This window comes from Hyalella azteca, unplaced genomic scaffold (genome assembly GCF_000764305.2).
Source record: "Hyalella azteca isolate HAZT.00-mixed unplaced genomic scaffold, Hazt_2.0.2 contig10602, whole genome shotgun sequence".
NCBI classification, from domain to species: domain Eukaryota; kingdom Metazoa; phylum Arthropoda; class Malacostraca; order Amphipoda; family Hyalellidae; genus Hyalella; species Hyalella azteca.
Window position 1 is genome coordinate 474,606 of NW_025940635.1, and position 72,089 is coordinate 546,694.

The 72,089-nt window shown below is 38.7% G+C and overlaps 4 protein-coding genes across 7 annotated transcripts; 1 reads left to right on the forward strand and 3 right to left on the reverse strand.

The window, feature by feature from the left end:
- The first annotated feature begins 22,322 nt into the window (after positions 1-22,322).
- On the forward strand, positions 22,323-27,359 carry LOC108679656 (flap endonuclease 1-like). Its single transcript, XM_018168316.2, has 8 exons — positions 22,323-22,736; positions 22,928-23,030; positions 23,269-23,435; positions 24,034-24,194; positions 24,670-24,822; positions 25,222-25,440; positions 25,827-26,015; positions 26,649-27,359. Exons 1-8 carry the CDS (start codon positions 22,655-22,657, stop codon positions 26,718-26,720), a joined length of 1,146 nt encoding a protein of 381 aa, XP_018023805.1. The 5' UTR covers positions 22,323-22,654; the 3' UTR covers positions 26,721-27,359.
- LOC108679644 lies at positions 26,769-40,724 on the reverse strand. The gene is made up of 7 exons (XM_018168304.2): positions 40,685-40,724; positions 33,867-33,954; positions 32,385-32,516; positions 29,985-31,904; positions 29,737-29,814; positions 29,026-29,168; positions 26,769-28,528 (listed from the first exon to the last, which is right to left on the reverse strand). Exons 2-7 carry the CDS (start codon positions 33,942-33,944, stop codon positions 28,090-28,092), a joined length of 2,790 nt encoding a protein of 929 aa, XP_018023793.1. The 5' UTR covers positions 33,945-33,954; positions 40,685-40,724; the 3' UTR covers positions 26,769-28,089.
- Positions 40,725-42,887: 2,163 nt separating this feature from the next.
- On the reverse strand, positions 42,888-45,148 carry LOC108679610. Of its 2 annotated transcripts, none has more exons than XM_018168276.2 (2): positions 45,011-45,148; positions 42,888-44,324 (listed from the first exon to the last, which is right to left on the reverse strand). In XM_018168276.2, exons 1-2 carry the CDS (start codon positions 45,096-45,098, stop codon positions 43,672-43,674), a joined length of 741 nt encoding a protein of 246 aa, XP_018023765.1. In that variant the 5' UTR covers positions 45,099-45,148; the 3' UTR covers positions 42,888-43,671. The 2 variants fall into 2 exon arrangements, with proteins under 2 accessions (XP_018023765.1, XP_018023757.1); XM_018168268.2 differs by having other exon boundaries at positions 42,888-44,327.
- Positions 45,149-46,174: 1,026 nt separating this feature from the next.
- LOC108679703 (laccase-10-like) lies at positions 46,175-57,996 on the reverse strand. Of its 3 annotated transcripts, none has more exons than XM_047882493.1 (14): positions 57,615-57,996; positions 56,840-56,927; positions 55,902-56,022; positions 55,196-55,400; positions 54,637-54,746; positions 54,182-54,292; positions 53,521-53,584; positions 52,740-52,886; positions 51,160-51,224; positions 50,867-50,998; positions 50,017-50,197; positions 49,637-49,852; positions 48,899-49,138; positions 46,175-48,708 (listed from the first exon to the last, which is right to left on the reverse strand). In XM_047882493.1, exons 1-14 carry the CDS (start codon positions 57,730-57,732, stop codon positions 48,584-48,586), a joined length of 1,923 nt encoding a protein of 640 aa, XP_047738449.1. In that variant the 5' UTR covers positions 57,733-57,996; the 3' UTR covers positions 46,175-48,583. The 3 variants fall into 3 exon arrangements, with proteins under 3 accessions (XP_047738449.1, XP_047738448.1, XP_018023905.1); XM_047882492.1 differs by lacking the exon at positions 51,160-51,224 and adding an exon at positions 51,321-51,385 and having other exon boundaries at positions 57,615-57,995; XM_018168416.2 differs by lacking the exon at positions 51,160-51,224 and having other exon boundaries at positions 50,867-51,063; positions 57,615-57,995.
- Positions 57,997-72,089: the final 14,093 nt, after the last annotated feature.

Sequence of the window (72,089 nt, forward strand, 5' to 3'; positions counted from 1 at the left end):
CTTTCATGCGATGAAAAAAAGCTTCTACGATATTACCGTCGGTAATTATCTCGTTATAAGTACTACCGAAAGTTTAAAGGGAACTTTACCCTCCCCAACTTGATAAAAAAATTGTCACCTAAATTTGTGCACGGAATACCTTCCACTACGCGGTTCTGAGCGAAGCTCTCGATCAACTATCCCCCGATAGAGCATGCATTTTGTCGTCTATTTAAACCCACTACGGAATGTATCGAGCCAAGTATCTCAATAATATAGTATCTAATACATGAATAATTACAATAATTTTTAATGATAATGAGGATAAAAGTTGAGACAAACTAACATCGCTTCAGGACGTTTCATGTTCATGGGAGAGTCGACATTTGAGGCTCAGGCAATAGAATCGAGATTTGAGGCCTTCCTGACAAACACAAAAGTAACTTTTTATAAAAAAAATAATTATATGTCAACAACATTAACTAATAATCAACGAAAATTTTTTTAATTAGTTATTTTTCGGATAATACTTTTTAACAACGAAAATAATCGAAATCACACAACATAATGCGCAATGAAATATAACATGAAAATTATTATCTAAACATCCCTACTTCGCACCTTCACAGAGGGATCGCCGAAACACGATACAAAAAAAAATGGGCACGACAATCCGAGTTCACCGCACAAGTAATGAATTGAAAACTGAAAATGACCAACATAATATCCCAAAACCTAATAATAACACCTAATTCTTAAACCTCATATTTTATATTTAGGGATATAAATTGAATTAATTTCGAGTTCATTTTCCCTGAATAGTAAGGAAACGTTTCCTTTTCAACGTTAGACAGTAGTAAAAGAAACATTCTTTATACGATCATGAGTTAAAGTTTTGAACAAATGATCTTCATAACCAAAAAAATATGAATGCAGTCATTTTACAACTGATTTTTTTCTTAGCTTGTCATATTTCAAATCGGTATATTTTGCGTTAAATTATCTCATGTTTTTTTTTTATTTAGGATACGGTTGGGCGTTAAATAATTTAAGTTTTTTTATTGAGGACACGGTTGGGCGTGCAATAATTTAAGTTTTTTTATTGAGGACACGGTTGGGCGTGAAATAATTTAAGTTTTTTATTTAGGACACGGTTGGGCGTGAAATAATTTAAGTTTTTTATTTAGGACACGGTTGGGCGTGAAATAATTTAAGAGTGTACGGCAGCACGGCGGCTGTGACGGTGGGTGACGGGTGTGTTGGCGTTACCGCGTTATCGAGGCGCCTAACAAGGTTGGCAGGAGTTTGATCAGGTTAGGATGAGGTTAAGAGTCTGGCCTTAGCCCGAGTCCATCACTATGAAAATAAGACATTTTTGACATATGTCAATCGGGTGTCCGCAAATTTATTGCATGATGATTGACTTTTCTATGTCAATCTACTGGGATGCCAATGCTTATTCTGTTAACAGTTCAATATTTTTATGGGGAACAAATTCAATGTTGATCAGTTCGATTGATAAATTTAAAAACAGTTTCCCTATTATTTGCGTGCTTAAACAACTTACAGTTTTCATTCTTTAATTTAATTTCAGTCAACAGGCATAAATGTAAATAATTAATTTGTTCTGATTCTTACAATAATTTCACACAGAGCTGATTAGTCTGACGATAGATGCTTAAAAAGTTCTTGGATAGTTAAAAGATCGTGTTGCAGCAAATCGTGTAAATGAAGACGATAGAGGTTGTTTCGAAAGTTTGGAAGTAGGTTGAAGTTCCAACATAGTAGCAGGTTTAGGTAAATTGGATAAAGACTTTAATCCAATTCGGTCCCATGTAATCACAATCTTTTATGGAGTGACAAAACTCACTCGAATCAAGCAAGGTTTTAAATCAGAATATTTTTTCTAATGCGAATGTTCTGCGTAGCTCCATCAGCTCAAAGGAGTTGGCCCTTGTCAAAATAAATCAGATACGAGGGAGAACGTTTGATGTCTGCGGTGAATCAATATCTCGTGGCGACCTCTGTTGCCTCTCATTAGAATCTCATCAGTCGGGCCGGCTTCCAGCAATCGGCATAGTTCCTCTAAAATCGAAAGCTTTTAAAATGCAGTACCCGACGACATTTAAAGGATCTCAAGTCTTTGCTAATTTTTCTCGACAAAACGACAATTGCTTCATAAAACACCGAGTAAATCCTTTCATTAGCTGACCTCTTAAATGGAATCTAAACTTGCAGTGTTTCAAGGAAGTTCCTCATGAGTCCAACATCGGGGAGGTTAATGGCCTAGAAGTAAAAAAATTCCCACTTTGTTTACTCTCGATGATTGCCTCGATCTCAGTCGGATCTGCAGTCTTCATTTAAAACTCTCTAAATAGTTTTTCGAAATGTACTGCTGATCCTGTTTGAATCTGAGTCACCTACATTAAAAAAGACTAAAATTCAATTTCGCTCGAGTACAGAAATATCGTCAGAATCTTGTATACAGAGTAACATTTAAGAGTGAGTTAATTTTAATATTGAGGGGGGAACAAAATCAAGCAGTAAAGAAAAAATCTGATCAATAATTCCTCGTTTAAACCGTAAAGCTAAAGACGAAAAATGCATCAAAAAACTCAACGTAATATGACTATTGACCTGTGTACGTGGACAACCAAAGAATAATAAAACAGATTAATAACACGGAAACCATAATCGCAGTCGTGATCAATAAAAAATTTTCATGTCTTTTGATATTGAGATATAAGACTAAGCAATATTTAGTGGAAGAATTGCTACAAACTTTTGCAGTTATGACAGAAAAGTAAGCATGTCGTGTAACAATGAATTGATTGTGAAGTTAGTAGGTACCACGTGGGGAGTATTGGTGACGGTGTGACGTGCGGCGAACGAAGGCTGGGTGAGCGCAAGAAGCATGCTGAATCTCTTTGACTGCATGGGTTGTTCTCAAAAGAAGAAGGCCATTACATGTGTTCTCGCATAATTTACTACAACTTTATTTATTGTCTCAATTAAGTGACCGTAGTTATCCTTTTCATTCTAAACAACAAATTGAACTAAAATGTATCGTGAGCAGAGGATTGATCTTGACACACCCTCGTCATTAGTATTGTATACATTCGTCGATTTCGTCCTGACTGGCGTTGTACGTTGAAATGACGTTGATTTAACATTATTTCAACGAAATCAACTCGTAACCAACGCTATTCCAACATCATTCGCCTAGAGGGCTAGCAACATTATTGAATGTCATTTGTTTTCTACGTCAAACATGCACATTTTATTTCTTTCATCCTTCTATGAAGTTTTTAGTGATACCTCGACTTCCCATCGAAGACTGGAAGATAATAGATAATTCAAAGCAAACTGGCATGCTTCGAATTTACAGGAAGATTCTATTAGTAGACGCTAATTTTAAACTCGTCCATATTTTTCCTAGTACTCTGTTCTGATCTTTACGCAAATGCGCTCATTTCAGTCTAGATAAATTTCTCATAACACTGCCGTTCATTTATTATTGTATGCACAATTCCAACCACTCAAAAAATTAAAACATGTACTCAGTAGATAAAGTACTTCGAGAAATTTCGAGCCTTTCCTTAATAATGAAAACTGTTCCTCATTCTCAACCGTGCTTACGGCACGACGTTTATCTTCCTCCATCAGATGTGCAACCATCATTGGAAGACCAACTCTTGTTAGCATTAATGACATGATCCAATAGAGTACTAATTAAGGTTTGGAAGCTAAGGTGTAAGCCTAGATTTTCATAAAATTGAAGGAAATTTCTCCTGTCGATTCGAACGGACGCTGACAAAGGCCTGAAACACAGGCAATGAGGCTGATCCGAGATTGGATCATCTGCTAATTGTGGTCTTTGTGACGGGAATACGACATGAGTTGCAGAGCCGCGTTCCTCTTTGATGGACTGGCAGATAATTGAGGCCCCGGCAAGGGGGTCTGCTAAGACGCTGCAGCAGCTGCCTCACCATCTTCACCATATAGGCTTTGCAGATTGATTCTGCGATAGCCTACTGGCGTTGCTCTGCCACGACGCTCGTAGCAGCGATAGCCTACTGGCGTTGCTCTGCCACGACGCTCGTAGCTGCGATAGCCTACTGGCGTTGCTCTGCCACGACGCTCGTAGCTGCGATAGCCTACTGGCGTTGCTCTGCCACGGCGCTCGTAGCTGCGATAGCCTACTGGCGTTGCTCTGCCACGGAGCTCGTAGCTCATATAGCCTCCTGCCGTTGCTACGCCACGACGCTCGTAGCTGCGATAGCCTCCTGCCGTTGCTCTGCCACGGCGCTCATAGCTGCGATAGCCTACTGGCGTTGCTCTGCCACGGCGCTGGTAGCTGCGATAGACTACTGGCGTTGCTCTGCCACGGCGCTCGTAGCTGCGATAGCCTATACTGGCGTTGCTCTGCCACGGCGCTCGATGCTGCGGTAGCCTCCTTCCATTGCTACGCCACGGGCAATCGGAGCTGAGCGCAAGCCATGAGCTGCAAGGACCACGACAGCAAGCCGAAAATATGAGAGAATGCCAACCGAAGGAAATAATTTTAGTTGGACGGGAAGCCGACATTACGAAGAACAAAACAAAGCGTAGATCGTCACAGTAAAATTATTATCAAAATCTTGGAATTCTCGAACAGAAAGGCAGAATGGTGTAGTAAATAAGCAAGGACTTCCACTGAATTCTGTGTACCCGAATGAAAACGTTAAACAAAACCTATCTCTCATATAAAAACAAACCGTATCAAACATCCGATTCGACGTTTTACTTCATTTTTTTCTTATTTTACTGGACCAAAGTGGCCATAAGTTCAGCGATAGCGTCATTTTTAGCGCATTTTCTCATTTAAGGAAAAAAGGCGCTATTGTGCTCGCCATGTCCGTCTGTCTGTCCGTCCGTCTGTCCGTGACTTCACGTTTTTGTCGACGAGAAAATGCGCTCTGTGTCACTAACTGCAGTGAGTACTGAGTTATATTTTTTACGGTTTTTCCTATACATCTGAGCATGAAAAATCTATGTTCATGTTGATCATCAACAGAGTGCCGAAATGGCTCATGTTTGATGAGGACTTTCTCTATCTAAACACAATTAAAATAATGTTTCAAAACTTGCGCTTAAGAAAACCTCCAGTAATATTATGTAAGCAACTTTTGAATCCGTGTATTCATGTACGATTAAATTTTTCCCCATTCAATAATTATGTACAATTCTCATGCATTAAATTTCCTGAACGAAATTCCATAAACCTGTAAAGGTGGTACGTAGACGGTAACCCGTGTTGCAAACGCTGCCGTGTTGTGGTACGCAGACGGTAAGCCGTGAAGCCGTGTTGCAAACGCTGCCGTGTTGTGGTACGCAGACGGTAAGCCGTGTTGCAAACGCTGCCGTGTTCATCAGAAGCTCGTGTATCGCTTCTAATGCGGAGACTAGACAGAAACTGTGGGACCCGCGCCGCTTGGCCCGTTACAGCAACTAGTGACCCGTTACAGCAAACTAGTGACCCGTTAAGTGGGCCATAAGAAGCACCTTAGCAAGACTTCTTTCTCCCTTCATGTCACCTCGCTACCTTGCAATAAAATAAATGTATGCCGTCATCTTTATCGAGTTCGATGATGCGTGCTGTGGATCCAAACACCGAAAACATCTGAGCGAGTATCGGTCGAGCTACTCACTCCTGCTCAACCGCCTGATAGCGTCGAGTCTCTTGTATTCCACATTCCTTTAGCAGGTATTAATTAAATTAATTCTTAAGATAACTTTTCTAGCAAATAATTGAATTTGAAGTATAAAGAAGTTATGTAGAACGTTCCATCAATGCCAGTTGCAGTGAGCAAGGTAAGAAAATCAGTTGGGAAACATGATCTCTTCGTGTCCAACAATAGTGAGTATCTAGAAGGAATCACGAGTATTTATTAGGGGCGTGTCTAAGTCTTCTGCTTACTTCATTTATATTTTTTTATGGGCAGGATCTTTTTATCGTTTATTTATTCTCGTATGAGCCAGTAGAAAATGTTATTACCAAAAATATCACGAAGAGAATAATCAAAATCAATTCCAACAAATCTGCTCATTTTGAAGTTTAAACAGCATACCTCATGTATAAGACATTCACGAGACAATTTTTTTTATAAAAACACATTTCCAGTTCCCATCCGATTTAACATTTGATTCTACATTAAAACTAATGGTTTACGCTCTGTGACGCCGCTATATGCACGGGATGCTACCGACATACAATCATTGGGAACGTCCTAGTCTCCCAACACAATTAATTATCGTATGCCTACAACAATATTTTGTTAGCATAGTCATACAACTTCTATGACCTGAGAACTTTTATCTAAATCTAATATAGTGTCCCATTTAATGAATTTTGAACTACGAATTTTTCATAACTATAACATTATAACCACCACATTAATAATAAAATATTATTGTTTTTTTTCTTATTTTGCAGCTCTATTGACTTGCATCTGCCACAAGCGAACGACAATTTCCCTTCAACTGCTGTTCCTGCTCCGTCACCTTAACCCCATGCTGTATGTTCGAACATTTAATTAATCATCTTATGGTTTGGATAGAAATAAAATCATTTCCTCCTTTCTCTGCTCCATTGTTAATTTTTCAATGCATTTTTTGGGTAACTCTGCAGCAGTTCAAGAAAACAATCAAAGGCGCAAGTTGTAATATACGTTATAAGGATTTCAGTAAGACATTTGCCATCCACACAGGCGTGACATAAATATTTTTCTAGAATATCTTCACCGCAAAATGAGACAAGCTGTGGACGTTGTTAATATCAAGCGTGGAAAATTATGTAATAGCGCTAAGTAGCCAGTGTGATCAAGGCCGGGTCAGAGTGATTAGCTTAAAATCTGCCTCATGAGGGGAAAATCCTAGGGTCATTAATCCCCTGATTCCCGTAGAAACTACCTTAGCGTTTTTGCCGAGACGCTCATACCGCTAAGTACGTCATTTTGGTGGTGATAATACCGTTTACTAAAACAAGTTAAAATTAAAATGCAACAAGTATTTTTAGGACATATCCCTCGCACTTACTGCTTTTAAAATTTAAGACGTGAATGGTCACTACTGAGATATTTTGTAAGTCATCCAGCGCAATAAGTTAGGAACAGGAGCTTATTTTGATTTCGTTAATTAATTCGTCAAAAGAATGAATGTAACAACGATTTTTCCAATCCAACATTCTTTCACACAAATCTTAACAAAGTAAAAAGTGAAATTTTAAGTATATGCATTTCTCGTTGTATCAGCTTTACTCGCGCTGGGCGAAACTAAAATGTCAAAAGGCTAAATGGCTTTCGGACCGAATCTGCACCTGTGGCAGATTTTCGATGACGAACCTACGGGGGGGGGGAATACGAGTATAATAGAAAATCATTGCTAATTCTGTCCGTGAAATATCAAGTTGATACCGAATATCATGTTCCCAGCATTAAAACTCTACAGTCAAACTTATGACGCAACTTGAAGCTTGTTGCTGTACGGTTAAATCTGTGTTAGAAATACCCTGACGGCTGCGAATAGGCGCTGTTGAAGCAATTATGTTCTATGAACGCATTGTTTATAACATGTCAATGACCAAAATTATCCCCTAAATATTCATCTGATGTTCTTCAGAATTGACGCAGCCTGGCTAAAAAGATTTCAAATGGAATTAACAAGTCTACGAGCCCGTTGCCCTCTCAACGAAATCTCACTCCTTGAGCAAGCGAGCGCCTACGAAAACTAACCTAGCGAGGAGGCTCTTGTACTCAACGGCAAGGACTTCGAAATTTCCTACCTAACTTTGACGATGAAGCTTTCCATAGGAAGAAACTCTGAAATTTAATCACAATCCTGAGACTTGCCAAAACCAGCGTTCGAGAATCGCATCCATCGAAAAAATTCAAAGGCTTCAACAAGCAATCCTGAAAGTTTTAACTCAATTGCTGGTAAAAGTCGAAGTGTGGTAAAATACTCTGAAGTTAGCTCACAACGTCCAGACTTCTATCGCTTGAATGTTTGGTAAGGAGTGACTAAGATGGAAGAATTCGGATCGAATTTCGTCGATGGATTTGTTGATTTTAGATTGGAGGTATTAACTGAGGGCGAAATCTTCGTTTTGCTTTTTAAGTGTTTACTTTTCTTCGGGATGAGGGCCGAAGATTTTGTAGAAGTATTTTCACTCTCGGTACCGACCCGCCATCTCCTGCTGTCATTTCAACTTCGTTCAGGATACTGCAGAACAGTTGTGATCGATCTGAGCGAGCAAATTTAGATTATCACAAAAATCTCTTCTTTGCAATGAAGAGTTGAATATTTGCTGTCATTTTATAATTGATTATTTACTGGATCCGTTGAAAAACAAAAAGACCGTTGCAGACCGTTTGGCTTTAGAGCTTACTAAACTATTACGATTGATGAATTAATTCCATTGCAGATTTACTCTACCATTCAGAAAAAAATGTACAAAAAAAATCATAAAAGCAAATTCCATAAATCTTTCAATTTCTAGGAACTCCAAAGCTGTAAAATCTTTCTTCATTAATCAAAATGAATACTGAGCAAGAACATTAAGGAATTAATTCTTTATACGAGTCCAAATCATTGTGTCAAAAATTGATCTTTGATACACAAGTTCGCGACAAGTTAATTAATTTTTCCTTGGTCATAGTTGCTCGTCACAAACTCGTTAAAATATTTCGACACGATGTACATTTTGAGTGTATGCATCAACTCATTCATAATTTAAGTTTCAGTGACACGTTCCCAACAAGATTCTCACATTTACATCTATCCCAATTTTTTGTGGCCATCTGTAATTATTTTTGATTTACAACATTCAAACAAAGTTCGAATGACGGACTCTACATATGAGCAAGAATTGGTCTCGTACGCCACATGAACTCTACTGAGAGATGACACCATTTCTTCTGATGGTTCCAGCAATTTAGCTCACCCAAATGTTAACGATTACCTTCCCTCATACTCGTACAGGAAGCATTTAGCTGTAGCGGCATGTGCAGCACGTCGCTAGTGCGGCATTCAGCGGCAATGGCGAGGCTTACATTAGGCCTAAAACGTCTCAGAAATTCACTCAAACGCTCCTCGTACTTCCTAAAACTGCCTAAAGCGAGCATTTTTAAGGCAACTGTTCGTAGTTCATGTGAAGACGAGACCTGTCTTACGAGAAAAGTTTAATTAGAGAACAATGCCGAACTCTCGAATACCGCCACGGAACAGAGAGCTCAAGCTGCGCAGGAATGCTGGCTCCCGGGAAGCCTGCAGGTGCGATAAGCAAGACATTCCATGCAGGTGACGTTCTTGCACTCATTTAACACGCCTGTCTTCTCAAGTGAATGCTGATATTTGAATATTCCAGCTCTACAACGAGAATGTCGTGCTGCTACACGCACATTAATTCACTATCGTTGTCGTTTGCGCGGGTATTCCAAGAAATTCTTTTGAAAATACTTTGTGAAATAAAATCACATGAATTTCTGAGAGAATGCGGATGAAATCTTATGAATAAAACTAAGTCTCCTTGCATTTCTAAGCCAAGTTTCAGAGCGTGCTTGAATAAACTTAGTCTTCAGTTTGTCGCCAATGCTTCTAGAGCACTGCGGAGACTCGGCCTCAGAAGCAAACCGATTCGTCTTCACTCCATTAGCTTAGCCGACCAAACAAAAGCTTTCAATTTGGACAATATCAAATTATGTCCAGGATCAACTTTCTTAAATCTTAAAAGTTACTGTAAAGTAGTCGTGAGAGAGATAAATGGTCGGCCGCTGCAAGTCTCCGCGCCATGCTGAGAAGTATGGGCTAGGCTAGCCTCGCTACGACGCATGCAGCCAAGGTTTCGGACGATCTCTCAAGCTCGTAAACAATCCAAAAATAAACGATAGGAGCAAGCAATTATATTATTAACGCTATTATCATTATTGATCCATTAAAAACTGATGATAAATTTCCTTTCTTAAAAATTTCTTTCATCAACATCATATAGCTCGCCAGAGAGTTCTTTCCCATGACGGTAAACTTCATATTGAGTAATCACTGTGGGAAATGGGCACATTCAACCCAGTTATACTCATCTAAATGGAAACGATCGGACAAAATAAGCATGAAATTTTCCGTTATAACAACAGTTTTTCTCTCAGAGTATTTAATTACATTTGAAAGAGAAATAATTGCCCTTAATTTTGCCGTTAAAAGTTGGTTGCGACTTGCCGCAACAGGACACAAAATCATTTTAGAATAGAATAGAAGTGTCGGCGTTGAAGAAATAGGCCCATGGCCTGTTGCCGATTCTTGAACTTTTCGTGACTTGATTCACAAGGGATCCGGCCTTTGGAACCCGATCTTTCCATAGCTTTTTTTTCTTTAGAAGCACAAATGGGTATATAAATTAATCATTTAGTAACTGCAATAGTGAGTAGAAATTTGTTGTCTATCAGTCTGTTTGCGCATTGTCATTATGAGGATGTCCCGGAGTAGCAGCACAAAAATGCTACGACTCGGTCCTTCAAATATCGTGGCGTCAGATGGAACATTTGCGACGTGTTTTCTTGAGCTAACCAAGAGTCCTTGATTAGATTCCTGAGCAGAGAAATGGGTTAGGTGAGGCTCGTGGCTGCTTATTGGTTTGTGACAAGAGACGATTCCTCGAGGCCGAGTAGCTCTGTCAGCCGCTCTAACTCTAATTCTACCTGGAAAAAGTTTTGTCCTCAATTTGGTATTCCTATTAAAAATAGAAACATTGTTAATTATTTGAATATCGTACCGAATTTTACGGTATTTTTTTCACCTCATTTGCTGGCCGCTGAATGCCTCACAAATTTGAGGCCTTCATATGAAGGCTCGTTAATTGTTCAGAAATGGAATTCGTTTATATGCATTTTTAGAATTCTAATTTCTGTTTATTATAGACAGATAATTCAATAATCGATTTATACATGATGCCAGCATTTTCCTCAATATTGTTAACATTTGAATTCAGGTACACATCAAATTGATATATTTTTAAAATATCATAAGTACTTTGAAATACATAGAGATATCACAATCAAGTAAGAATTTAGAAGAACTGCTTAAATTTTAGTATCTATGGGATGATAAACGCAATCAGTTGATGCAAAAAGCACGTTTAAGTTCTGATCTTAGCCTGAAAAAACAGTAGCCAAAGAACGACTGACCGTAATCAAACTATGTATTACTAGAGCGTACATCTTTACCCATCTTTACGTACTTTTAAACGCTTTCTTGTATTTTTCGGCGTACACTATTGTCTAATTTTAAGTATTAATGTTGCAATTAAGGATTTGGTAGCGTCACTACCACTTCATGTCAATCAGGAAAAATAAGACCCATTAGTTAATCGCCAGGGCGGCTTAGGCACATGAATTCAGAAGCCTACTTTTTCTTTGCCTCACTCATCATGCCATGCGATACCAAAAATAGATTAGACTGAAGTAATAAGAACAGTAGGAAGATTAAAAGTACCTCTATAGAATACTGAAATATTAAAAAAAACTCATAATAATTTTTTCTTTAGCAGTGCTTGAATGCATTGTATTTTTATGATATAACGCAAAAAATTATTGGACATCGTTGGGAAGCAAACACGATTCCCGGCTCCAGCAGAAGTAGTCATTTGTGCGGGGCCACATCTCCATCTTTATGAAGCTGACGGCTGCTAATGGAATCCTCTCAATCACACACGCAAAATCAATCAGTCTTAATAAGAAGGAATGCTCTTCCAAATGAGGTGCTGACAACGAAGCGTGTTTGCCGTAGCGCGCCTCCGGAATTGTGATCACGCTGCGATGGACTATCGGCATAGACGTGCTTGTAGTTCCTGACCTGTGACCGTACTATCAAAACTCATTAAGTACACCTAGTAGCCTAAGTACTTATAGCGACAGATTTCCCGTCGTTGATTGGCGAGTAATTTCTGTGAGTAATTCCAAATAATTAAGGCGGATGACTATAAAGAATCTTACATCAACAAGTTTTTAGCGCATTTTCTCATTTATGGAAAAAATGCACTATTGTGCTCGCCATGTCCGTCTGTCCGTCCGTCCATGACCTCAAGTTTTCGCCGACGAGAAAATGCGCTCTCTGTCACTCACTGCAGTGAGTACTGAGTTATATTTTTAACTAATTTGACCGCAAAATATCGGTTTCTTATTACACTGCATCACATCCTAATGGAATTTGAGTTAAAATCCAGTTTTAATCTGAGAAGTGCAGCGATTAATCAGTTTTAAAATGATGACATATTTATGTGATTGATTCCTTCTAATGCCACTGTCATTATCATTTAAAAAGTTCTTTTAATAAAAACTGATCTCACAAGACCCGAGGTTACAAATATGCGATATTGAAGCCATGTAATTTTCGGCACCGGGCCTTCCAAGTGCATCACCGATAATAGCTCCGCGAATTTATTCTGGAAAACCCATCGTGAATTTTAGGTCACGGAGTTTTGGGCAACGAAATAATGCGTCACCAACAGGCTCGATGTTTTGGCAGCCCTCGGAAGCCTATTAGACGGTATCACTCCCTTCGATTTCATTTTTTATAGTTTCCCTCAGAGTTCGTGCCAAAGTTGCTCTGTTGACGGAACTTTGTTGTCTTCGCTCGGTAGGTTCAAAGATCGCTTTTGGTGCGCTCGTTCCGGGAATTTTAAGACCTGCCTGTAAATTACGCTAAGTTTTTTCTCCTGCACAGTTTGAAGCACTTGAAAGCTTCCCTCGAATACACATGCATAAGGCTTTGCGAAAACATTAATAATTATCACTAATCTGGCTCAGCACGTGATGGAAAGCTTTGGAAAAAATTTAACTGAAAAACAAATATTAGTTACATTTTGCTCAATTTAAAATAGTGATACTTCTTATTTGCTTAGGCTGAACTTCCTTGTGAAGAACTATTTCAATGTATTGATTCGAAATCCTTCCGAAAATTATCGAAAAAAAATAAATAGAATTTATTGCTTGAGAATGGAGTACTGATATTTCTTTAAATAAAAGAAATAGCAAACAAGAGACGCACTGAAGAGCGAGACAAGTAGAAGCTGAGGTCTCGAGGCACCATAAGTTCCGTTGGACAGCCTTCAAGCCGAGTGCCTTCAGCCGCCCCGCAGTCATTGCAAACGAGCCAAAGAACTGGCCAAGTGTGAAACAAAGACAGATCTCCTCACTAAAGCTAATTGATCCGGCCATCCTTCTTCGCTCTGTGGGTTTCTTCTCCATTGCTGCCGAGAGACATACCACGTCTCCACAACTGCGCTTCAACACTCTCCTTGAAAGGGGAACTGAAAGAAAGCTCAAGCCTTCAAATAATGCTCGTCCGAAGACACCTCACTCTATTTTGAAGCCTTCATTTTGTTTTTTGTTTTTCTTTTTTAATGAAAATATTTTTGAGTCTCAAGTAAAGTTAAATGGAAAAAATTGTATTACTGTCCGAAAACGAAGATCAGTGCAAATTTGAAGCATGGTGAAAGAGCTATGACAAATTCGATTTTTTTCGAAAACTTTATCAATATTTTCTTTTAATTTTTAAATCTTACAACACGTCTTGCTACTACGACAGTAGGAAGATTGGTGGATCATGTTCAATAGAAGAAAAGATTAATTAATGTTCCAAGGTCTATCTAAAAAATATAAGGTAAAATAAATAATAATAAATAATAATGAAATAAATACAATAAGTAGGTCAAATTAATATTAGTCATTTGACACACTGGTGCAGTAACCACCGCCCTACAAACATCGAAGTGTACCAACTGATCGTCAACGAACACTAGAGTATTGGTGCTTTGTCCGCCTGCTCGTTGCGGTTCATCACGAGACAAACGATGGAGTTTCATTGGCCCGCATAATTGCTCTATATAGGCAGCAATTGCGCGATCCCTGCTAAATTTGCTCGTGCAGATGGAACTCGGTCGTTCAGGATGCATGTGGGTGATTATAGGAATGAATTGAGGTGCAGCCTGGTGACTTGACTGACAGCGTCGAGGGCTGGTTTGCCGCCGTATAGCCTCGAAAATTAGACAACGGTATGCGAATCGTGATCGAAGCTTGTCCTATAGTGATTCTGCTAGTTAATGCTTCTGAGAATTATAAATAATTTCAGTATGATCTCGAACTGTGTGTTTAAGCGGTGTTTAACAACCCGCTGGAATTTTCAAATACTTAAGATTAATTTGCGATTGCTATAATTCATATTTGAATTTTCTGGATGAAAATTCTACATATTTCTGGTTAGTAATAAATATCAATTAATTACGTAAATTTTTACTAAAATCTAATTAATTTATTAGTTTATTAATCTCATAATTTGATTTTTTCTAAATAACTAGATGCGGTTTCAATACACAGAGTATAAATACACTTATGCAAACGCTCACTTCTTACGCATGCAAATACAATGTAAATTAAAGTTAAAATTAATTCAAAACGTAACCAATCAACGAGAATTTTTGTTAATCAGCGAATTTCTCACACGCCACGAAAACCACCGCACTTCCCCCGCTGGAGTTGTGTTCTCCATGAAAGTTTCTATGTTCCGCATCACGGTAAGTAGTTGCTTTTTTAATAAATTAACATTTAATTCATTCCGCAGGCTGCCTGGGGCTTTCCTTGGTAAGCCATTTTACCACCAACAATGCCGGCCAAAACAAGAACAGGCCTCCGCATTTCCCTTTTTGCGTTTGACATTATGCCTTTCTTTCAGCCACATGGCCGATCTAGGACAGCATTAATAATCAGAATTTTATAATCTGTCCTCATAACTTCTTCAACTCATTCTATCCTGATAGGTTTATGAATAAGATTCTAAATGGGTCTTGTAACAGGTTGAGCATGACCAGCTTCCTACAGGTAACTAGTAATGCTGAACCTGTTGCAAGATCCACTCTGAATCTAATGCATTCATGAGTCTTATTCTTTCCTGTATGAAAGACATCTGATCGGAATACGTCTTCCCACCTACAATGTTTCCACGCGTTTCTTTCCCTCAGACATCAAGTTTTCACAACTTCTACTTTCATTTGTGAAAGCATTCTATACGAGTCAACTCTCGTTCTTCCAACTTCGTCACTCGTCTGAACAAGCCTTATGTTCTTCTGGCACCTCGTAAAAAACGCAACCTTCACTTCCACCGGAGTTTAAAACATCCAAATAATTCTATCGCCGCTCATGACCACCAATATACCAGAACATCAAGAAGAAGGCCACAACTTCCCCGAGAAAGAAAACGCACACCCTAGTCCATCACTCGCCGCTGCTGACCGGCAGGTGCAAAGCGCCTTGCAAGGCACCGGAGTTATGACGGGCCAGCTATTTAGGATTGCTCTCCCATGATCGATGCCAGAAGTTTCACACGGAGAATTTAAAGAGTTTCAAGAGCTTCAGCAAGCCTTGTCTGACGAGGTGTTTACGTCAGAAAAATTGCTCGCTTGATAAGAAGCGGCATAAACGCACGTCGAGCAAGACTTAGTACGAGAATAAATTATGTTTCCTAATTACGTCTAGTTATACATTCCAACGTTGCTTTATTTCGCCAGAAAATTTGCTCTGATCTAAAGATATTTTTAGCGTATTTTCTCATTTATGGATAAAAATGCACAATTGTGCTCGCCATGTCCGTCCGTCCGTCTGTCTGTCTGTCCGTCTGTCCGTCCGTCTGTCCGTGACCTCACGTTTTCGTCGACGAGAAAATGCGCTCGCTGTCACTCACTGCAGTGAGTACTGAGTTATATTTATTAATTCATGGTCATATACATGGGAAATAACAGACAAAAGTTCATAATATATAAATCGACTATCACTTAACGTTGATGATAGTTTGGTGATGACGTATCTCTAATGATGATGTCGTATAATTCTAATGACGTATCTATTCAGAAAATCGAGTGCAAGTTCTTTGATGTGTATTGCGATTCAGTTAGCTGATTATTTGTATTAATACTGCAAATACCTGTTTTGGATTTCATGTTTGATTATAGGTAGCAGTGTGTTCAACTTGGGTGGTGATCTGGCCAACATAACTCGCTCGCTCTCCAGGATCGCCACCAATCCGATGTCGGCCAGAATTTTCACAGCTAGCCAAGGCTCGAGTACTCAATCCAGTGATCTAAACCTGATGCTCCGAACCACCTACAGATAAAAAGGAGCGGGCGTAAATGTTTATTAAAAATACATAACAGGCGATTTTTCATGAAACTTGGTTTGATGAATATTTTTGATGACACTTAAGTGATATTGTCCATGAACATGGGTGGTTTTTGCCCATGCATGTGGCTTCTGCCGTATGTCCTGTTAGGCAAACACTAGCCGACTAGCGAATAGTACGCCAGTTGTGTGTGGGACCCAAATACAGCAAATATAGCTTCCCTTGAAAATTGCAACGTAAAGCATCTCAGTGCGTCTTACATCATTTCGGCCGGGCTTCCAATGTGAACAACTTGTCCTAGTGTGGGATGACCAACGTTGCAAGATACGCGGAGTCGTGCTATGCTTGTGTGACGGAACCCGAATTTTATGAAATAATTTTTTTGAGAACGTAGTATTGGCTGGACTTGGAAGATCAACTTCATTAAGAGATTCGAGTCATGATATTATCTATTACGTTCCAATATGACTCAATAATGGTTGAATGTATTTATTTTATGACCAAGCAATGCGAATATTTATTTCGTGACCGTAATATGGAATCTCGTCTAGCTGTGGTGTTTGTAGGATTTAGTGTCTTGGAAGGAGACAAGGTGTAGCTCCAACGTGATTGGTCGAGCTGCTCCTGGCCTCGTTATAACGCGCGCTAGGTAGTCGTGAACGATGGAGAGTTTGGTCTCTTTGGAATTAGTTTAAGATTATTAGATTTTTAACCGTGATTAGTTTGTCAAATGATTACATATACGTTAACTTTATTGTATTATATTATATTATCTATTTTTTGCACTTAGGAAGTGTTTACAGTCTGTTTTGTGCATTGTAAACGGGGTGTTGAGGTGAGCTCATTTTGGCTGAGTTACCCCCTCGTTGTATGCGCTCGGAAGTTGTGTGTGCTCAGTGGTGCTGGGTTGGGGTGACACGGTTTCGACTCGAATCAGGCAGAGCCAAATTTGGGCTTCCAAGAATAAACTCCACCGCAATTCTGGGCATAACTCTTAATGAGTTCCTCTAACGGACTTTTAACGGCGTAGGTGGAGTTCTTGGAAAGTTCCAGGTTTTGGCTGCGTTGGGCGGTTAACAGCCGTTCAATTCGCACCCTCGAGGTCGAGGCTAATAACCTCTGCGCTCGAGTAAATTGTCAGCGGCTTATTGGAGGCTCGTACCCTTCAATAGTCATGCTTTAGAGGCGTAACTGCCACCCCGATTCTGTGTTCTGGGCAGTGCATTAGGGCTCGAACCCCTGATCATTGCGTTGGTTGTCGGCATTGTGGTGCGGCTTGTACCCGTATCCTTGCTGTCCGTTCCTGCGAGGTTGTCAGTTTTGTGGTACGGCTCGTACCCATATCCTTGCTGTCCACTCTGCGAGGTTAACAGTTTTGTGGTGCGGCTCGTACCCGTATCTTGCTGTCCCCTCCTGTAAGGTCGTCAGTTTTGTGGTGCGGCTCGTACCCGTAATTGCTGTCCGCTTTTGTGGTCCTCAGTGGTTTATTAGGATTCCTCGACGTTGTATCCCTGAGGCTGAGACCCTGTTTCCAGGAGCTTTTGGACCTAATAAATTGTGTGCCTTGTACAAAGGAATTGTGTATCGCCCGAAGATCACCAATATATTAAGAAAAGTTTCTCGTGTTTATTCCTCCTCTCTCCAACGCAAGGGAATTTAGAGCCGGACCAAAGAGCGACTCTTTAGCCCTTGTGTTAAAACCAATACGCAAGTCACAGTCAAGTCGGCACGCTACCCGTAACTATTTCGACTTCGCGGCGGTGTTTCCGGTTACACTTGTTAGCGCATTTTATCATTTATGGAAAAAATGCACTATTGTGCTCGCCATGTCCTTCTGTCTGTCCGTGCGTCTGTCCGTGACCTCAAGTTTTCGTCGACGAGAAAATGCGCTCTCTGTCAATCGCTGCAGTGAGTACTGAGTTATATTTTTTTAATATTCACAGCAATATAGCCAGCCTTAACACCAGCCACCTCCCTGCCGTCAGCGGCTCCATTCATAATACTAGAAAGTCTCACTCCCAACCTGTAGTATATCAGTAGCTCGGCGCCATTATTGTACACCTTCGCCAGGATTGTCCTCATTCACTTTCAAGTGAGATATAAATACGAGTTCAATTATATCGAAAACAAGTTTAACAGAGTCATCATTATTTTAATATTGAATACCTACATCAAAGAACAAGGAGGAACGACGCGTATTTATTTCTAGGTAAAAAAATCAAAACTTCTATTTGTCCGCAATTGAAGGAAGAAAACGTATAAACCAATCAGTGCATGGCGGCAGGCCACATCCAGGCCTATTCTTCAACGCCGACATATCTATGCTATGCACTATGCTTTCAACCTTTCATATCATATCATAGTGATGTCGACGATGAAGAATAGGCCTGCAGCTGATGTGGCCTGTCGCCGATTTTACCACGTTTTTCTTAGCTCGCTTTCGTGTCTGTGATGATCAAATCTTGCAATCGATATTTCACCAACTATCCCACTAGCTAGCGCTCTGAAACTTTTAGGGAAGCTCAGCTCCCGATAACGATACAATAATCAATAATTTGTTGCACGTTTCCAGGCGTATAAACTATAGAGGAACTCACAAGCAGGGGTTGGAACCTTTAATGCACGTCATCCTCGAGAGGATATTCGTGTTTAGACTGCGTATATCGATGATACGCTAAACAGAGATCAGTAGCTGCCGAAAAATTATTTTCTACTTTTGAGTCCACATGAAAAACGTGGTCTTTAAAAATTTTTTTTTATACATTTTATTTGTACTTTTCATGCCTTGCCCACGAGAGATCTAAAAACAGGTTATTCGGCCGGATCTTATCCAAACTGACGACAGTTTGAAATAGCTCCTAGATTTCCACCGGGTTCGATATTTTTCTAGGCATTTCAAGTCTAAACATATATTTCTCCATAGCTTGATCAAGTCTGTTTTGAACGACTTTAGACTCGGAGCGTCAACGATGTAATCGGAGAGGCTGTTCCACCTGGTGATTCGAAGCGAGAAGAAATGTCGCGTGGAAGAGTTGCAACGTAGTTTTTCTAGCCATTTTAAACTCTGGTAAATATAAACTCAAATGATGAAATGATTACCAATGAGCCGGTGCGCAATTTGGTACTTCTTCTGAATAGGGATTGACTAACATATTAATTCCGGAGGTATATGAGGGAGGACGAAGTTAGGGCTTTATGTGCTCGGGCACCGACTGAGTAACAAGATGATGAGGGGAACATGTTTGGATTTGGAGCGTGGTGACACTGAAAAAGACCTTCAGACGTCAGGCCTTTGTATCGGCTAGCTGCCACGCGTTACACATTCATTTAAATATTAATTTTCGGCAGAGGAGAACAGGAAGAGGAGGCAGGAACAGGATTCAAGATATTGAGACAAGATTTAGAGCGCATAGATGGTTCGTGTTGTGTAAGTTTTAAATGCAAGTAATAGGCTGATGAAATAAAAGAAACATGGTATGGTAAAGGGGAGGGAGAATACTTTCAATTTAAATATGTTATTTTGTTGGTTATCGCTAGGTCCCTCTTATTGCACGGTAGTTTTGGGCATTTGTCATACTAGTCTTATTAGCTCCCAAAACACTAGATAATACTTTGTTTCTCTTCACATTTTCTTTATCATTATTACTATTACCATTCCGTTACTTTTTATTGCTCGTTTCTTTGCACCCTCTGTGCAGAATCTTGGCTGCTTCTGCGGTAGAAAGGCGAAACTACCGCCAAAAGTTTGTTGACGTTTGTGGCGGCACGTAAGTAGCATATTTCACGATCACGACTCGGAGAGAAGCTTGAACCGTTGTCGAAAGAGGACGTTCCTGTGAACCTCTCTGTTTTTCTTATCATTGTGATTTGTGAAAGTGCTAAACGATCCCTCAATGACTAATACATCTGAGGGTCAAGATCTTATTGATCCTGGTGCTTCACCAAACGCATCAGAGCTGAGTCAGCTGGCAATGACCAATTGAGAGAAACATGATGAAGACTTCAACTAAATAACTATTGCTGAGTCCAGGTGTTACAAGCGGTCAACGTGCGACTTCTTCTTCACCTACAACCCGCAACCACCACCACGATCACGACTCACGAGGACTAGCATTGAGTAGGTTACTGTAGGTACTCCACAATTATTGTACTGTATTGATGTGTAAGAATTCCAGAGACGATAAAAACGAACTTATTTCAATAAGCATATCTGATTCTGCCGCACTGACCGGTCTGACCCTAGTCACCCAACACTGAAATAAAAGTCGAAAGCTACCAACGGAGAAATTCGTAACTTTTTCACTTGACAAGTTGACAGTTCAACTCTGTCAGACATTAAGAATTACCTAGAGAATTAGAAGTGTCTTCATTTGACTACTAAAAGCAAAGCTGCTAGTTAGAGGATTGGAACGCAAGTTTGTGTTAACTTTGAAAAAGCAAACTCCAACATAAACACTTCCTCATTCTTATACTTCAAAATAGCTATGCTGTATAATTAAGCACATATAATTATTAGAATAGTCCTACCTAGGTATAACAAAGTGAACAAACATGACTATAAAAATATCCTATATGCTAATGAATAATGATGTCTAATGTCTTTGCTCTCAAATCTCAATGCCCTGCATATCTTGGTAAGAATAACTGACAGAACCAACAAACAAATTTCCATTTTCCATGCACAAACCTCAAAAATCCAATAAGCATAAATAGGTACAACTTGAATACAGCTTATAGCCTACTGGCTGTGCTCTGCAGTCTTGAGTCTGCATTATCATCACTTTTTCTGATTTCTTTTTTGGTAGGATTATATGTTTATGAAATAGGAGGAGGGGCCAAAATTGAAGGAAAAAAATGAATAAAAATTGAAAAAATTTGTATCCAACCATTGCTAGGCCTACTATGCTACCTAGGCTACTTGCTAGATAGTAGGTAGGCTGGCCCTGGTAGCTACCTATGATCTTTATGAAGTGAATGTCTGAATGATACGTCTCTCAAAGTCTCAATGTTGTAGCACATTAATTAATTGAAATTGAATTAGGTACCTCCCTTTCTTGCCATTTTCTATGAAATTCAAATTTCTTTCATTAAAAAAAATAGGGTAAACGCGGTATATTCCGACATCGTAGGTAATTCCGTCACTTCTCTAGTTTTTCCTTTATATTAAGCTTTGTTTTAGTTCCATGCGTTCATTGATGGTTGAAATGGTGACGTCATACATTTGCGTGTCGAAATACTGCAAAACCACTAGGTTAAGGCCATCTAGCATTTTTTTTATAGTTTTTCATTTCTCGATGCGTCCTTAAAGTGTCGGAATATACCGCGTTTACCCTATACAAAATAATCTTATATTTATATTTTATATATTTGTGCCAAAACTGCCAAGTTTCAAAATGATCCATCCTATGTAAATAAAGAAGTTACGTTTTTTACTTACATGCTCCTCTCAAACCAATTGATAACCATGAGCCAGAAGTATTGTTTAGTATAGCAGTCACTATGACTATAGCCTATTTGAAAATAGGTACCTATATATAGGCTTAGGCTATCCTGTGCAATTTGAGTGTTGGTATCACATACCAACTTTACAAGTGCTGTGGCAGCGCAGTGACATTAGTTGCATTGATGCCACTTTCCACAGCCTTGACTAAAGCTTTTTCTGCCCTTCTTGCTAAGTTGCTTTTTGGGGCTGAAAGAATAACAAAATTCCTGCTAGGCTAGTTGCATCAGTTTCTATCTAATGGTTAACAAAAGTGTGTTATCAAGCTGGAGATTCCTAAGTTATTGAAAGTACATCACTGGAGCCACATGCTTCTAGGAAAAAGTAGGAATTATCCTCTCTTGGACCCATTCTGGAAAATTGGCAGAATTGTACCTGTGAATGAGACAAAAATGTCCATGAATGTGATCAATTTTATCTGCTTTTGTGGCCCTTGCCTAAGTAGGACTTTTTATAAATGCTCTCCAAGTTTCAGGAATTCAGGGTACAAAAACTGAGCCAGGGATAAGGCAATAATGTATTTAATATATAGCTTGATAAGTCAATTGTGGGGCTGTGTTTTGGTAAGTTCTGGAGTGGTTGCCAGGTTTCTAGACTTCTATAAGTTTTTTTCATTTTTATTGTATTCCTTTGATGTTTTTGATACTTTTTAAATTTTTTGGCCATTATATAAGCACTTTTTTACTAATTTTGGATGATGAAATATGAATGCACACACCTACTTCTAAGTCAAGATTGTTTAAACTGCACAGTCACCAGGAAATATACCTAGCAATTAGCATTATTTCATATATGTAGCACATGTTCTTTAATAGAATATATAGATTGAACAAAGAACAAAAAAGATCCTGCTCTGTGTTTATAATTGGTAGGCTGATTAAGCTTCATCATCAATTCCTTTAATTGTTTATTTTATAACATAACTTACAGAAATTTTGTATTCAAATTATTTCTTTTTGAGGTAAATATTCAGTCATGGGAATACAAGGTCTATCTCGTCTGATAGCTGATGTGGCTCCAAGTGCCATCAAAGAAAATGAAATAAAGAACTATTTTGGTGAGTTGTTGCATGAAAAATAAAAATATTATCCAACCTATTATATGTGCTAAACTATTATCCAACCTCTAATTGTTTGCTGAATTTTCAAATTTATGAATGTATACATCTGTATTTTTTGATGTATTTTAGCATATTTTTGTTGGTTGGAGTCATCTTGGCTAAAAATTCTAGTATCATTTTTTTTACAGGCAGAAAAGTGGCCATTGATGCATCCATGAGCCTATACCAATTCCTCATTGCTGTGAGACAAGAAGGAAATGTTCTCACCTCAGCTGATGGGGAAACCACAAGGTCTCTTTTTAGCTGATAATATTGCCTTACCTGTATATATAAGTTACATTAATTGAATTTTAATTCTAGATTTTGAAAATATTTATTAATTACCAGAAGGCATTAGCTTTCAGTGGCATTCAAAAACTAATCAATCTTTGAATATCTAAATTAGTATAACTCTAAAGACTCAGAAAATGTGAAATTGCTAGAACATTATTTCTTGTTCTAATTTGTTAACCATAACATGTTTTTCTAGTCACCTCATGGGATTTTTTTACCGGACAATCCGCATGGTTGAGAATGGTATCAAACCTGTATACGTTTTTGATGGTAAACCACCTACAATGAAAGGTGGGGAGCTGGCTAAGCGTGCAGAGCGCAGGGATGAGGCTCAGAAAGAACTTGTAAAAGCTGAAGAAGCAGGTAAGCTGTGATCAAATATTATTTTATATTTATGGTTTTAGCATCTGTTTTGGCATAATATCTATGAATTGACAAATTTAACAGTAAGAAAATGTAGCATATATAAACATTTTGAAACTAGGATATTCATTTCAGTAGTATTTTTGCTTGAAGTATCTGCAGTCCTTGCCATATAGTAGTAATTGATCTTGTGTTTGGCTTATTTTAGCAATCATGATTAGGCTGGTTCAAGCAATTTGTAATTTAAGCAATCATGTGGTGCAAATACTTTCAATTTTAAAAATCTTTGAATGTCTTTCACTTTTGATAGCTATATATTTATATTTTAATGTTGAAATAAATTTTTAAATTTATGCATTATCAGCATCTTATCATTCTATTTAAAATAATTTATTAACTTTTTTATTCTTTACAGAACATTGCCATCTAGTTCAAATGCAGTGTTTGATGTATAAATAGAATATATTTTGTTTTGTCTAATTATATAGGTATGTGTTACATATATTTGTGGTTCCTAGTCATTCATTTAAGTTTTTACATTTTTATTCACTGTTCTAAATTAAGTTGAAGGTTGTATTAATCCATCATTGTAATGCAGGCAATACAGAAGATATTGAGAAGTACAGCAGAAGACTGGTTAAGGTGACAAAGGAGCACGGGCTGGAGGTGCAGAGGCTGCTCGCGTTGATGGGCATCCCTTTCCTCACGGCGCCCTGTGAAGCCGAGGCTCAGTGTGCTGAACTTGCTAAAGCTGGCAAGGTACACATTTATTACCTTTTCTCTTAATGTTTACACCTTGAATCAAGTTTTATTTTTCCTAGAACATGTCTAATGTTTCATTCAAAAACTATCAACAAGAAAATATCTACCTTAAATGATCCTTATATAAAATATATGGATATATATTTATTATATGGAATGATCCATGTATCTGATATATGGTTATGAAATATCTACCATAAACAGCGTCGCCACATATATAAATTTGCTGGTCTTCAATAGAAACGATGTATTTATAAACAAAACTGAACCACATATATCTTGAGCAATCAGAACAGCTTGGTACTGATCGTGTGGTTAACAAATCCTGCAAATCATAGTTTTGACTTTTATTAAAATACAAAATACTGTTTTTTTATTACAGTTTTCAGCCACTAGGACGAAGTAATAGCAGTAGCTGGCTTATGTGTCATTGACGGTAATCTAACTGCCGGCCTGGTGTTATTACTTGCAGGTTTTTGCTGTGGCGACTGAGGATATGGACGCCCTGACGTTTGGCACGCCTGTATTGTTGCGACACCTCACCTTCAGTGAGGCCAGGAAGATGCCAATTAAAGAAATCACCCTAGCCAAAGTGCTTGATGAAGCTGGACTTTCTCAGGATGAGGTTAAGATAGCAAATTAAATTCATACAGGCATCGTTTTTAATATAGTATTTGCCTAGAGCAATGTTTGGTTTGCGTCTCAAGCAATGCCATGAAATGCGATTGCCATCTTTGCCTATGATCTTCTTCATTAATGAAACGTGAAATTTTTTTTTTAATTACAATATTTACTTAGAACGAGCTTATTATGTGCGCTAGGTTCATACATGACATGGCTATACTATGATTGGATTCTTCAGTTCTATAATGAATTCATAAACATTCAAACTAGGTCATCCTTGTGTATTTTATTCGAATTTTACAATTAAAACTTGGAGATCAATGTTTAGCAATTCTATTAAATATTCTATATTAAATATTTATTTCTATATGAATGTCTGTATGCTGTAATTTTTTTCCAGTTCATAGATCTGTGCATCCTATTGGGTTGTGATTACTGCGACAGCATTCGAGGCATTGGTCCCAAGCGAGCTATTGAATTAATCCAGAAGAATCGCTCCATAGACAAGCTGCTGGAGTCTCTAGACACCAAAAAATACTCGCCGCCCGCAGACTGGCCATACAATGACGCTAGAAGGTTGTTCAAGGAGCCTGAAGTTACAAGCGCGGCAGAGGTTGAGGTATGTTATCATTCTAGTCATCTCGTATTGATTCGGAATTGTGAAGATTACCATATAATTTTTCTACAATTGTCATTGATGGTTAAATTTGGCTTACAAGTAGGGAGTTACAATGTGATATTTGAGATAAGAATATGTAGATAGTAATCTTTGGTTGTGTAAAGTTATTGAGTATGGAATCGAAATCAAATCTTGCAGAAGCATAATTTCTTTTGGAGGCAATTATTTTGTGCCCCCGGATTATTTAAGTTTTCTGCCGCATTCTGCCATTAACTGCAAAGTGAATCAATTTATCTTTTATTTTTACAACTAGAGCTAGGTAACCCAAGAATGCTACGTGGACGTGCTTCCTATATTCTGTGCATCAAAATTTATTTTCTCCTCAGCTTAAATGGAATGAGCCCGACGAAGAGGCACTTGTGCAGTACATGTGCGCAGAGAAAGGCTTCAATGAGGATCGCATCCGTAATGGCTGCAAGAAACTATACAAGGCTCGCAATACCGCAACCCAGGGCAGACTAGATAGCTTCTTTAAAGTCTTATCCTCTCCCGCAACTAATGGCAACAAGAGGAAGGTGAGTTCCTGTCGAAATAATCCTTGTGGATTCAATTTGTATGAGAGCACTAATTACCAATTTTACACGATGGTTTTCTTAAAATTCCAATTTTCAATAAAATTTGCCATTCCTAACTACTCAATTAGAAAAAAAATGTTCAGTGTTAAAAGATGGATCTTTTTTGTGTTGAAATAAGGTAAATGTATTATTAAATAAAACTTTAGTGCAGCATCATAATGACCCATTCCTCATTGATATAGCGATGTCATTTTCTAGACGCTCTCTCTCTGTACGAAAAAAAATTTTCGACTTGATCATTTCACTATAATTCTTTTGTTCGTTTCCCTCTTTATAAAGTTGTTTCCTACTTGGCCGTTACTGTACATGCTCCTACTCTAATGTAGGGTAAATGTATTTGGTATTTTTGAATCAATTTGTGATGGTAAATTGTTGGAAGTAACATCCCTCAGTTTCACCAGTTTTTCTAGGGACATTCAGGTGTAATTGACCATTGTTGAAGAAAAACTTTAAATTTTTTACATATTATATTGATTTTTATGGATTGAAAATTGTGTTGAATTTTTTCACTGATAACTAAGTATGGTTTGAGCATCAAGTAATTGCTATCTGCAATCGTTTTCCTTCCCTTAGGCACCTGAGAAGAATGGACCTGCCAATAAGAAAGCGAAAACGGGCGGCGGAAAGTTCAAACGAGGAAAATAAAACAAACTATGTGAAGAGGAGTAGAGATTTAGTTATATTTATGTCCTACGTAACGTTCTTCACTGCGTAAATTACTCTCAAGTGACTTGCATTCAGCCTTCGTCCCTGCTTATTCAATATAACCTTAGCTGTGCTACCTGTGTGCAGTGCTTGTTTTCTAAAACTTTTAACTCTTTATTTTGGCCACTCACCTTGTTTACTTGACAAATTTTTGTCTTCGAGCAGCAAACTGCTTCCTTGCTTCTTTTTAATCATGAAAAGTTTAAATGTATTGCGATCAACTCAAATTTGCAGATTTTTGTGTGTTCTTGATTGCGCGCGTTTTCTCATTTCTCCGTTAAGAGGTCTTTAGCTTCTTGAGCTGTTCACATGTAATCTCATCATCAATCTCATTATTGTAGATTCCATATCGTCTTCGTGGTTTCATTAGCTCACAATGTTTGACTTCATTCTGTATGCTTCCTGAAATATATCTCAATCTATTTCCTGCTATGAAATTTCAACTTTTGACTTACTTATTACCACTGTTTCAGTATAAGGTATAAAATCGCTTATTGTACCAGGAAAATTCTTAGTTCATTTATAATGTATACGTTGAATGTTTCTCTCACTCGTCTAATAGCACGAACTGTGATTTGACTGTTCAATTTTTTTCTCATTTGCTTGATATTTTCAAAAGCTTCTCATGTCGCCTCTGAGCGCACTTTGAAAAGAGAGTGCTTATCATGTTTTGATTGCGATAGTACTGCTTTCAAAGTCCTCCTGCAGCTCTGAATTGTTCGCAGCAACGAATGCACCAATCCCGGATGCGAAAAGTTACCTGTTCACATTACAATGTATATATATCTAAGCTCCTCTGTTATCCGAAACGTTAACACTCATTCTTTTGAATCTCGTTTGAGCCTATCACACGATACGTACGATATATTATTCATAATAATTTTCATCTGTCAAGGATACCTCTAGTGACAGCAAAAAAAAGTTTTTCCTCAATTCATAATTGTTATTCTAAAGAAGTTTTATTACTTGCCCCCGACTGGTAGATAAAATATTGTTCACTAAGCCGTTTGGTTTGTTCAGAAAGCGAGGGACAATCTTATCCAATTACCATCAATTATCCAATCACTCAAATTGAAATGTTATCTGGACACTGACAAAGATATCCTGTGTACAAAATAGTTTTATTGTAAAAAATAAGTTACGTTAAATTAAGAACTGAGGAGAAAGTCAGAAAAGTATATACACATTAGGTATAAGGAACTGAATTAGCATAACATCCGACTGCTAATGGTTGAGCACGCATGTGAAAATATCGAACTCGAGTGATCACGCTGACCGACTCACATGCATTCATTTCAAATATTTTCGTTTAAAAACGTGATTTGAAGGACGCATACGAAGTGGCAAAGGATTTCTTGGATGCTTCTCCCGGTAGTTGAGGTGATGTTTCATCTATTTTTGCATTCGTATCCAGGCTCCTCTGGTTGTTCTGTGAGTGATCATTTGAGAAATTCCGATTCTTTGCATTACGCCGGAAAAACCTTGATGGACTTGATATTTCTGAGCTTGGACTGAGTGCTGTCTCCAAGGACGGCGATGAGTGTGTTCTGAAATGAGACTGGTGGACATTTCCATCCGACCGAGGACGACTAGACTTGTGTTCTTCAGATATTTTGTCAAGCTTGTGCCCAGTAAGAGGTGCTATCGTATGGTCTGCTTGTGGCTCCGACCTTCCATACACTGTCGGTTCTTTGACGTAGTAATGCTCTTTTCTGTAGTAGGGGTTTACTTCCGGGTTCAAATTCAGACTGAAACAAGAAAACGTATATAGTTTCGGGAACGCTAACAATGCACGATGAGTTTCACAAATGAGCAGCGGATTGTGCAGTTAGGATATATTCAATCGGATATAATATATTAGGTTGTTGCGAGTCGACAGTTCAGCATTCGACTCAATTTGAATAAATAGGGAAGAAAAGTCAGGTTGGTATTTTTTATTAATTATTGCTTTGAGATTTTTTTAATGTTTCTTATTATTAATTTATCTGAGTGCATTTCTCAGCTTTTTGTACACTAAAAAATGTATTATTTCAAGATTATGATTTCAATTTTTCTGTTGTCAGCTATCGTACTTCTAGAGCTTCCAGGTTTCTTATGAAACTTGTGCTTCAATTTTTGAGCGACATCTTTTTTGTGACATCTTTCGATCGAACATGTAATTGTGTTTGGAAACAATGTCAGATTGAAAGTATGTTTAGAATATTAATTGTCGGATTAACACAGCCATTAGGTGCATCAGACTTACTCGTAAAAAGCTATGGAGTCTTGACAGTCGACGTTGTACCACCAGTCGCAGCTAAACGTAACTTGGTTGAAAAGCGTGCCGTTGGTGCAGAGGAACGCAGCGCCCTGGTCGCCGTAGCGGTCGTCATAGCAAACATGGTACACCTGGCATAACATTAGTAGCGTCATTAGGGCTGTTTTAAGGCGAGCTTTAGTTCCCCTAACATATTCTTAAGACATCCTAAATACTTTCATGTTCATTGGAATGTTATTCTATGGAACAACGAAAACGATATATTCCAAGAAAAGATGAGTCAACTTTTGAGTTTAGTTTTCTGCAGGGGAGATGCGGTACATCAAATGCCAATTGATTGGAAATTAATGCGAAACTGCACGTGAGCTGGATTGAATAAGTCTTTCCTTACGCTAAAATGTTCAGAAACAAATGCATTTGATGATTGTAAATTGAACTATGTAACAAAATTGCTCACTGTTTCTCCGATGAGTTGCCTTTGGTCGAAACTAGTGTAGAAATATTTATAATATATATATGCAGAATAGTTCAATTCGCACAAACATTCTTGGTTCAAAACTATTTTATGCCGTTCTGTGCTCTGTCATGTTCTCTTGTGATATAACAAATACCCGTACAGATTTTCTTTACTCGTGACAACAGAAATAGGTAGTACATAATAATTTACTGCAATATCTAAATAACAAATTTTAAACGCACCTGACACTGCGCTTCGATGTTAGCGTACATGCCAGGCCGGTGCGGTACCTTAGAGCAGGAGAACGATGTGTGCGGGATCTGTAAAAATTCACAATGAGGTCACGATTGATTCGTCTTCCGCTATGATTTCGTTCGCTATGACGCTTATTGAACATAAATATTGCAGTTTATGTTTTGGTTGTTCTGGAGAATTTTCACGCTCAGGGACTATCTATCTTTAATAAATAATATGCCAGGTATGCACTGACCTCGTTGTAGAGAGGGTAGTCCTTCCCTGCTACCCCAGGAATCCTGTTGGAGTTTTTGTAGTGTCTCCCAACCGACGGGTTCTTAATCGGAGCTTCGTAGTCGCCACGCTGCGCTTCTCTCTTGTTTGCATCAGAGTAAACTGGTTTTAACAACTTTATTTCTTTAGGTGAGTCATATTGTTTTCTGTGAGGATGATGCGTAGGAAGTCTATGTTTTTTTGAATAATCGTCATATAATTCATATGAATACGATTTTATTTTGGAATCATATTCATCTGAATATTGGGATCCGTGTGGCTCTTTATGTATGTAATGATCATCGGACGTAACTCTTGACTTTTGTTGTGATACGTGTTTCTGGTCAGAAGGGATGACGTGTTTTATTTGCACCTTGTGCAGGTCTTGGACGAAATTATCGTTGGTATGCTCATCGTTCTTATGGGTGCCCATAAAATTTATTTCACTTGATTTAATTTGATCGTCTTTTAGCAGCGACTTTGTACTATCTTGTGATTTAAAGTCTGATGTATCGTGGTGAATGGAAGTATGTTTCCCATAGAGTTCGGTGGACACGTCCGTTTTTAAGAGGAGTTTTGATTGTGTTTCTTTTATATGAGGTTTCAACGATAAAAGTTTCTCCTTTGAATGGTAAAATTTTGGTTTATAAGAAGGCTGGAAAGTTCCATGCGATGTGTACTTGTCAAGAAGAGAATTTATTTGCTTCTGAGCCGTTAGAAGTGAATTATAAAATTGTTCTGTCGTTACAGCTTCCCCGCGTGGGTAGGGTGTTGTAAACGAAAAAGAGTCGTACGGTCTGGATGATGCTGACTGTCCGTTTGTCTTGTGGTGTGCAAGAATACCATTCTGTGCCGGCCTTAAAGAAACAAGAGGAAAATTTGTTGGCATCGGTGGCATCGGTGATGAAAATCGAGGGCGAGAAGAAAGCCGCGAGTCCAACGATTTTAGCGACTCGGTTACGTCTGGCTTATTGTTAAAGACGTATGATTGGTCGAATGGTTCCAAAAATGTCAATGATGGTTCATTCAACGGAGCTGAAGACAAGGTTGAGCTTCGTGGCTTATGACGTTTTATGGCAGAACCAATAGGTAAATTGGAACCGAAAATACCTCCATGATTGTCTATACCGGCCTTGGTTCTCGCGAAGTTCAAATGTGCGGCTATTTTTTTATCGTTCTTCAGTTTAGCCGACTCAAATAACTGTGGCGAAATCGATTCGCGGTTAGGAACTGACTTGAAGTGTGCGTCGCCGTCATTTAAGAACAACGAATAAAGGGGATCAAGTTCGTTGGAGAACTGCTCACTCGTTTTGTACGGATCTCCTGCTTTGACTGCAGAGGGAGAATAAACAGGAGGCGTATATGTAGTCGTGCCGGTAAGCAAATGGTGGCTCGTTTGAATTGGCCTAACCGAACTCTCCAAGCTAGGATGAAGTTTTTGCTTGTCTTTCAAAAGTGTAATGGATGATGTTAATGGGAGTACTGAAATGTTCTCTTCCCCGTCTATAAGGTATGGTCCTTCAAGGATTTTATGTGAAGTTGTGATTGGCAGTGCTGAGGACCGTAAATGGGACTTCGATAGAGGCGTTATCTGCTGGTGTATGCCCAAATCACTCTTCATGAAACTAAAGTCTTGGTGTATTCGTGGTTTATATGTAAGGCTTGTTTCTGGCAGATAGGTAATGTGAGGTGACTTCTGAAACTGGCCGTCAAAGGAAGGAATTGCTTGTCTTTCTCGAATTCTGTTGGCTATCTTTTGTGGCTTGGTTGTAGGTATTTCAGGACCCAGTGGAGCGAGGGCGAAAGTCGGCTGAGGATGACTGAAGCCAAGCGGTGCGTGGGGATAATGTTGCTCCAGAGGCAGCCCCCCTGCCTTCAACTGTCTGGGGAGGTCTGCCAGTGCCTGTAAGCAAAACAATAAAGCGACATCAAAGAAAAATTATTTGAAGTACGTCATTCGTGCGTCATATCATCTATACTAAACCATTAGTCACTCTCCGTCGGCTTTTGATATATTTTACAGAAAACGATAGCACGTAAATATTCAAAATTTTACAATTGATTCTCCGATGATCCGGTAATAAAATTTATAAAATCGTATTCAAAAACGTATTTCCTGTGATCCATATACACGTATTTCAGATGGCTTGTGAAGTTGTGAACCAAGCACAGCCATGCTCTTCCATAAGCCATACCTTAATTCAGTGACCAGCGTTTAATCATCCTGGGCTCATCAAAATAAAGTATTACCCATGAACCTAATTCTTATTTCAATGTTAAAAATGTAAATTAATATTGTTTCGCCAACTGGGTGCGCAAGTGAATTAACATTATTCCTTTAAATTAACTCGAGCTAAATTGTTTACCAGTTTATGTTACGTACCGCACTGCTGCTACGCCTGATGTTGCCATGCAAGTTAGTCCGTTGACCGCCCCCTTGAAAGCTAAAACTCTTCGGTGCAGCCACACCCAATTCGGACGGATCCACGTAGCGGAATGGTATCGTTCGCGTTCTCTGTGTGTTCATTGTCAAGTGCGTCATTGCATTGGCGTTAGGTTAGGTTAGTTTATCATACATAAAGTTTTTCCTAGGCAAATGATTTTATGGTTACCTTGGACACATCAAATTGCTCCAAACGATTCCTGATTTTCATTTGTCTCGACATTATCAAACCTCACTCAATCACATAAAATAACATCATCCTCAGTCACGCTTCCAAATTGAAAACAGAGCATTCGAAAATAAATAGGGCAACCCGCACACCTATGACCTAGTTACTTTTTTCATTGTGGTTTTTATTTTGTCACGGAAGTAGCAATAGTAATATCACTATATCAGTAACGGTAATTTTGAATTACTGGAGCATAACTTAGATCATTTCCCTGTTTAGCTCCGAAATTAGTTGCAAACAAAAACTATAATTTCTTAATATTTCGCTGTCGTTCTGCGAGAGATTTATTAAAAAACATATTTCATAACCTTACCATAGCGTAATAATCGAATGTAAACCATCGTATTGTTTGGGATAGTAACGGGATTTCAAGGTTAGGAAATATGCGCTGAGCTTGTGCGTGCACATCGTCGGTTAAGCGAGTTTAAATCGTCGCCGTGCATTCAAGTTCTTAACCAAATGATGACCTACGAGCTCTCTATACGTACGAAACCTCAAGAAGCATTTCATCCAATTTAGAATGTTGGGTTAGAAATGATTTTTTCTGCTTCATGGCATGTATATGTAATGCATATCCGTCATCAGCACACATTTTACATCGTATGTGCCGTGGTATTTTTCAATGAGTTTCCTTGCGTTCATCTTAGTTGTTGAACGAAATTCTTCATTCTATCGTTAGCTGAAAATCAATTATGATTTCAAGTCGTTAGTCAGCGGCTCTTCCATCTGCCACTCAGGACACTTTCAGTAGCTCAACTTTCTCGTTTCCCTTCCTGAGCTCCTGGCCAAACATCAAGAATCTAGTCACGTCGCACCGCCATCAGCGTCACGCACTTGTCTGGCAGATGGTAGTCTCAGGTTGTCGCGGCATATGGTGCAAATTAAGTAACAGGTGTCATAACTGAATTCATTACGTGCATCGGAGTTGAAATAATAACTTGTGTTTAAGTTCCATACGTTTTTTTATTCCCTCAATCTACATTACTGATAATACCGATAAATATCAATTTTAACTTTCAATCAATCCTGAACTTGCTTCTTATGTCGGTCACCTGTGGGAGATTTCTGCGAAGTTTCTCTCGGGCAAATGACTTATTACAAAACATCACATCAAGCAATTCGATTTTAGAATATGAAATGAGTATTTTATTCAATTACTGCCCTTACGACTCGATTAACACGAATCAACTCACGCTTTTCTTCTTGGATGCCGGATCAGCCGCAACCGCTGCGACGAGCAGCAATGTTACTGTGAGTCTCCAGCTTCTCATGTTCACGAGTCTGTCGTAAAGAGAAAATATTAACTACTTTCAAAAGAGAGTAGATTTAGTTCTTTTGTGTGCCGCATTGTAAAACATTGTGTCCCAATACGAACTTGCATGTCTATAAAAATCTATAAAAAAACACATCACCATGTATTTGTCAACACCCATCTTGAATGTGAGAACATGAGCAACTCTGAAACCTTATTCTTCTTACGGTAAAAGATCCTAGCCATTTTAAACAAATATTTCACTTGCTCTGTCATTCATTTATGCTCGAATTGCTTCCGTTATATACATAGTTTATGCTAAAATATTGGGTTCATTTTTTATCCATGAGCTTTCTGAGTCGTATACGATCACTAGCTGACGACACTGGCATTTAAATCGCTCGAGAAGTTGCCCAATTCAGCCTAAAAAATCCCCAACCCTAAGATGAGAGATCTGATAAAACATTGACCTATTGATAGGCACTTGGCCTTTCGTTTACGACGCTTAAAACTGGACCTATCAATGATAAAAACCTACCCCCGATGTAGGAAAAACGATTTGTGTTGTTAATTTTCCTCTTAATTACTGCATAAGAACTCGTCCAATGTGATGCTAATTCAATATTAGATGTTCAAATATGTTAGGACGTCTTAACAAGACGTACTCCATGGATTGGATTAGAGGGAAAGGAAAAAAAAATCTTTTAAAATTACAATGGTCCTCGCAATTTGGACGCATTCATACAACTTTGACGCAAGTCTTTTTAATATCAATTACAACTTAACCTTCTTCTAAAACTGACGAATTTACTTTTCAGAATCACCAAGTATGTATATGCAACATTTTGCCTGTGCAATAGACGTTTTGTTTCCAGAGATCGTCTCATTGAAAACACATTGGCATGCAATAAAATGTGTGCACCAACTCCATTCGAGACTTGAGATCTACCTATACAGTGGCAGCGGCTGATGGAGGACTAAAGATTCTATGCCCCGAGTTTTGAACAGAAGTGCCTCGCTCAAGGGTAGAGAGTAGCTTTAAAAAAATACATTTATCGCAAAAGACTTTTCTTAGCTGCACTCTAGTACGCCAGTTCGCCCATATGGGTGAAGCCCTCGGCAGAACGATGTGCTATTTTCTTGCAGCGTAAATAACGTAGGACTGAACTTTTCTCGCTACCTGCCTAACAGCTGCGACTTTCCTCTACGCATCCCTAATCTTGGGAGCAAACTTTCCTGAGTTTACGATACAACATCACGTTTTCCGTGTTGTTTCAGAAAAATGCCGTAGGTTGAGCATTTGAGTCTTTTTTTAACGCTGTTTATGGGTTAATATAACTTCACGGTTGCAAAAAGTTATGTTATTTCATGCTTCAGTCTCGAATTAAATTTAAACTATTTTTTTAATGAGCCGCGCGTCTAAGACATGTGATCAATTCAAGAATGGATGGTATTTAATAGCAAGGCCGCACCATCATCAGATAGCTACTTGCCAACTACCTTACTCATGATTTCCTGATATAATCAGTTATATGTTATTTCAGCTAAAAATTACCCATGTCTCATTCTTCTATTTTTTAATTTTCATCTTTGTCGAGTTATCTGCAAATAATGTAACAAAATAATTATAAAAATAATAATAGATTTTTGTTTATTGACCAAAGACAGGATCATCGACTACTATGCTCATCTTTCAAATTGCTCATCTTTCAAATCAAAGATGAGCATTATCTGCTCATCTTTCAAATTAAATATAGGTAACGAGTACCAATTACCCTTCAAATAAGCAAAATTATTTAAGTTGATAGTTCTTGAACTGATCTTGTCTAACCTGAAAAACGATTGTTTAATTAAATCTACGGGTACTGAGTGGGAAGGCAAACACTAGGTGGACGCAAAAGATGATTAATGAGCATCATAGGAATGCAGATCCTGGCTCGTAAATTGCATAAAGCATGAAGCAGCATCCACTCGAACATGAAGAAGGCATTCATTCACATCGGCTGCTCTATGAGAGACCGATGTTACTGTCTGAAGAAGCTGCGTCGCGTGCAGGCAGCGAGGTTTTTCGTTGGCGTCGCTCGGAGCGTAACTCGCTTTCCCTTGTGGGTAGCCCACCGAGAATGCCGCCCGTGTACTCAATCACTTATCTCTAAAGCGACCAACCTTCTTGACAGTGCAAAATACCACATTGCGCCCGTACAACTTTGCTGAAATTTATTCATTCAAAACTTGGACGGGCGACATATATGTTCACCTGGTCATAGCGCAGCCTTAAATTGAAGGCAATATATTTGTCCAATTGCATGAATAAGCTTCATGCATAAACAAAAGCGACGTTTAGAAAGGCGTCATATATGCACGGCTGGACGCTAGAGGGTTAAGTCAATTCCTCACATGGCACAAATGTTCTGTAAAAAATTAAGAGTCATCCAATTTTTTTTTTGTATTTGAAAACCGTGCTCAATTGCAATGGGTATCGGTTACGTCATGGGATGTGTCATTTTATTAGCGTATTATCTGACACACGGAGCGTTCACAAAGTATTGTTTATTAAAATTATTTTAGTGTTCAACATTTAAACTTCGGTAATGTGTTTATGCAGCCTACTGAGCTGTTACTAATAGTTATGCCTCCGAGTTATACGAGTCTAGAAAACTGTGTAGACTATTCGACCTCAATTCAAATCAGTCGAGTCCTTCCGGGCGAAATGCGACCTCAAAAGGAGAGGGGCGATCATACCCGCTATCTCGTTCAGTGAAAAGACTGGATGCCAACAGAGACAGTGCATTTTCTCTCAGGCACGCTTTGCTCTGGGTTATATACGACCGGTCTTAATACTTACTAAATATAAAGGAGGGCGCCTGCATATCGTCACTTCTCTGTCTGCCACTATTTTTCATTTTACCTTACCAGAATTCCTCGCTATGTAATGCCTCAGAGGGTTAAATATAAAATTGATTCAATCTCCAGCTCTAGAATAACCCTTAAAATTAATTACTTGTAGGAAATACCGACATTCCTACAAGTGATTTCACCTTATCACCAGTTCGAAAACCTCAAGAATTCCAATTGTAGTATGATATTTACCAACAAAATATTTCGTTTCCCTTTCCAAAAATATATATAAGATATTAATAAAATCCCGGCTGGCACATTGATATTGCTCTCGCGGTGTGTGCCAAGGCGCCGGTCTAGTGATGAAGCCATCAAAAATACTTAGGTAAATCAAGTGGACCCAGGGTTTCAAAGGGTAGGAAAATTTTTCGCCGTCATTCCCAACACCTTAATCGTAATTTTACACTGAAACGTAAATAGAACCTTTCCTTTAGAGTTTAGAATAACGAAATGAGCGGCTGTTCTTCTTCAAGTGAACAAAAAAATAAATAGATGTATGGTCAACATCAAAGCTCAAATTAATTTCTAGTTGAGATGAATCATCGAGTCCGTGATCTACATTGTATATATTATATGAATTGATTCCTGGCTAAACGCAACCCTGGTTCGCGATGATACCGACGCGTAATTAACTCGGTTTTAATTACGCACTCAGTGTATTAAATTCGTGCGCATCTGCTGAAATAATATCCAATCAATATTGGTTTATCTCCTCTAGCTGCATTGCCTTTTGTTCCCACAAGCGCAGTTGAGATAAGAGCCTTTTGATAAATACTGACGAATCCATCTTAGAGCGTTGGTTGATTAATGTCCATTACTTATCACTGAAATTTTGTTTGCTTATAAATTTTATTGTTTCTCAATAGAATTGAACGATAATTTTAGTCGATGAACCTACTGCTGCTTGTATTTTAATAAATTTAACTAAAACTTGGAATTCGATGTCGGTCGCAAAACGTTTGCTCGTATCTCAACCTACATTGCTACTCAACTACTTTCCCCGGCCTTCTTGGTACCCGAGAGGATGCAGTTCTACTCATTATCTCAACACATTTCTTAGGCCGGCGCAGGTGCTGAGTTCAACTTTTTTTCCAACAGTTCAATAAAAAATTTTTTATTCTCTCCGGGCAGTCTGCCTGCGACGCTTCGATGGCTGTTCGACCAGCGGCCGGTCTGGCAGATTCTCCGGAGGCTCCAATCCGCGAAAGAAAAAAAAACACTGACCCTGATTCATGCGAGGAGAACGTCTTCTGTTCCAGGGCAGAAAAGATCCTTTTTATTTCTTCTGCTTCAGACATATTAACCCAAATAGGCAACATGAAGTGAAAACGGCTTTTGAGTTACAAAACAAATTAACTTATTTATATTCATTTGAATATATATAAATTTTTTAATTTGATAAATTAAACAATTGTATATATTATTAATAAATTTGTTGCCTATATTTTTGCTGATAAAATATTTTGTCGCTACCACATGTGTAATACTAAAAAATGAAGTTGTATTGATATTGTTATGTTTATGTTTTTTTAATGCTAATGCAACTTAATTACAGGGGAAATTTTGCGTAACAACAAATCAATATTAGGCAGGAACAGGTTTCATTCAAGTGCTTTATTATATCATAACTCGCGAGGTCAAGTTAAGTTTTGGGTACTCTAGACAATAAAAAATATGGTACTCTAACTGAGGGTACTCTAAACTGTTAAACAGTGGGTACTCTAAACTGTTAAACTATGGGTACTCTAATCTGTAAAACGGTGGGTACTCTAAAAGTCTAAACTGTAAAACTGTGCGTACTCTAAACTGTCGAACTGTGGGTACTCTAAACTGTAAAGCTGTGGGTACTCTAACCTATAAAAACTGTGGGTACTTTATACTGTAAAACTGTGGGCACTCTAAACTGTAAAGCTGTGGACTGTAAAACAGTGGGTACTCTAAACTGTAAAGCTGTGGGTACTCTAAACTGTAAAACTGTGGGTGCTCTAAACTGTAAATCTGTGGGTACTCTAAGCTGTAAAACTGCGGGTACTCTAAACTGTAAAACTGTGTTTACTCCAAACTGTAAAACTGTGTGTACTCTAAACTGTAAATTTGTGGGTACTCTAAACTGTAAAACTTCTGGTACTCTAAACTGTAAAACTGGTTGCACTCTTAACTGTTAAACTGTGTGTACTCTAAACTGTAAAACTGCGGGTACTCTAAACTGTTAAACTGTGTGCACTCTAAACTGTAAAACTGTGTGTACTCTAAACTGTAAAACTGTGCGTACTCTAATCTGTAACACTATGGGTACTCTAAACTGTAAAACTGTGGGTACTCTAAACTATAAAACTGTGGGTGCTCTAAACTATAAAACTGTGGGTACTCTAAGCTATAACACTGTGGGTACTCTAAACTATAAAACCGTGGGTACTCTAAACTATAAAACGGTGGGTACTCTAAACTGTAGAACTGTGGGTACTCTAAACTGTAAAACTGTGGGTACTCTACACTGAAAAACTATGGCTACTCTAAACTGCTAAACTGTAGGTACTCTAAACTGTAAAACTGTGTGTACTCTAAACTGTAAAACTGTGTGTACTCTAAACTAAAAAACTGTGGGTACTCTAAACTGTAAAACTGTGCGTACTCTAATCTGTAACACTATGGGTACTCTAAACTGTAAAACTGTGGGTACTCTAAAAGTGTACTCTAAACTGTAAAACTGCGGGTACTCTAAACTGTTAAACTGTGTGCACTCTAAACTGTAAAACTGTGTGTACTCTAAACTGTAAAACTGTGGGTACTCTAAACTGTAAAACTGTGTGTACTCTAAACTGTAAAACTGTGGGTACTCTAAACTGTAAAACTGTGTGTACTCTAAACTGTAAAACTGTGGGGACTCTAAACTGTAAAACTATGTGTACTCTAAACTCTAGTAATCGCAGTCTGTGGTCCTGCCTAGAGCAACGGAGGCAGCGAAAGTAGCGCTATGCACACATCCACCGGTGCGCCTACACTGACAGAAATTTGACTGCTGTTTTGATATACTTAGGTGCATCAAATCATCTCTGAGCGATCGTGCATACACACTCATGGGCCGTTGACAATAGCAATAGTGTTTCAATATTCGCAGGAAAAATATATTTATTGAAATGCGATGTTCAAAAAATGATTTTCATAGACAGAGTCGCTGTGATTAGTTAACTAATAATTCTGCGCAAAATAAGTTACTAGCAGATTATTTTGCAATAAGAGCCTCTTCAGTCAAAAAAATTAATATGCCACTTATTAAAAATAGTGACACATTTCCTTCCACAGCACGAGGCGCGAGCCTATGTAGAACTGATACGCCCCTTTGCCGGGCCAAACAGGGTAAGGATGAGTCATACAACGGCAAAAGGTGCATCGGTTTTTGGAAAAAAAGCGAACTCATTTCACTGATTGAATTTATCCCCGAAGTGATCGACTTGAATGATCTAAAAAAAATGTGGTCAATTTGATGAGGCCTCGCTGCAGGAGTCAATTCTGACCTCACATGCAGGTCATGAATATTTATTCATAGTTCATAATATTCGAATTGCTCTCAAGTTTGAAGAAAAGAAACTACGTATGAAGTATTCTAGCAAATATAATTATTTGAAAGTAGTAAAGACTACCGACTTAATCGAGACCACTACCGAGACCAGGTATCGTAATTCTTGCGTTTTCCTATTAATTGAAAGTTGGTTAGGTCATGTGATCAAATTAAACTCGTGTTCTGATAACCGCGATATAGAATTATGCAATACTGGCGGAAATTTTTGTCGCCCAAAATCCTCTGTCCGATCCACATCCAGATTTCTAAAGACGCATGTGATCGGCACACGCCCAGCTCACCTGAGGCTGGCGTTCAGAAGCAGTACCTTTCTCCAGCACCACGCTAACTATACTGAGATCTTCCAGTGCTGTCTCACCTTTATAACCAACACCTCCTCTAATTTCCCTCTGAATTGGATAGCAATGACTTAATGACTAACATTCATGCGAACATCATAGCTGTAATGCGATGTTTTGGATTGCACAGACGTAATGCCGTACGATCGAGGACGACTGCTGGGAGCGAACATGTAATTGATGTGAAAGATGACACACCCGCTGGCTATGGCGTTATGTTAATTTTAGTCAAGATTCAGACGCATAAACCAACAGCCCCGTGCTGTCGTTTCTTTACTGTAGGTAAACGTTTTATTTACTCGTTCGTTTCGAAGGATGAATCGAAAAGGCAATAACTCTTTTTAATAGCGTTTCGGAAAAAAGCATTAGCGCTTACTATTGAAAGTGATCTAGGGATGAATCATTTTCAGTTCGGTAATTGTTTTGATTAACGTTTCGGAAAAAATAAAAGCGATTATTATTGAATGTCAACATGTTCAAATTATTTTGAAAGTGAAGGTTAACATGATTGGATATAGGCTATCATGTATATTATTGTACCTACTAACCATGAAGCACCACATAGGCTATCATATATAATTGTACTAACCATGAAGCACTATTAGTTGTTGAATTAGGCGCTCGCAGTTGCTCCTGTCTCCATGAGCGTATTCTTCAGCACGGGATGCACTAGCTCGGTTACATGTTTAGCTGTCGTTGCGTGCAAATCGGTTTCCATTAGTAAAATTCGTAGCTGGCAATCGAAATTAATATTTGTCGATGTGCGAGTGCCTGTCGCATATACTCGGTGGACATAGCATATGATTCGATGAGAAGTGCCGAGTAGTTTAATACTTTAATTCATGGAAGTAAAATTCTCCTCACCAGCAGTTCTCGATCACATTAAATTGGAGCAAATTATATTAACAAGCTCCAAGTACGAACACCAACTAACGTAGGTTCCAAGTAGCAAGCGGCTAACTTATTGCTTGAACGATCCGGAGAATCCACGAGTAGTGCGCAGTGTTCCGTTCGCGGATGAGTGCCGTACTTCCACGTATGCCGATTAAAACTTCCTGTCCGTTGCCCGCTTTCGTTGGTGCCACTGTACAGTGTTGTGGTTGCAGATATGCGCTAGATGTTTATCTTGCTTGCAATGCGCTGGCGAAGGATGAAATCGGCCTGTATTCGACGACGATTCGGCCACTACAACAACCCGTTTATATGAGTATGTAGTAGGCTAATAGCCATGCAATAGTCGGATCGTTAAATAAAGTCATTTACTGGAGATGATGTTTTTTAGGAGCAGAGCCTAAGGTGATGTTGACATACGTAACCTAGCCAATAATCTTAACGCAGTCAATAGTACGAAAACAACGCTAAAAAATTTTCTCACAACTGTTATGAGTTAGTTTAATATAAATACATACAATCACGGGATTAAATATTTACGCTTCTGCATAAATTTACATATATCTGCATAATTGTGTGCGTATGTCTGCAATTAAAACTTAAAATTCTTAGAATAAGAAATTATTTCATAATTTAAATTGCACGACCGCCTGCGTTGGTTCATTGATAAGCTCTAATTAAAGCGTCATCCACTCTTTAAAACTGTGCTGTTAAACATTGCGACCAAGTAACACGCCGCACTGTTCATGGCGGTACACTTCGTAGAATATCTACAACAATTACCGTATTGAAGTGTTAGAAGGAAAGTTTCATATATCCTGTGGGAGAGCTAACTGGACAGAGAGTCAGCTATAGGACGCGATCAAGTGAGAGCTTCCTGGCGATACATGCTTCTCTGAAGTGAGCCAGTCTCTGACGAATATATATGATATATCGCTTGCTTTGACATCAGATGGAAAGTTTAGCTGTAATTCAGATAAATGCAGTGAAAAATTATTGTTCAATTCTGTACTTTCACTCCTGAAAGCATAATTGGGTAATATATTTAGTAGATTAAGTTGAGTAAGGATTTGACGCTTGAATTTAGACTATGCAACGCTACTGACGCATTACATCTATTTTATTTATATGACATAACCAAAAATAACTTGGATCAATTTAAAATCATAAAAAATGTGAAATTTGCTGATGAAACTAAAAATAAATATGAAGCATTAGAAAATATTTAATATTGAAATAAAAGTATTAAAACAGTTTGTTTTCTCAAAGTATGATTTATTCAAAAACGGATTTAGAAATGACGGAACAGCAACGTTCAAGAAAACGATGTACTTCTCAACCTAACATAGATTCTTCTTATTATATTGAAGGGTAATGAAGTAGTTATATAACATCGTCATAAATATTTGTTGCCTGCTGCAACGTGCACTCTGGGATTAACTTGAATACCAACCGTTGATATCACCTATTTTAGAATAAGATCTTCAGGAACATGTCAACGCCAAGTCGTAGCATTTACATAAAACATTTGAACATTAAGACTTACTTATAATATTACCCTACAAATAATATTCGAAGCATTAATTACAAATTCGGCATTTCATGTCAAAATGTTTCATCAGTGTATACTGAAGCGGCCCGCATTATCTCTGTTCCGGGAATAGTCTATACTCTATCTTAAACGATCCATGTTGTATTTTCGTCGGTCACACTTCGACAAAATCTTGAATAAAATTAAAAATGCGTTGAATTTGATATTTTTTCTTTTTAGTTTCTATTAATTCACCAATTCTTCTGAAATGCCCGAACTGTGGGTCCAAATATGCACTTGATGAAGATATTTTGCACTAATATTGTTAGAATTTACTTGAATATGCTTTGACACACTATATGTTTTTTTGTTCCATGCAGAACATTGTGCCAATTTTCAGCAAACATTCGCCACATGAATTTTCGCAGCAAGAGTGGTGTTCGTTCATGAATATGTTCCTGTCTTCCACCCTTCACAGAAGGAATATCTGGACCGCACTACCCAGTATTTAATTCCTTTCGCCTTTCAATCGCTTCTTGCCATCTTTTCCTCTTTTGGACCTTTGTTCCTGGCGTATTCTGTACCTCCGTGCAAATTTTTCTACAATTCTTTCCTTCAATTTCCTGCCTACGCGTCCTTCGTATTGCTCAGCGGCCGCCTTTACCCCCTTCTGCTGCGCGTATTGGCCGATCTCCATCTTGAGATTTTGGGTGATTTTTTTACGACCGTTTCTCCCACGGCCTTCGTCGTCGCCCCCTCCTCGACGGCCACCTTGACGTCCACGGTTACGATCGCCGTACCCGCGTCCCATGCCACCACGGCCGCTCCATGCACCTCGGGAATTTCGCTGGAATGTCCCCGAGCCCCCTGAGCTGGGGTTCAACCACGGGGATCCACCTGATTTACTCGAAAGTAAGTAATACCCGCCTCGCGAAATAACTTTCCTCTTCGTTCGCCGATAAATTTTGCTTTTCTTATCGGGAGCTTTGATGACTCCGTAGTCTACTGCAATGCATTTAACGTCGTGATCGTCGCGTGGGTTTTGCTCAATTGGGGACACTGCCACATCGAAGGCCTCATTGGTGTTCCACTGATGTTGAGGCGCAAGAAACCGCACTGAATTTTCTCGTGGTCTGCTATCGTCTCCTGCATGACCACTGGCTTCTGCCGGCGAATAAAAACGAAAGAATCATTGTCGGGCGAGAAACAATAGGAAGTTAACATAAATAATAAAACTAGCATAAACTCGAGTCTGTGATTCATCTCAAAGACTTAGGCGAAACCGAGAGAATATATATACTAAATGTCATAAAAAATTAACCAGTTTATTTTCCCTGAAATCTTACGTAACCTGCAGCCTTGAAATTATTTTCTGAACAACCTCAGCAAATGTAAACTTGTCAACTTTATTCATCACGACGAAACAACAAATACATCCACGGAGCATTTTATGTGAATTTATTACGAGGTACAATAATGTGTTACTATTGCAAATTCTTCTATTTTGCCCACCTCCAATTTTATAGATTGGATAGCAACAAATTCATTTTACGTTTTTGATAGCCAAAGAGTTGACCGCAACTCGTTTTTGGCCGATGCGCTTCAAGTTCTGGCTTGTATTACAGCACGTAATTGCTTCAGCAATACTAGCATGTGAACAATATAAAACTCAATTTGTGAAAAATTATCTAGCTAAACTATTGTACTTTAAGGAAAAAAATGTTACAAGCAATAACCTTCTGCATATTAAGGTCGAAAATGGTTAATTTTTCATTAATTTAATTTATTCTGCAAACAAAATTCATACCGATGATCTATTGCTACTAATATCAGAATATTAAAATCACCTGCAGAAACAAGCCTCGGTGAACACAGGCTCAACACACTCCACAAAAAGCAACACAACAACTTGAACTTGCTCACGCCGAGCCTCATGACGACGTGTGTTCACCCTCTACCGCTGCCCAACTATCTGACGACGTCACGTGTCATCAGCGAGAGGGAAGTGAGGGGTGCTGCCTTCGACGTATACCCTCTGCAGATCTATGATTAGTACTCCCCTTACTGACAACCGTACGACCAATAAAAGGAACTATGACTAATATTTTTTTCTATTCTATTTTATTGACCCGTATAATTAATTTTAATGATTATTGATGAATTTGTATGATTCCATCCCTTGTCTGCTATGCGAGCTCCAGTGACATATTTCACCGCGAAAATGACGATAGTGATAAATAAAAATGAACTTCGACTAATAAAGTAACTCGATGAATTTTTAGCCCGTTGAATTTTAGCAAGCATAATCGCAGTCAATTCTGATATGATTCTGCTTGCTTGAATACAGGGGCTAAACCGACATAATAAGTTATTAAATTATCATTCACCTTCCGTCAGTCTGAGGCTTTTTCTGAATTAACGCACCTGATTTAACATAACTGTGAAGCGGTTCAATGACCGGCAGCACGATAAAACGACATGCGTTCAGTTTCATTGGACCGCCTCACTTCTCTAGCCGTTACTCATCAATGCGGAGGGAGTGTCTTCAGAATTAGCTACCACTGTAGCTTTATCCCATGTCCATGCTCACTACCTTCACTCCAAATATATTAAAGTCTATTCAATTTATAGTATTCTTTGTGAACAATTTTTTGTGATTAAGATAACCTCTCTAATATTTTTAGATTTTCTAACATTATATTCTTGTTTGAGTTATTTGTTTATTTACAGGACCACAAAATGTTATCATTATGTCGTACTGAATGCTTATTTTGCCCATGAACTTCTAACTATTCTTCCATTGCCTAGGCATAGGCATTCAGCCTATTCCCTGAAACCGCTATAATAATCTGTGACGCGTCCTATATAGGGCCCTGAAAAAAAGTTTTTAAACAACAGCAAAGGTAGAAAAGTTTGTCTCAATTAAAAATGGTTAAGGTTGCAGTACTCTAACGCAAGATCAATTTCCGACGCTTCAATTTTCAATTTTCGTGGGGTAATCAATTATTAGACGCAACGAAAAATCATTTATGACAAGTGATAGAAAGATTGAACACAAAACAAGAAAGCCTTTAGTGTCGTTGTTAAAATAATTCGGGTAATCTTCCAGCAATATCAAGCATCAAAATTGTCGTTACTCTTTCTCGAAAAAAGCTAACCACAATCAGAATGTCTCTGTTATTTGAACAACAAACTTGGAGGTAAGGCCACCAATACCTTTAAAACTCGTTCATTGGTCAAGGGTTAAAAATTTAATACTAAACAGTGGCCACAAACAGTTCTCGAAGACATAAAATCATGAATTAATGTTCGTTGTTCTGATCAACAATAGAAATACTAATCTAAAATGAGTTAATTTCCCTTTACTAGCTTTCACTAACCTCAAACTCGGATATATATTTACATATCACATTAATATTTACTCCCGGGAAGATCATAGATTCTATAATCAACAAGATATCGCGCGTTCAATGACATAGAACAGGCATTCCTTCGTTTTTCCACAACCAGCAAAAATTTTTCCCAAATCATAGCTCTTCCAAGAAGCAATCTACTGCACCAGTCGAGATGGCACCAAGCAATAGAAGTCTCCAGCTAATGATCAATTTATATAATGCTGAATTCGTTCTTATGTCTTTTTTTTTTGTTTGGATTAAAATGCTAGAAAAGTTACGGGTGCGTTTTGGAGGCCAATAATGCCCAACTTTACATTTAACTTATGTTACTTCCCGGGAGCAAACATAAACAGTTTTTCACGTAATGGAAGCGGAAAAAGAACAAACAGCTTAATTCGAAGTGCAAAAAATATGGCTACTATAATGAGATTGTAAATTTTTTATTTAATCGCCAGTGTAAAAAATTGCTTCTCCCAATTGACACCTGGACACTTCGGTAGTTTAATTGAAATATGAGAATTAAGATTCATAATCATATTCAATAATTTTTTTTAATTTACTTCAAGCTGCCAACGAAACATTGTTCTTCTTACTCTAGCAAAATATCAATTGCACAATACAAAAAATGTGATCAGAAGAATTAATTTCTCGAAAAAAATTAATGCAGCAATAGACATGAGCATGGGAGAACACAATACGTTAACACATGTTACAAAACTAACCGCATAACGAATTCTTCTCTACCAAATAGGAACGATGTCCACTTAGAAATAATTAAAATCAGGTTACGTGGAGACTTAAAAAGCAATGAATTAATTCCTAAAATTGTGACTAAACTTCTGCTAAGAACAAATGCCATCATGGGAGATCGCTCGGTGAGCATCACATTCAACCTCATCGAGTTTAGGAGTATTTTTTAACGAGGTTTGGCAGTGATCTATTATTTACATATAATTTTTCTCGCCTTATAAATATAAGGAATGGTCAACTGACTACAAGCACTCAGAATGAAAAAGGTTAAGGTTTAAGAAAAAATCACACAGCACAGTTTCCACGCAAAAAAAAAAAAATTCTAGTGCAAACATTTATAGTTACAAACTCAACAGGTACAATTTTCGGGAAGTGAAGCTGAAAACCTGCTAAATGGACGACGCTTTAATAGGTGTGTTATCTATTCAATCAAGACTACAGCAAACAAATAACAAATCAAGAGTTTCATTGGTCAAATTTGCACGCTCAAGGAAATTCCATACCTTAATTGTTTTCCAAGTATTGCACGCACTTTACCTTCTGAATTGATACTTATAAACTGCCACACTCTGGGACCTACAGGTACCAACAGATAGAATTTTGAGATATTACATTTAATTAAAAAAATTGAGATATTCAATCTTAAACAGATTGAATGTATACTGAGCCAGTAAGAACCCCTAGCAAAATTAAAACAACTTCCACTTTTGACCCCTCGTGAGTAATGCTGCAAACTTTATCAATGGCTGTCAGGTCTCAAAAGTTTCAGACCGAGCTGATATTTTGGACACTTTTTTAACCATTCCTGTCGTCCTCTTTGGCGCTACATGATCAAGGACTTTAGACGAAGCTATTCAATGAACTGCACGCACGACTTTCACTACTTTTCGAAAATATAACTTAAGGAAAGCTTTTAATTTCCTCTGGTAATTCTATTTGCAGAATAAATATGCAATAATAAATGAACCTATCTTGCGCCTCGTTGAGATCACTTATTTTTGTATTAAAAGCACGGTAAGATATCAGGAATATCTTCCTGACCTGTAAATAATTTCAAATAGAAGAAAAAATCACACAGATGACTTTTAATATCGCAGTGCTTCTAGAAGGAATCCTAGACATATGCCAAAAAATATCATACATGCTACCGAATGTTGACAGCCTTCTTAACTATCAGCACTATGGGCTGTACGAGCTCTCTTCGAGTTTTCAGTTGTAATAAGAAAATTAGTAAAATAATAATACACAGAAAACTATGAATAAAAGCGTGCTAGTCTACGATGGACATCGTGGAAGGTTGGAAGGTGGCGCAGGAAAGTCCGACCGTTCGCCGACTTTCAAAACGACCGACATTCCAGCGGTGTGGTGGAAGAGGATCTGTGACTGCAATAACCAATAACCTGGAAAAAATACAACCATGAATAATTCTCTTGTAAATTTTAATTAACACTTATCCTATGTTTATTGGAGCATACCTCATCTGGGTGTAGCGTGAGCCGTGCTTCGCAAACAATCAATACTTTACGTATATGATCACAAATTAAGAAACGGGATATTTCTAAAAGGCATAATAATTCTGTTAAGTATCACCTGGGTTGTCGGCGCGGAATCTTATGATTGTGTAGCCCCCTCTAGGCACCATCACGGTATCCTTCTCAAGGGGAGTGTCAAGATTGCGCGGCAGAAGCCCTTGTTCGTCTAATGCAATAACTTGCGACCTCAGGACAGAGTCTGATTCTGAGGAGGACGAAGGAGGCAGCGCGCCCATCCCTACTACCCTGAAGGCGTTGCCATGCATGTGCACGCTCTGGCCGTGATTGCTCACGCCTCCTGAAATTTAATAAGACATCACACATGACTGAATAATAGGAAGGTTTATAAAACTAAATACCGACCAGCTCTCAAGCAAGAAAATCATATTCTTGCGAAGACCCCACTTAGAATTCTGAGGGAACAAATTTAGAACAGTGGCCAAGTTGTTACAATTTAGAACATCAGGATTTAAGCAGAGGTGCGTGCTACAAGGATACTAAGGATGCGATCCCAGCTCTGTGCGAAAGTTTCTGGTCAGAATCGGCAAGAAGGCTGGGCGGTTAAGCACAGTAGAATTGGACCAGTGAGTAGAGTGTTCGAGACCGCAACAAACTGTGAATGTTCTGCGATGTTACGAATTACCGCCAGGCCTAATGACCCAATCAACGCTGAAACCGCTATATTAAATTTATTATACTAAGTGAATAAACTAAAAGCATTTCTAAAATTTACATTGTATTTAAGGACAGGCTGGCACAGTTCTCCACTCTGCACGTCAATCAGCAATGAACGAACCAGCATCTATAAGGACGATGTCGACGACTTGTAGCAGAGGTACGTCGATGACGTGCAGACACTGACACAGATCTCTGTGGCAGTGAGTGGGTGAAGCCTGCGTGTTACACAGAGACTCCTGTGAGGGCTGCGCTGGCGTGAGAAGCAGAGGGAACGGTGGAGCTCGGAAGGTTAAGTTGTTGATTTGGGGTGACGGCACTCGAGTCGCTTCGTTTTCTGTGAAAAAAAACGATTGTTGAAGCTATCTTTGATCAAGGCTTAGTTCAAATTAAGGAAAATGTATGTTAAACAGTGGTTTAGGATCAATAGTGAATTATTTTGACTTTGATACAAAAAGTATATAGAATATATTCATCGCAGAAGGTATTGATAGTTCTCACCGTCTTGAATAGAGTAAAGAAGAGGGTGATAATAGTTAGGGTTGTCGAGGTATCGTAGGTTGAAGTTAAGGTAGTGTGTGGTGGCCACGTCTGCGAGGTGGTGAGGCAGAGGAGACAGTGACTGCAGGTCTGTGAGGCACGTGTTGGAGCCCGAACATACGCCGCTCAGTGGGTTCACTTGCTGCACGCATAGTAACGCCGTGTGATCATTAATTAATATTTCACCAATTGTCTATGGCTTCTGAAAAATATGGCTAGGCATATGCACGTAAAAAATGCTTTTCTGGAGCATTCAGAAGATAATTTTAAGAAAAGGAATAAGGTAACGATTTTGGACCAATTTAGTAAGAAATCTTCTCCTTATTCAAATTTAAAAACTTTTCAATTCCCTTTTTGTAATCAATTTATCAACCTTGTCTGAAAACGTAATAGTTTCATATCAGGGAGGGTATCACGTCATATCATCGCAGGGTAACACGCCAATAATTATCTTGATAATAAACAAAAACGAGTCTAAGCACATCAAGAATTCAAGCAACATAGCTCTGAATCTGTTCTAACTTCTCTTCAACAGTCAACAGATCAAGAAGTCAAGCGACAGAACTTTGGTTCTGCTCTAACTTCTCTTCAAAAGTCAATAGATCAAAAATTCAAGCAACAGAACTTTGGTTCTGCTCCAACTTCTCTTCAAAAGTCAACAGATCAAAAATTTAAGCAACAAAACTTTGGTTTTGTTCTGACTTCTGTTCAAATGTCAACAGATCAAAAACTCAAGCAACAAAACTTTTTTCTGCCCTAACTTCTGTTCAAAAGTCAACAGATCAAAAATTCAAGCAACAAAACTTCCTACCTTGCCGCCGCCATGTAAGTAGATGTCCGACACAGGCTCTTCGGCGCGGTCGTCGGGGCTGAGATCGCGCGCGTCGCGGCCGTAGTAGCGCACGACGGCGCGTTGCGTCAGGTCGCTGCAGTCCAGCGAGCCCTTCAGTTCCATCCAGTAGCTGGCGAGTGGCTGGTCCGCGTGCACCACCACGTCCCAACGCTCGCCTAATGCAAAAGCCGTATGTTTATTTCTTTATTCCTTATCGTCGTGTACAAGAATATTTCAAATTTTGATAACATCACACGACTATCCAGCGATCCCTTCAGTTCCATCCAGTAGCTGGCGAGTGGCTGGTCAGCGTGCACCACCACGTCCCAACGCTCGCCTAAAGCAAAAGTCGTATGTTTATTTCTTCATTCCTTATCGTCGTGTACAAGAATATTTCAAATTTTGGTAACATCACACGACTATCCAGCGAGCCCTTCAGTTCCATCCAGTAGCTGGCGAGTGGCTGGTCTGCGTGCACCACCACGTCCCAACGCTCGCCTAATACTAAATTCGTATGTTTATTTCTTACCGTCGTGTACATGAATGTTTCAAATTTTGGTAACATCACACGACTAATTCTTTGCAGATTTGTGCCTATTTACCGAAAATCTAATAATTACTATTTTATTTCGAGGTAATATTCTTAACCCTGTTGCACTTATAATGATATTGACAAGTTTAATTAATTAAAATGTATAATTAAATAAAGTAGTTAATTAATTATACTGATTAAATTCCAACTTAATAGGATAAACACAGAGTATCAGGATATTTTATTATGAATCAGAATTATTCACATCAAATAAGATTGAGGGAAGAAGCGGAAATAGAAATGCTGCTCTGCTATCACTACTGGAATAAAAACTTATAAGTACAGTAGGAAAGACAACAAATGAAATTGCGTTTTCTTCGTTCTCTGTTTACAAAATACACTGTAATTTTATCTCGCATTAGTGGCTGCATTGAGTGTATTTTGCACCTGTCTTGCACGAATTCGATGATATTTTATTTAAAAGAATATCGCAACTTGAATACATTATAGAAATTTACACGAAGTCAACGTACATTCAGAATTTAACATATTATTGAATAAATTCCGATAGGATTCTTTTAATAAGGATGGAATTCCATGCATTTAAAGTGCTAATGAGCGGATGTGACAGATGAAGCAGCATATTAACTCATGAGGCGATAAAATTTGTGATTGCTCATATATTTTAGTCTCCTATCGTTTGATCGTGATCACAAGCAGATATTGCTTGTGTTCAGTTTAAGACTATAGTAATACGCCCAGTAAAACATTTGCTCTGCCAAGGCCCATATTTTAGAGGAGTTACTTTAGGTGCTGCAAATCCTGAAAATACATTGTTATAATAATTTAAAAGATATATAGAAGCTAAACCAAAAAATTCGTTTGCTATTTGCACTGAAAAGTGAATCACGTGTAGTCTACGCGCCGGAATTTGGGCGTGAAGACCTCAGCTTAGAAATTCTCAGTGGTGCGTAAAAAAAATTACTCCCAATTTCTATCATGTCATCTAGGTTTAAAAATATTTCATGATGCAATTTCCACTACTAATTAATTGCAAATCATCAAACTATATATTGTCACAAATGTTCAGTAATATGTGTTACGCTGTGAGAAACACGCTATCTGGGAAAAGCAAGATCTCTATGCGTTGTAATGTCTCCTTATAAGAACTTACTCGTAACTTGAATCTCGCAGCCAAGTGTATTTACTTATCTTGCAGTCAAGTTTTTTTAAGATTTCGCCTTATAATTAATTGTAAATCAGCAACAAATTAATGTTATAAATATTAGTGAATATTTGCAGCGTTGTGAGCAACAGTACCTGGGAAGAGCAGGACGCTGGAGGCGTTGTAGGGCGCGATGTCCTGACCGTCGGAAGCGATCACCAGCAGCCGGTGGCGGGCGATGCTGAACGCGATGGGGCAGTTCATGAACGCCGCGCTGACCACACGAAGTCTGTAGCGTTCACCTACACGCACACGAACGATGTTATTGATACGGTCATAAGCACCAACGTCGGGGATGTTATTAGGACGGTCATAAGCACCAACGTCGGTGAGGTTATTAGGACGGTCATAAGCACCAACGTCGGTGATGTTATAGGACGGTCATAAGCACCAACGTCGGTAATGTTATTAGGACGGTCATAAGCACCAACGTCTGGGATGTTATTAGGACGGTCATAAGCACCAACGTCTGGGATGTTATTAGGACGGCCATACGCACCAACGTCTGGGATGTTATTAGGACGGTCATAAGCACCAACGTCAGGGATGTTATTAGGACGGCCATACGCACCAACGTCGAGGATGTTATTAGGACGGTCATAAGCACCAACGTCGATAACGTAATGATGTAACGTACAGCAACATTGAAAGTTCGCTGTTATTATGAAGCAATCTCACTCTAATTGTCTTGAGCTATTCAAACATTGATATTCGATACGCGGGGAATAATATTTTGTGTAAAATTTCAACCAATAATTTCCTAAAAATTTTGTTATCAACGGTATGTGGTTTTATTTAATTAACCGTCAGTTTCAAACGAAGAAATATAACTCAACACATCACTAAAATTTATGCAAAATGATAGTTCAAGCTTGCCTTTTTTCAAGTGAAATTCTGCATAAGATGCCTTGCGTGAGTCGGGTGTACTTTTTCCATCTTTCTGTAACGGGAATGACAGAAAAGTAACATAAAGGTGCAGTAATAATGCTGTAATGTAATGTAGCTTGAAAAATTTATTCGAACCATGAAATTTCATATTTACCTTGTTGGGGACTATTCAATAAATAAGCATTCTAACCCCAAACACTTGGCCAATGATCGCAAACAAAGGATGAATAAGAACTGATAAATAAAGAACCATAATAATAAGAGAAACACAAATGCAAGAAAACAAATTACAAAACTATAAACCGTGTGTCTTTCAAGCCCTTGTCCACTAATTCCTAATCACGTCCTAAATTCGGAGCCGAGCTCTGTGGTGGATCACATAGCAATGACAAATAAGTAAACATTCATTTGCGAAGTCATCGGTGGTGAATCAAAACGGAAATGATAAATTTAACGAACCCTATTGTAATCCCTGACAACCTCATTTCAATTCTTCTACCTATGCGTACTGCCGCATAAATCTATATTGCTGCATTTAATGAAATATTGGAGAAAAATAACTTCTGTAAAATAACCCGAAACATAATACATGTGTAAAATGTTCATTTCTTATCTACTGAAGGATGATAAGCTACCTGAGCCTCCATACCTCAAATCTTCCTCTACCATTGACCAGTAGGTCGTCAGGGTAGTGGTCGGCCCCGCTGTGATGGTGCAGGGTGAACTTCTCCAGGGTTGGTAGAAGCATCCAGTCGTGCACCTACATGTACACAAGTACCTTGTAAACCATTCATGAATAATACACAAGTGCTCTGTATCAAGAAGAATGCCATGACTATGAGGTAGAGAGTGGAACATATGAGGAGCATAATTTTGTGATGTATTACGTTGAAATTTTTGACTCGCAAAAAATGTTAGAAGAAGAAAATTGGGTCAAATGAATTTCTCAACATATTTCATTAAATGAATGAAATTTTGAGTTAGGTTATAAGATATACTTTGCCTAGTTTCTACAACCGAAGTTGAACGAAGAAATTCTTAGGCAATTTCACAAGCTTGAGACAGAACTCTCAGTGTTCGTGCTATACGAGGTTAGGGTCGTACCATGATGACGTGTTCCGGCAAGTCATGGTCGTAAAGTTCGACGTGAGGCTCCAAAGATCGTGGTCGCCGCACCACCAGCGGCCCGAACACTCCGTCGCCAGACTGGAAACCTGCACCAAAGTCCTGTCATTCTTAACAGATACGCAGGGACGAAAATACCTCATCAAATTCAACGGATTTTCGATTTGAGAAGCAATATTTTTCTTTAGTTTCCACGATAATGCTCAGAAAACGTTGATACTCATGTAACTGTATTCCTCCGAGCGTATACGTCCAAAACCCATCGGAAAAAACATTCAATTTCTGGGCACATAGCCAGTTAGACTCACTGTTCAAAGAAATTTACTATAAGCACTAATACAACAGATATATTAACCTGAGTCATGCACCACAATTGCTATGCGTACGAAAGAATGAGCGGCATTGTTACTCATGCCGTCCCGACTTACCGGACAGCGAGTGCCAGAAATGAGTGGCATCGTTACTCGTGTCACCACGACTTACCGGACAGTGAGCGCCAGAAATGAGTGGCATCGTTACTCGTGTCACCACCACTTACCGGACAGCGAGTGCCAGAAATGAGTGCCGGGGCGGTCGGCAGTGATTGAGTACTCGAACTTCTGGTGGGGGGCGACATGATGTTGGGTCACGCCGGGCACGCCGTCCATGTAAGGGGAAGGGTTCAGCCCATGCCAGTGCAGAGACACGCCCTCAGACGGCAACTCGTTAACAACCTCCACTCTTATCTCGTCGCCCTCGCACACCTAAGGTTCGGACAAACCCAAGTCAGCATAAGAGAGAATGATTTCACTGGAACAGTTATTAAATTTCCTAACTTCTCTTTTATTAATATTTCATTTTTCATTCAATCCATAACTTTCTAACAAACCTACAGTCCCGTGAATATGATTCACATATGATGCACGTCCAATAAAATTGTCGATCAATACATGACACAATTGGCCTCTCCAAATACGGTTGTCAGACCTCACTTACGGCAGCTGCTCATACTGCAGGTACTTATATTATCAGTCTGCTTATATCGCAAGTTCACAAGGAATTTAAAAGCAAAGAAAAACACCAAGCAAATTCACCATATCGATTTCATACTTCAATATCGATATGGTGAATTTGCTTGGTGTTTTCTTTGCTTCTAAATTCCTTGTGATACTGCAAGTATTCTTACGGTTAGGTTAGGTTAGGTTAGGTGCCCAGCTGCCCTGCAGGCTTGGCAGATTTCACCCCGCCTCTACAATTATACTCACGTGGATACCAGGACCAGGGAGCTGGTGGTTCACTACAGTGATGAGTCTTCGGACGCCATTAGCAGGAACGCAGTGTGGTTGTCCACACTGTGTTCTGTTGCTCGGGCACTCAGCACAAGCTCTGTGGACATCATGCAAAATGGATTTTGTCAGCTGCGGCTTCAATATTTCTCGGATTGCAAATTTTCACAAAATTGATGAAAGCATTCACGAATTTGTAGGATATACGGTATTTATGCACAAAGAATATGTCACGAAATTTACAATATCTTTGTAGAAGATGAGATAAACTTTTGCTGCACATTTTTTGCTTATAAATCCCTGGTAAATCTGTAATTCGAGCAATCTATATAGTGACAATAATAAAAGTACTCGTTTTGGGAGCCACTATTGCGTTCTGCCTAATTAACAATCAGCTCATGGTGTTGAGGCATCCACAGAAATGGCGTCATAATTGCACATAATAAACAATTGCTGATCATAAAAGTTCCACTTTCAACACCAAAAATGAGCTATGCCTTGTCTACAGTCTATACACGTAAAGCTTTCGTTATTTATTTTGTTTGATGTGGTCCGACGCCAACACGAACTTCGTACAAAAAATGTCTCACTTGGAATTGTGTTAGCTTGTAAGCACCGTAACTTGTGATGATGATTTTGATGACAATGAGTGCGCTAAATTAATTTTTACCTTCTTTTGATTCACTGAATACGACGCGAATAAGCTTACTCGATACTTTAAGGTAAATCTTCATGCAGGGAGCATGTATAGAGTGACGCTCATTTTCTCGTTGATCTACATGTCCTAATGACTTCGATGAAATGAACGAATATTTGTACCACGCCGATTTCAGTAAATGAAACACCAAACTTCCTGAGTAGAGCCATAGTTAACGGATAAATACAGCTATAATTCATAGAAATGAAGAAGCACTGACCGGGAGAGTGTCTGGTAATTATGAACAGCAAAGGTGAAGCTGCAGATTCTGGAATCGCGTTCCTCGCACTTGCGCATGCAGCTCGTGCCTGAAATTTTTCGTGAACAAAAGCATGACCATAAGTCTGGATTAAATTACCTGTCAGTGAAGTACATGTTAATGCACTTGTATGTATATTTCTTGTTACAAGAGTCATAATTAAATTTCATTACTAAATCACAAGAAAAATAGACTAACGAACTTTCGTAGTAGGAGTATTTCAGTATCCCATGGCATAAATGGAAACAATATTCAGTGAATTGCTGACACTTTAAATCCCGGACTGTAAAATTAATCCCGAACTGTAAAATTACTCCCGGACTATAAAATTAATCCCGGACTATAAAATTAATCCCAGAATATAAAATTAATCCCGGAATATAAAATTGATCCCGGACTATAAAATTAATCCCGAACTATAAAATTAATCCCGGACTATAAAATTAATCCCGGACTATAAAATTAATCCCGGACTATAAAATTAATCCCAGACTATAAAATTAATCCCGGACTATAAATTACCCCCGGGCTATAAAACTAATCCCGGACTATAAAATTAACCCCGGACTATAAAATTAATCTCGGACAATAAAATTAATCCCGGAGTATATAATTAATCCCGTACTATAAAATTAATCCCGGACTATAAAATTAATCCCGGACTATAAAATTAATCCCGGACTATAAAATTAATCCCGGACTATAAAATCGATCTCCTAGGCAGCATATAACTCACCAGGAGACACGACGCTGCTGGGGAGGACCACCGAGAAGAGCGTGGCGAGTGTGGACGCCAGCACCAACACCGCCAGACCGCCCGCCACAACCCCGGCCACATCACGACGTCCCGTCATGCCTACACCGGGCTGCTAGCTAGGACCAACAACACGCCTTACGCAGACAAATGCTCAAATATTGTTAACAAATATGGCTAAGTTTAGTTCCTGGAAACAAAGATGAATTTGGCTTGGAGTTAATTGGAAATGAAACAACGCTTTTTTCATTTATTGCAGAGAACAATCAATTTCAATCGGTCTGAAGATGATATAAGGCATCAAACAGCGAGATTCGTTCCGTGATCAACTTGGAATAGCTCATGCACATTATTCATACTTAAATAAAGGCCAGGACTCTATAAGTAAACTCATGCGAGCGATGTGTATAAGCACATAATAATATAATCAATGAGAGAAAAAGATATAAAGTGAAAAAATATTTGTTTTTTTTTTTGTCGAAATTTATTATCAGAGGCAATGAGGCAGAACATCCTTTTGGAATGGAAAAATTATAACATTTTGTACATATTAATTGGCATCGTAATAATGTATTTCGTAAAACCGGAGAGAGGAGGAAAACTGATGCCCTTCTACAAGACTTCTCTTTAACTTCACTTCTTGTTTGTTTGTCTGTCTGTCTGTCTGTCTGTCTGTCTGTCTGTCTGTCTGTCTGTCTGTCTGCTACAAATCTTATAATCGATATTTAACACACTTCTATCTGTCTGTCTGTCTGTCTGNTGTCTGTCTGTCTGTCTGTCTGTCTGCTACAAATCTTATAATCGATATTTAACACACTTCTACCTGTCCAATCGATCTGAAATTTGGCACACTTGCGTAAAGTTGGAGACAATGCATGATTCAATTGACAGAATAGATAATTTTATAAATTAAAAAATTTTTTTCATTATCAAAAAAATTAAGAAATAATTTCGTCTGCTACAAATCTTATAATCCATATATGACACAATTTGAAATGTCCAATTGATCTGAAATTTTGCACAATTGCAAAGTCAGAGACAATGCATGAATCAATTGACAGAATAAAGAATTTTGAAAATTTACAAAATTTTGATATCCTAAAAAATTTTGAAAAATAATTTTTCTTTTAAATATTTGAAAATAAAACTAGAAATTCATTGTACATGTGTAACATCCAAGACACTGGATTGTTCAGAAGTGTTGTCTTTAAAAAGTAATTTTTAAACGCAAATTATTTATTTGAATGCACGATACAATATGCTCTTCCTTGCTTTCGAGAAACTCATTATGTTATAGAAAATGACATAGTTTGCGTACTTCGAATTAAAATTTATATTTAACATATTTTAAACTGTACATATGAGAAAGTGATTAAATCGGCAAAACTATATAAAATTGTCTGCTGTTTACTCGCTAGCAGTCTCTGTCTGACGAAATTTGAGACGTCACTCATAACTCACGACGGAAGCCTCGCAGCGGTACATATTTACAGTGAGTGGACTCTTGAGTGTTAACGAGTTACTCGAGTTACTGAGGAGAGTGCAAAACATGAACCTAACAGTGAGAAGTCTTTCCAAAACATGGGAGTGATTGACTTGTGTTTTGCCGTTGTTTCTCTCATAAATCTTGTTGAGTGCGAAATCTACCTGACCCAAGCTTACGAGTGACCCATGTTTATGCATCATTGGCTGAGTTGTGGTGTTAGTGTTTCGACTTGTTAGTGTTTCCTGGTATACTTGTGGCACTGCTGCTCACCGTTACCATCATGATTTAAAATATCTAAGCCCATGGAAGACATAATGTGGCGAAGAATATGCTAGTTATAATATATTAATATATTATTAAAGAACAAACACTCATGATTGCTATGAAAAAATATTTAGTTAGGCCAACCTATAAAAACCGGAATGAAAAGAAAACAGCTCAAAATCCATAAAATATTTGAACAAGCAACATTCGTACACATCATCGTATCTGATAGACGGGTGATGCTTTGAATTTCTGTACGAATCTATATCTGAAAGCTACGAAGTACTTAATAATGTATTATAATGAGCTTAAAAATACGTTCCAAGACGTGATAAAATTACTTCAGTCGGAATCGGCTTCGAGTGCTAACAAATATTCCCTTATACTACTCATTACAGGACTTAGATTTTCTAGCCTTCTTCTGCTATACGTTACACATCCTGGGTAATTTTGATAATTGTTCTCTGTGAGTGGAGCATGGCTACAGAGAACCGTATCGCACAACAACCGCCCCGCCCCACACTCGCCGCGGGAGCCCCGATGTGAGCGTGAAGCTGCATGCTGATGCTGCTTCACCCTCTTCCATACACATACCACGTTCTTGAAGGCGAGATTTTCAGTGCACTTTGTTGACAGTAATTAAGTATGCCTAAAAAACCTGAGGGGATATTGTTTGGGAGATTACTTGCGGTGATAGGAGCCGAGCAGAGAGAAATAGCCCGAAGCATAAAAAGACGTTTGTTGTTATGCAAGTTATATTTTTAATAATTGTAATTAAAATTATACTAATAAAAATAATTTTTAACAATGAATAAGAATTTTCTAAACCTTTATTCGCGTATTATAGAAAAGTATGAGCACGAATTGTATATGTTGAATAAAAAACGCTAACAAAGTTCATTGCGAATCAAGATTATTCGCGCCGTTGAGCACGAACCTAGTTTTTCCTGCGGCTGTTTATGCGAGAGTGTGAAGCCGACAACTCATCACTCGTGCTCCATGTTACACGAGAAGACATCAAGATTCTTACAATCTCGCTGCTCTTGAAGTAAAGTAAGATATTTTGTGCATTCACCTTTTTTTGTGTGCATCCGAATTAGTGACACTGAGTGATTCGTTAAAGTTAAGAAGCGTGCAAGCACGGATTTTTAACCGCAAGGAACCAGAGCCATGGCTTTCGATGTCACTCAAATATAAATTGTACTAGCTGTTGCATAGTATAGTAGTCACATGCGGGGGTTAGGCAAAATAAGGGAAACACATGAGAAATCCACAAAATATATGTTAGTATGGTGTTGTCCACCTTTTGCGGCAATTATAGCCTCCAATCTCCGAGGTATTCATACAAATTATGAATTGTTTCCAAATGAGTTTTAACCCATTCATCAGTTAAAATCCCCTCCAGCTGGGGACGAAACATGTATTTATCAGCTGATTGACGTTATTTAAGATATATTGACCGGATGTCGGTGTTTCCAACGGAGCTTTTACCCATATCAGTTGAAATCCCCTCCAGCTCTTTTAAAGACGATGGCGGCGGGAATCGACTTATGACTTGCATCTCAAAATCGACCATAAATGTTCGAAAATATTCAGGTCTGGTGATTGTGGTGGCACAATGAGATGCTCAACTTCATTAGAATGTTAACAATTAGAATGTTAATAATCCATTCAACAATTCCAGCTGTGTGGGTCGGGACATTTTCATTTTGAAAGATGGCGTTCCCTTCCGGAAACAGTGATTGAACCATTGGATGACCTCAGTGCCCCAAAATTCCTAAATAGTCACGGCTGTTGATTTTCCCTTGGAGATAAATTATTGGTCCGTCGGATTTCCAAGAAATAGCACCCCAGATCATCACAGATCCCTCACAATGCTTCACGGTTGGGAGGAGGCAGTTTTGATTAAATGACTTTTGGCTGCTACTAAACGTAAATTCGGCCAGAGGCTGGAAACAATGCAAACAGTGATTCGTCAGAGGAAATCACATTTTCCCATTACTCGAAAAACAAATTCTGATAGTTTTTACACAGCTCTAAACGCTTTGCATTAGTACTTTTTCTAATTGCAGCTTTTCCATAGAATCCAGATCTGTGCAGCTCTCGGTGGACAGTCTTTATGGAAACTCGGTTCTGTAGGTGTCCTTTGACGTCTGCAGTAATTTTAACAGCCGTGGTCTTTCGATTGTCCCTCACAATTCGATTTAGGTACCAACGGTCTCTCTCAGACAACTTCGAGTTTCGGTCAGACCTGTGCTTTTCTGAGGACGTCTTCATTTTCTTTCAAAAGCAGTCATTACTTTTGAGACAGTACCTCTATAAACGTCAAGCATTCGAGGAGTTTCTGTCACACTAGCACCTGCCGTACGCGCACTAACAATTTGGCCTCTTTGAAAGTCAGAGAGGTTTGCCATTTATAGGTTATAAGTTAGGTGACACACACAATAATTTTCTAAAAAGATCAGTGCAAGGATAAAATATTAATTGGTAGCAACAATAAACTATAACATATAAAAATATGTCACGTTTTCATTGTTCATAACACGTTCAAAAATTACGAAATCAAAATGTCAGGTGTCCCCCTTATTTTGTCCAACCCCTGTCTATATTCTCTCTCTTCCACTAAGCAGTCTTCGTTCATCTGCCAAGCAGTCAGACATACGACACCAATAGCCAGCATCAATTGCCCACACTCGCAGCTTACGAGGTAGTTGCGCCGGGCCATTGCAGGCTTCAGCGTCTCGGCTGCATCCTAGTCAACCCAGCCTTTGTGTTCCGTCTTCCAAATAAGGAAGGACCAAAGCACGGCACCCATTACAACACCACTGCCTTCACCAGAACCCACCCTGATAGCACCACATAAAACACATCTTCAGTGAGAGGTGAGCAACGTTGTCGCTAACGCTGCGTGTAGCGTTCAGGGAGAGGTGATGCTGCACTAGGGTTGTCGTTAGCGTTGCGAGTAGCGTTCAGGGAGAGGTGATGCTGCACTAGGGTTGTCGTTAGCGTTGGGTGTAGCGTTCAAGGAGAGGTGGTGCTGCACTAGGGTTGTAGTTAGCGTTGCGTGTAGCGTTCAGGGAGAGGTGATGCTGCACTAGGGTTGTCGTTAGCGTTGTGTGTAGCGTTCAGGGAGAGGTGATGCTGCACTAGGGTTGTCGCTAACGCTGCGTGTAGCGTTCAGGGAGAGGTGATGCTGCACTATTGTTGTCGTTAGCGTTGGGTGTAGCGTTCAGGGAGAGGTGATGATACGCCAGCGTTGTAGTTAACGCTGCGGGTAGCGTACTAGCGTTTAAGGAAAGGTGAGCCAGCAGCAGCGTTATCACCAACGTTGCGTGTAGCGTTTAGAGTAACGTGATCCTTGCAGCGAAGGCGAATCAGAGTGTAAATTATCAGCTGCTGGCAGCATACTGCTCATGGTCTCATGTTATGTAATCAAGAAAATCACTGGATATCTCGCTATCATACAGCGGCCGTCACTATGTAAACATTCTTGCAAGTCTTACTAGAGAGAAGAAATAGAATGTTCTTAATAATTTTCTAATAGTTTGCTCCATATGATAAAAACTCGAACGCTAAGAAAAAACCTTCATGCATCTGAAGGCACTGATAGCAAAACCAGAATATTAGGAAGAAAAGTATTGTAATGATCTAGGATATTAGAGTTAAGTTTATGAGCAAGCTCAAGCATTTCCTGCGAGACTAGTGACCTCCGTAAGAAGATGCGCCGCCCCAGTGAACGAACCTTTGCTGTTGAGGTTGAAAACAAAACAACGTGTATATATACATCCCGGACAGTCACGCTGAACGCAAGTCTATTCTGCCAACAATGCAAACAAAACTCCGAAAATATGGCAGCCTGAATGATAAATATGTATGCGACTACGAGAGAAGATTTCATCTCATCTCAAGCGGAATATACATATACTGCCAAACTAACTAATTGGTTTCAAGGCACTATTGAAGAAGAAAAACGACAATTATCTTTTTACACAATGATCTATATAATGGTTTTCAAGTTCATAGCAATGCGCTGATAATTTAAATCAGTAACGGCAACAGTCAGAGTTGGCATCAGCACCTAAAAATAGAACTGTCGACAGTCCGCCGATTAATCGACTAAAATTATTTTTACAATCCCTTCACTATAATACACATAACTTTATCTCGTCTATAACTTTAATTCGAATTTGTTTTGAAATTTCATGTATTGTTAGCAATAATTTAGAATATTTTTCCAGCTCATAAACAAGTAATAACATTTAATTGAGTAACTCTCCCATTGAAGGGAGAGTTATACATTATTGTTTAGCGAGTGCTCAATTTTGATAATGATGAGATGAAACACAAGTAGATGAAGAGACTGTGGAGGATAGCACAATGTTTTTTTACATTACGTTAAGTGGTAATAAACATCGTAATGACGTACCGGATAGGTAGCCGCTTCACCCGCAAGGCAGCGCGCAGAGCCGGCAAGGTAACCGCTCCACCCGCCGGGCAGCGCGCAGAGCCGGCAAGGTAACCGCTTCACCCGCTGGGTCTCTTATTCAAATCTAAGCCGCGCCGACGCTCAACGGTCAACTCTCGCGCACAAGTTTGCCCCCAGCCGTCCCAGGGAGTATTCGTCCATAATAAAACATTGGCATGTTACACACGATCAGAAATTAACAAGAATTTGATGAGTTAGCGCGCTGGTCTCGGTGTATCAAGATTGGCGTGGTGACCTTGAACCAACGAAATTACAACCACCAAGACGAGTAGGTTGGCCCTGCCCACACATCCTATTGTCCCTCCTCTTGTAGGTGGCGTCATCTAGCTGCAGCTCTGCAATATTCAATTCAAGTCCGATGGAGGAATTCCGAATCAATATGTGAATTATTATTCAAATTGATGTATTCCGAGGCCTTCAGTGGTCATAACTGGACACCGTGCTTGACAGGAAACTCAAGCGCAAGATTTCATGGAAGCAAAGCCTTTCCTTGTATTAATTAAATTCTTTAAAGTAATTATGCATGCAAATAACCAATCATTTATATCTATGTTAACTCGATAGACATAGACAATATTATTCCTGCCAGCATAGCGTGGGGTGTAAAAATTAAAATGAAAAAATCGCCGACCTACGATGGATAAAAAGAAACATAATATGTAAAAGAAATCTAATGAGCGCAGGTGCACGTGGAGAGGCTATACCTCAAATCAGTGGAGTGTTAGTGTGACATTTATGACTCATTGCTTAAACACATAACTTAATTATCTGAGCTCTTATAATTATACACAATAATGAATCATGTGACTCAAACTGTTACGATTTCGGTGAAAGCTGAATTAAAAGATTCGATTCACTCAGTAGACACATCAGACTAAAAAAAATAGTAAGCAAAAATTCAGAACAATTTCATGCTTAACGAAGCCAGCCCAGAGCCAAGGGATTATCCGGCACCAAAGCTCGATGTTCTGTAGTGCTTTGTTAGCCACAAAGGAGCTAGCGGGTGTTATTCTTCATAACTGCATGCCTGAGGCATATAGCATTACGTTCAATGAAATGAGAGCCAAAACTTTTTACAATAAGACAATATGTCCTTCCCGAACGTTTTTCAGATATTCGCCCCTACATTACTTATATATCTGAATCTCAGTCCATTGTGATCATATTAGGGTCTCTTTTTCATAAAAAATACATAGCAAACAAAACTGTGCTTTACATCCGCATGCAACAACAGGAACAGTGAACATACAGCGGATTCATGTGCGCTAGACACGATCTGTATCAGTCTTCCATTAAAAGAACACATGTTGCAGCCACCAATACATCTCAGTGTCAAGTGCATTCTATGCTTTACACTCTTATTCAAAGTGATAAAATAGCTAATTGCGTAAGTTGTTTTTGCAGAATATGGTCTCCGTTAAACGAAAATTCATAATAAATAGCAAGATATTTGGTGAGCTTTCATATTATTACTCAAGGGAGAAGTTTTATCATTAAACAACATATATTGCGTGGCACCCATGCAATTGCCTCGACTATTAGTTTCGTTCTTCAGCATCGCAAATCAACCAAATAATTGTAGTTTCTCTCCAAACTACTCTCCATAATATGGGATGTGAAGCCTGAACTCACATATATCAAGGAGCGAGAGTTAACCATGAAAATCATCGTAATGATAGACATGAATCCCGCCGTGACCGAAAATGCATGTTAGATCACAACCTCTACTCGCCTCGAGCGCCCGATAATTCAAAAACTTCTAGTGCCCTACGACAGCGCTTCTTGTTTCCCGCGCTTCAGCCCACCTGTTGAGCAATTATTGATGTTAAAAGAAATATATATAATACCACACAGAAATACCAGATATAATAGTGCAATTTCAAGCATCACGAAACGTCACTGCACTCAGCGCCGGTTCAATTATAGCAGATGAAGGCGAAGGTTGGCGCTCAGCCACGCAAAAACGCGCTTTTTGAGGTCTTGAGTGACTCAACACAAGTGCGAGGTGAATAACTTAAATGAGAGGCACAATAGTCGGCAAAACGCTCGAAATAATCTCCACTGAGAAAGATCGGCTGCGAGAAAACCGCTCTTTATGCTGATCATTCGCGGTTCAAGGAACACAATAGCTTCAAGGAGGCAAATAAAAAATATGTAACTCAGTACTCACTACAGTGAGTGACAGAGAGCGCATTTTCTCGTCGACGAAAACGTGAAGTCACGGACGGACAGACAGACGTACGGACGGCCAGACATGGCGAGCACAATAGTGCATTTTTTTCATAAATGCGAAAATGCGCTAAAAAGATGGATAAATGTGGACGCGTTTTTTCCACGCCTTTCTGGCAAAGAATAATCTCTTCATTGATTCAAAGTAAATGATTTTTAACCAATGGATTTTAATGATCCTCTTGGTTTATTCTCTTAGCAGTAAAATATTTATTCATGGGCAACAGATGGTTGTGAAAGATCGTCCATTTAACTAGCTTGAATCCTTTGACTTAATTACGTATCACTGAACGAGTAATTTCCACTGGCCATTAGCTGCTCAGAGGAGCAGTGAACGCCCTTTAATGACGCAATGGCGGGGGGTGGTGACACCTGGTGGGGGTGTGAGCAGTTATAGGCAGGGAGGGGGTAACACTTGGTGGGTGGGAGCAGTTATAGGCAGGGAGGGGGTAAGCATTTCCTGTCAGGACTACGGGGTTTGGACAAAGCCAGGCCATGTCTGCGCCACTGCACGCGGCGGTCCAGACTCCAGACCAACACAGCTCACAAATAACGCGGACGAAACATGTTTTATTGGCTGATTGACGTTAATGAATGGAGATACATCAACAGGATGTAGGTGGTTTCGTTTAATTGCCTTATATAAAAAATTGGTAAATTCCCGATTAAGACTTATTGCAAACAAAGCGTATATTTCGATATGAATGAAGTATCGTCAGCAATACGCAGAGCAAAATCATAAAACTTTTTCATTTTTTACCACACTTACATTTAAATTCACTTCTTGTTGTTTGACTGTCTGCTACAAATCTTATAATCGATATTTAACACACTTCTACCTGTCCAATCGATCTGAAATTTTGCACACTTGCGTGAAGTTGGAGACAATGCGTGAATTAATTGTTAGAATAAAATATAATAATTTAAAAATGAAAACAAATAAATATACCTATAAACTAAAATGATAAATTCATTGTACATGTGCAACATCGGAGACACCGGCCTCTTTAGAAGCATGGTCTTTAAGAAATATATACTTTTTTTAACGCATATTATTTAAGGAACATAGTATGTGATTCAACAACTTGTGACGGGCCTACAGTAAATGGAAATAGACTGCAGGCTCGTCGCAGCCTCGTAGACAAATTGGAGTTAAAAGATGATGAAATTGTATCGTCAGTAGAATCCCGGCATCTAGAGTTGCTTTATTACGAGCTTTACCACACGGCTTCTTCGAGCTATGAAAGAGCGAGCTGCGCGATTTTAAAGACTTTCGTTATTTATTTCGTTATTTACGTTCTTTTCATGTAATCAAGCTATGAAAGAGCAAGCAGAGAAACTTTATGTCTTTCGTTATTTATTTCGTTATTTACGTTCTTTTCATGTAATCAAGCTATGAAAGAGCAAGCTGAGTGCCTTTATGTCTTTCGTTATTTATTTCGTTATTTACGTTCTTTTCATGTAATCAAGCTATAAAAGAGCACGCACAGTTACCTTAAAGACATTCGTTATTTATTTCGTTACTCACGTTCTTCTTTAGGCGTGATCAAGCTATGAAAGACCTTAAAGGTTTACCTAATTTATTTCGATACTCACGTTCTTATTTTGTAGTATTCAAGCTATGGAAGAGCAAGCACAGCTACCTTAAAGGCTTATGTTATGTTATGTATTTCGTTAATTACGTTCTTTTCATGCAATCAAACTATGAAAAAGCACGCACAGTGACCTTAAAGGTTTTCGTTATTTATTTCGTTACTCACGTTCCTCTTTCGGTGTAATCAAGCCATGAAAGAGCAAGCACATTGACCTTAAAGATTTCGTTATTTATTTCGTAACTCCCGTTCTTCTTTTGTAGTAATCAAGCTATGGAAGAGCAGGCACAGCTACCTTAAAAGTTTGTGTTCTCGTTGCCGCGAACAATTACACCGCAAGACCAGCAAAGGTCAGTACTGGTCGCTTACCGATAGACGCATCTGACAGCAACAGCAGGGAGCCTAGCCACGCCACCACGACCACTCAACAATCAAGAGCAAATACCAAATGCTGTGCACAAGTATTTCTGCACGAAAATTCAGCTAAATTCTTTGCGTTGTTACCCAATTTACCACATCGACAGGCAATTTTCAGAAACTCGTGTCATCACAGCAAACTGCAACTAATTCATCTCATATCAGTAAACAAAATGCATTGAACGTCAACCGGACTGTCTCCAGAACGGCATTTGAGTGTATTCGATGAATAAAAAGTATAAAAAACTCGAAATTCAAACTGGGACAACTTTACGCAATCATTAAAAAATATAATCGTTCTTTCATTTAGAGGGCGGCGACTTGAATATGGAGGCGACAATATCATGGGATGTAGAAATTTTCTTGGCTAATATCGACTTAAATAAATGAAATGAAAAAAATTGCTTCAAGTTTGCAAATATGCTTCATATGTCATAGACATTATAACAATATGTTGAATTTCCAGGTAGGTTGTTTTTTTATGTTTTAAGTAAACTCGTGCTGAAAAGATTTCCCTCCCCCCCCCCTCCAAAAAAAAAAAAATAGAAAAAAAGATAGGTATGCAAATTCAAATACGTAGTCACCAGCAAATTCATGTTCTTTCAACGAGGTTAGTAAAATCACTTTTATTTTTATTACTAAATACATCATCTTTTCGATCATATTTACACAATTATGCATAAATTTAGGAACGTTATGTACCTATATCTGAACAATTAATTGCAAATTTAAAAATTAATCAAAATTTGCAATTATATTCATTCGAAGAGCATAAAATTGTTAGAACGAGAAGACCGCAGTCCGATGAGATCAACAAACGATTGTCTGGCAATGATATTAAATTTAGTAATCCGTAATCGGAGTGTTGTAACAAAATACGGAGTGCCCGGTGCCCACAACTCGCACGTTTGAACACAGAGCGACACGACGACATACACCACTCACTCTTACAAGCACCAGACTACTGTGGCTCAGACTCAGACTCAGAGTTGCCAGTTACCGCCGAGTGAGTGTGACTTGGTGTCAACTGACTCAACTCGTGTATACGTAGCTGGAACATCCACCCTTGGTTCAACTACTAAAACATTTGTTCATCCTTGTCTTTAATTAAGTTGTGGAGCCCGATTTCATAATGGTGACCAACGTCTCGCCACTTTACTCTATTGTCAAAGTTAACTCGTCAAATATACTTTTTTAATTATTCCAGATGAGTTTCTCACTTCTACTGATTTTTCCTGCCTTTCCAACTTACGGCACCTTCTTATATTTTAGACAACGAGGTGCATGAAGTCTTTGGTTGGTTTATCTATAAATAATTCATTATTGTTCATTCAGTATGAATCGTTACTTTCTACATACAGTATCATGTACATGCCTTCTTCTGGGCAAGGCCTTTAAGGATTTATTTTCGGAACATCCATTGTCATCATTATTTTGTCAACATCTCCACCAACCTCGATACTCTACTCAGCTATAGCCGTTGTTGTTGTTCGGAGACATTTTTGCAGTTGACCTCATGTTCCGAACCAAATTTTTAACGCCACAACTTGAATACTTCTCAATAAATACAATTTTATTTGATCTAAGACTTTGTCTGTCCGGTTGAGTCCGGAAATCCTCACACTAAAATTGTGGGTCGTGACCCCATATGTTTAAAGAAGTGTCCAACTTCGTATAATATATTTAACTTGTCAGACTGGAGCTAAACGCTTCGGTCAGTCATCGAGCTGCCCATAAACTGGACAGATGTTGAAGAAGTAGATATATAGCATTGGGGAGAAGCTCGGATTTCATTTATGCACGTTTCAACTAGCAGTTCGGGTAGACAGAGTTGGCCGCCAATACCCCATTGAAACAATGGTCTGATAATATAAATACGGCGTACTACTTCTTTGAAGAGGAAAAGGTTCCGTTTTCAAATTTGTTTGGGGTCTACAGGGGCGGAGCCCCTAGCATGCTCGGCTTTAGGTAGAAATTTGCGACTGTCTTAAAGGAAGAATTTAGATCAGTGGTTCCCAAACTTTTTCAGGCTGGCGCCCCCTTTGGCTCCCTAGTGAATTTCTAGCGCCCCACACAGACACATATAAAATCCTCTTTCTATAAAACTTAGTACGCTGCAATTTTAAAAGATAAAGGTTAAACACAAATGTGTATTTCACAACTTGAACCACTTTTAGTGAACCAATATGTTTTTCAGCTGTTTTAACTGTTTCAGCACTAGAAACCTAGGACGTCTCGGGCAAATTTACGGCCCGGATTCGTGGCCGGTCTAACGACCAATCTCCAGATCCAATTATCAAGTAATATCACCCAAACTAATGAGCGCAGCTCATTAAAACGTGGAAAATGTATTTATCAGAACTTAACGGTGATGTTTAGCTTGCGACATTTTTTTAAATATCACCTTCATTCGTGTTATATTGCGATACAGGCCGAAATTCGCAGTGACCATAAATTTCTTCCAAACTACCGAACAGATTTGAACGAAATTTTGAATATACAATACATTCATAACTACCAAATGGTGTTTTTTAGATTAAAAAAAAATTTATTTTACCGTCGTTTACGAGATTTATTTAATTTCACTGCCATTCTTGATTTCACACTTCCTTATTCGCTTTCGTTTGCAAGTTATACAGATATAGGAGGAACAACCGGCTTTTTCTTATATATTATCGGCTGGTTTAACCAAGAGCCGTTTACGTATAGCCGTATAACTCGCGAACGATGGCAAAACGAAAAAATTATAATTTAGATGTTATAAAAATCCACTTGGAAATTCACTTTGATGTTCTTCCTTCCGAGACGATCCCTACTGCTTTCAAAGGCCCACATTGAAAACTGGACTGTGATACTGGACTGTGATACTGGACTGTGATACTGGACTGTGATACTGGACTGTGATACTGGACTGTGATACTGGACTGTGATACTGGACTGTGAAAACTGGACTGTGATACGCACCGTCAACCATATCAAAAGAAGATCATTGAACATTACATGCAGGCATTTCGTAATTACACTCGCCCTCTGACATGGATTCTGCTTTCCAATATAACTTCTCTTATCAATAAGTTTGTTGGCATAGGGCAATATTCTAGCTTTTCTTGAGTACTTTACAGCGACAATACTTTGCCTTCGTTCCCCCGTTAAGCGGTTTTTTCGCTCAAATATGTACAGTTGGATAGAAGACATATTATTTATAAGGCTCGCTGCGAATGTTAGACCGCATGACTGTACAATTTGGAAACGAGGGCAAAATTGAAAAAATGATTACCAACTAAACATCACCGTTATGGCCAAATAATTGCATGTGCAATGTCACATCGAGCTTCGTTAATTAGCTTGAAAGATATTTTAAGCTGACTGTAAATCTGACAATCGTCCACACAAAATATGGACACAAAATCGTCCATATAACTCGCGAACAGAGGCGAATTCAAAAAGTTTTCATGGCTTAAAAATCACTGTTAGGTGGTTAGAAATGCATGTTCAAACTATCGTTCAAATCTGTACTGTAGGATAGAAGATTATGCTCGATGCAAATTTCGGCCTGTATTGCCGTTTTATAATAATGATATGAATAGCGGGTTAAGCGTTTATTAGGCCGTAGGCCTGTCACCGATTTTTAACATAGCAGAATATTCACAGCCTGTTGCTTACTCGAACGCCCCGCTCACTGATTCAATTTTACTTTGCTTTACCGCCCGGCCTCCTTGCCGATTCTGACCAGAAACTGGCGCACAAAGCTGGGATAGAACCAACGATTCTCTGCTCAAATCCTGATACTCTGAACTATAACCACTGGGCCATCCTGCCCGTTTAACTGGCAAACGAAGACCTCGAAAATTTTAGGCTCTATTTGAGGCATCACATAACAATGATGAAGCATCATTCATAGGCTCAATGGAGTATTGAACACGTGAGCAAAGTTTCATCGAGCTGCGTTTGTTGATTTGGAGATATTTCACGCTCATTTTAAC

What these genes read in the sequence shown, in the direction of transcription:
- LOC108679656 (XM_018168316.2), top strand. Translation starts at nt 22,655, where the DNA reads ATGGGAATACAAGGTCTATCTCGTCTGATAGCTGATGTGGCTCCAAGT. An exon ending in TGTAAAAGCTGAAGAAGCAG is followed by an intron (nt 23,436 to 24,033) that starts GTAAGCTGTGAT and finishes ATTGTAATGCAG; the next exon opens with GCAATACAGAAGATATTGAG. An exon ending in CTGGACTTTCTCAGGATGAG is followed by an intron (nt 24,823 to 25,221) that starts GTTAAGATAGCA and finishes ATTTTTTTCCAG; the next exon opens with TTCATAGATCTGTGCATCCT.
- LOC108679610 (XM_018168268.2), bottom strand. Translation starts at nt 45,098, where the DNA reads ATGAGGCTCGGCGTGAGCAAGTTCAAGTTGTTGTGTTGCTTTTTGTGG. An exon ending in ACCGAGGCTTGTTTCTGCAG is followed by an intron (nt 44,328 to 45,010) that starts GTGATTTTAATA and finishes ATTCGCCGGCAG; the next exon opens with AAGCCAGTGGTCATGCAGGA.
- LOC108679644 (XM_018168304.2), bottom strand. Translation starts at nt 33,944, where the DNA reads ATGAGAAGCTGGAGACTCACAGTAACATTGCTGCTCGTCGCAGCGGTT. An exon ending in CGGCATCCAAGAAGAAAAGC is followed by an intron (nt 32,517 to 33,866) that starts GTGAGTTGATTC and finishes ATGAACACACAG; the next exon opens with AGAACGCGAACGATACCATT. An exon ending in GACTCCATAGCTTTTTACGA is followed by an intron (nt 28,529 to 29,025) that starts GTAAGTCTGATG and finishes TTCTTGTTTCAG; the next exon opens with TCTGAATTTGAACCCGGAAG.
- LOC108679703 (XM_047882493.1), bottom strand. Translation starts at nt 57,732, where the DNA reads ATGACGGGACGTCGTGATGTGGCCGGGGTTGTGGCGGGCGGTCTGGCG. An exon ending in TTTCTGGCACTCGCTGTCCG is followed by an intron (nt 54,747 to 55,195) that starts GTAAGTGGTGGT and finishes ACTTTGGTGCAG; the next exon opens with GTTTCCAGTCTGGCGACGGA. An exon ending in ATGGTAGAGGAAGATTTGAG is followed by an intron (nt 53,585 to 54,181) that starts GTATGGAGGCTC and finishes TTCCCGTTACAG; the next exon opens with AAAGATGGAAAAAGTACACC.